General features: G+C 41.7%; 2 protein-coding genes across 3 annotated transcripts; both read left to right on the top strand.

The window, feature by feature from the left end:
- Positions 1–12972: 12972 nt before the first annotated feature.
- TIAL1 (TIA1 cytotoxic granule associated RNA binding protein like 1) lies at positions 12973–30937 on the top strand (the record flags this gene model as incomplete). Of its 2 annotated transcripts, none has more annotated exons than XM_079536552.1 (12): positions 12973–13001; positions 19010–19106; positions 22942–23040; positions 23335–23389; positions 23701–23788; positions 25659–25734; positions 28102–28210; positions 28492–28587; positions 28674–28758; positions 29063–29186; positions 29684–29823; positions 30726–30937. In XM_079536552.1, the coding sequence occupies 12 exons, from the start codon at positions 12973–12975 to the stop codon at positions 30841–30843; spliced, it is 1116 nt and encodes a 371-aa protein (XP_079392678.1). In that variant the 3' UTR covers positions 30844–30937. The 2 variants fall into 2 exon arrangements, with proteins under 2 accessions (XP_079392678.1, XP_079392677.1); XM_079536551.1 differs by having other exon boundaries at positions 22891–23040.
- A 10402-nt stretch (positions 30938–41339) lies between these two features.
- On the top strand, positions 41340–55766 carry RGS10 (regulator of G protein signaling 10; the record flags this gene model as incomplete). Its single annotated transcript, XM_079536142.1, has 5 exons — positions 41340–41388; positions 46157–46275; positions 47659–47745; positions 52405–52548; positions 55620–55766. 5 exons carry the CDS (start codon positions 41340–41342, stop codon positions 55764–55766), a joined length of 546 nt encoding a protein of 181 aa, XP_079392268.1.
- Positions 55767–61391: the final 5625 nt, after the last annotated feature.

The following is a 61391-nucleotide window of genomic DNA, read 5'->3' as shown; positions in this document are numbered from 1 at the left end:
CCATCCTCTGACAGTGAGGTCTGTTTATCACACCGCTGTCCATGATAATTGCTCAGCCTTATTCCTTCCTTAGAATCATAGAATATCTCAAATCGGAAGGAATCCAAGTGAAGAGCCGTGGGCTGTCATGAGTGCTGCCCTCAGCCTGCTCTGTTCCAGGCCCAACAGACCCATGGAGCTCAGCGTTCCTCACACACCTCTTGCCCTCCAGACACTTCATCTTTGCAACCCTTTGGACGCTCTCGAGCAGCTTTATGTCCTGTTTGTACTGTGGTACCCAAACTGCACAGAGTACTGAGATGAGGCCACAGCAGTACAGAGCAGAGCAGGACAACCCCCTCCCTCGACCAGCCAGCAGTGCTGGCCCTGATGAACCCCTTCCCACAGCTCTCCATCTTTGCCTTCACAATATTTGTGTCAAGAATCTCAATATCAGAGACCTGTTCTGCTTCTTATCTGTAAATTCTGCAGAGGAATTTCACTCCTTGTCTCAGAGCAGAAAGAGGCACACTTACATCATATGTTCTTGGTAGCTTATGGCAGAGTCCTTCCCAAGTCAACAAAAGCAGCTGATTCAGATGTGAGGGACACATGTTAAAAGGTGAATTACTTGTGTATGCTGAGAAAGTAGTACAGATGGGTACTGTATCTGATGGAGTGTATACAGAGAAGTGAATGGGTTGCTTTGTTGCTGATAGTTAGCCACATACTTAACAGAGTTAATAAAAAAAGGTCAGCCACTAGGTGGAAATAAAAGGAAAATTCAGGGGAGCAGCTAAGAGTCATAGGCTAAATGTGGCTGTGAGTCTGTGCCTTGCTAAGAAACAGGTCAGAACATTTCACCTAAATTGTAATGGGCTGATAGGTTAAAATCTGCCTGAGCTTCTTCTGCAGGAGCAAAACCCATGGTTGCAGCATCTGGTTGCAGAGATGAGCATGGACTGAGAAGGGAAAACATCTGAGTGATTGATTTGACTTGGCTGAATATTGTGCTTTTCCTCTTAATTAAATTATTGTCCATGCTAGGTAGATTTTAGCCTCTCATAGCTGTAAGGATTGCTGGGTAGGTGGGTTATTTGGCACAGCAGTCCTGGGATTCAGGTTTTGTTGCTGTGCCATGGCTGCTACCCTGAGGTGTTACAGCTCATAACTTACATGGTTCTTAGCCATGTTTCAGACCAGAGTGGTTTGTGGAAATGTTCATATAAGGAATATTGCTCAGCAAAAATCTTAATCAGCTCTACAGGGTCTTTGCTCACTTCTTTGTCTTCAAAATTGGCTGATTCAAGACCAAACAAAAGATTATTAGGTGGATCAGCAAATGTTGGTGGGGGTGGTCTGCTCTTCACATGAGGACATGGGTAACAGCTTTGTCCAAGATTACAGAATCATAGAATATCCTGAGTTGGAAGGCAGCCATCAGGATCATTGAGTCCAACACATGATGGAGCAGAATGCTCGTGTGGGCTGTCCCCAGGCTGCAGAGCTGCCTCCTCACCATGCTGCAGGGCTAGTTGGGGTTATTTGAAGCAGCACTGCTGTGGGGATGTCATTGTTACTCTCTGTATAAACAAGTAGATACCTCTGGTATATCAGGAAATAACACGTCTTGTGGTAAGCTTTAAATTGGCTTTTCAATTTATTTTCTGAGTAACCCTCACAGTTTAGCAGATCATTTGAACAGAAAAGATTTATGAGCTGAAACGTTTCTGGATGAGGTATTCCAGAAGGCTGTTTCTGATGAACCTGTGGATAGCAATCTGTATGGCACGTGTCTAGAGCTGTATTTCTAAGCAGGAGTCAGTCCAAGTTCTCTGCTGGAGTCATTTCAGATTGAGTCATAAGAAATCTCTGTCAGTAAGTGCAGCAGGCACATGGAGTCCTTCAGTATTCCAATTTGAGACAGATTATGAATTAATCCACCCCCATGACTTCCATAGTTTGATGTTTCACCCCAAAGCAGAGCGCTAGGACTGATCTAGCTCCCTGCCTGAATGTCCTGTTCCAGGTGCACAAAACACTTCAGATAAAAGCAAAAAGGTCTCAGGTGAGAATTCTCAAGTAAGGACTCTCTGCAAATTACAGCCACAGGCATGGATGGATGTTTGGTTTTATGGTTTGCTCAGAATGGTGGATTTTGTTTTATTAACAGCACACACACACACACACAAAAAGAGCTGCTGATACAATTGGGTGCCACATTTCAGAAAACCAAAAATGCAGTGCCTTTAAGAAAGCATCACAAATCAGTGCACAAACAGTCTGATCTCATATTGACTGCTATATTGGTGCAGGAATTGTACGGTGCGTGTAGCTCACCACATCATCTGTTCACTGGAGATACAAGAGTAACGTGGGAATTATTTGACATATAAGTACAGATCTTATGAACTTTAATAGAAAGTACAAAGCATTAATAAGAAAGCAGATGGCTCAGTTTGCATGCTAAATGGAGAAAAGCTTTTTAAACCTGCATGTTGAAATCACAGAGCAGTCACAAAGCACACACTCAGACTTCCAAATTTCAGATTTTTTGAATTTGAAGGAGGCCCCACAAGCTGATTTCAGTGCGGTTTTGTTTTTCCTTTATTTTTCCATATGGGATGTAACCCTGCCTTAAGTCAGGGAGTGACTTCGGCTGTGTTCAAAACCACTTTAATATCTGTGATCTATATGCAGAGAAAAGAAAATTGCAATACAGAACAAAGGCGACAGAAAAGATCTGGGATTTTTAGAACTAAATACTTTCTTAATCTATTTTGAATGTGTCAACCTAAATGCCCATGTACAAAGTAGGCTTTTTTGGTTGAACATCCCCTGTTGTTCCTGAGCCAGGTAAGCAGAGCTCTAAGTGACAGCTCTCTGATGGAATATCCAGCTCGGTCTGTCCACTGAGCAACATACCCTTGCCGTACTTCATTGGAAATCAGGAGAATGAAATGCAGTCTATCACAGCATTTATTTATTTTTTTTAATCGCTGCAGTGGTCATCACTCATTAGTATCTACAGGCCTCCACCTAGTGGATGAACTGCTGCTCTGTACTCGAGGCCGCAGTGCCCTGAATGCCTAGAAATCTGGTTTACTGTGCAAGGTTTGCTAGCAAATCTCAGTCAAGAAGTAAAAAAAAAGAAAGAAGAAAAGCAGTGCCAGAATGCAGTGCTGGAGCAGCATCTGCTGGGAGTGTGAGGCGGCTCCAACAGGGAGAGCAAGGGCAGCGTTAGAAGTGCTAGCATTTTTTAGCCATACAAAGAGCTCCCTGGGACTGTGCCAGGAATGCATTCCCCCCACTTCAAGAGTTTAGCTGGCTGCTCAAGGCCAGCTTGCTGATAAGAGCAGTTGCAAAGAGAGAACTGGAAGAAGTGAATCCGTCATTCAGGGTTTCAGTTGCAAGGCTGTAGGTTGCACTGGCAGGACGGGAGATGTGGGATGGAGAGTTTTGGACAGTGTTAATAATTTCATCTGCTATCTGATCAATGTTGGCATGCACATATTTGCACAATGCTTCAGGGAAATATCCCGTCTGTAGCAGCAGCTCTGACTCACGTTCACATGTGAATTTGGATAGGACAGCTGAAGGATTGTTGCTCATACCTCCCAGCTTTGCCTCCCCGCTCCAGAGATACAGAGTAAAACATCTCCACTACACTGCAGACCTCAGCCTGCAGGCTGATGAACTAATTTCCTTTTAAAATCAGAACAGTGGACTGCAATCTGTAACTTGATTTGATATTATCTTCTTTAGCCATCCTGCTGTAGGATCAATAATGCCTGACAAGGCAGAGACAAAACCTGGGACTTCTGCTCAAGGCTCTGAGTCAGAGCTGCATCCCCAATGTATCTGAAGAAGACTGAACTCTGGATAATGCATAAAATCTGTTGTTCACTGTGGCACCAGGGCAATAATTCATTCCCAAAGTAATCAGTTTTCTGAAACAGGAGATTACGCTTCTCTGAGCTCACAGAACTGCTGTTACTCTGACTGGTGGTAGCAGTCTAATTTCCCCCTAAATCCTGGACTCCAATAGCTAAAAAGATCCTTTCAAATCTTTAACTTACTTTAACCACAAGACTGTTTACTTTTCCCACTGTTTATGTTTAAGTAGATTTTTGTCACTAAGTGCGTATCACACATTTTCTCATCTCCTGCTGTATTCTCATATTTGATTTTATTTTAGGTTGATCATCTGTTCTCTATATGTTAGCAGTTTAAATGTCACATCTACTAAACAAATTACAGACAGTGCAAAGCAGAAATCCAATGGATCTGATTTCTGGAGGGCTATACTGGCATGGAAAGATCCTCGCTAAGCATTCAGACAGCAAAGCCTCCCCTTCTGTTCCCCAGTGCTAGAACAGATCACTGCCAGCCTTTAGCAGCTCGTGAGCTGCCAAGAGTCTGCTGTGGCGAGGGGAGCGTGCTGGAGGCACAGCACAGCTAGGACCTCTTCCTGCTCCTTCCATCCCACAAAGCCTTTTGAAATTTCTTAACTGTTGATGATCTTCACTGAGAAGGAATTTTTTACTATTTCTGTGTAAAATTGAGTATTGTCCTGGAATAATCCCACGCTTAGGGCAGGCATTGGGAATATACTTCATGTCTCTTAGCTGTTACACAGATTAGAGACAACCTTTATCTCTAGCAGAGCAGCTGAGCTCCATACCATGAGATCACTGCATGTGCATTTTCTATGTCTTCTCTCTTGGCTGAAAATTTTCCTATAGAAATAGTTTCAAGAAGAGTTTGGTTTCAAGAATCCTGCAGGTTCTGCTGGGACAGTATTTTCCTGCAACCTCCCTGGGCCTTTTCAATAGCTGCTTTGCAGCTTTAGCCCAGTCCCAGCAAGAAGTGCCTGTCTCTGCTGCCTGCCAGTCACCGCTGAGAGGCTTCGATTCTGTGGTCACTCTCACTAAAATTTGAGCAGAAGGAAATTTTCAGAAGCAATTGCACCCCTATGCACTCCTTGAAAATCAACAGCTGGGCATAAGCCTGCAGGAACATCACCCAAAGGACAAATGAGGGAGCTACAGAACAGCTAGTTGTTGGTGATCAGCATGGGCACAGCCCTGCCTTGAAATAAGGTGGTTTTGCCCACTGAAGATGTGAACAGCAGTCTGGGAGAGATTGGAAATGACCACATAATCTTCTCATGTTAAGAAGCACATGAGAAGCACAGGCATATTTGTAATGTCAGTGATGTTTATAAGGGTTAGGTTGTATAGTAAGGTAAGCCTGCTATATGTGTGTGAACCTATGACAAATTTATTTTCAGGACATCAAAACACGTTGATGAATACATGTGCAAAAGGCTTGCTCCAAATTTGCTTACTTAAGTCTCTCCTGAATTAGATACAAATTTTTGCTTTTGAAAATTATGTATTAGGCCTTTGCCCTCCAGTGCTTTAATCAGTGGGAGCAGAAAGTTCTGCGACTGAAGCTCTACGTATTTGACCACGCTTTCTAGCTCCACGTCTTCACTGGGAGTGATGCCAACTCCAAACATCCACGAAGAACTTACAAGAGAGGGAACTGATTACACAGGGTTGGCAGTTATACCCAGACGGCAGTGAGACCTGATACTGCATGGCACTGGGCAGTTCAGATCCCAGCAGAGCAACAGACAGCTCAAAAATCTGTTTTTGCATGACTGAGCCTTGCTGGGCCCAGGTTCCCTTGTGCTGAGCACATGATGTGGGATTCTGTAAGCTAGTGGTGAATAGCCAAGTGTATGTTGTGTAATTTTCTTTCTTCTCTGACATGAAAGCAGATAGATTTCCCAAGAGAAAGTACATTTAGAGAATTTCAGATGGCAGGATTCCATACACCTGCTCCTTTAAAGACTATCCAGGTGAATTTTAAACAGAATCCCTCTTATTCTTTGATAACACACAATTGCCTATGCGTGCAGTTCCTCCTTTTGCCTGTTCCAGGACTGAAGTCTCAGAAATAAAATCTGTTTAAGAGCTCTTGATGCAAAGTTGCTGAGAGCACAGCCCCCCGTTGTACCTTCAGTTTTGTTTTAACTGCATGACCAATGGGAGCACAGAGCAAACACAGGAACCTAATTCAGTATCTTGTTCATCATCATTTGCGATGATTAACCAAAATGTTGAATGGATCTGAAATATGCATAGTGGAAAAATACACTTTAAAAATGAATCAAGTCTCATGTCAGCAGTTTGAAATAGCTCGTCTTTTTGTTCTGAATGGGCAAATAAAGGCCTATCTTATACAGCTTTGAACTGTGAAAATAACTTGTCTTTTGGTTCTGAACAGGCAGGGAAAGAAAGGCCTCTCTTATATAGCTCTGCACTGTGTGATTGGTACAATACTGTCTTGAATTGCAAGAAAAGCTTAGAGTGATTTTGCGAACCAGATTCAAGAAAATCATTATGTAGCCCAGGTGGTGGGGAATCTCAGCAGACTGAAGTTGCAGCAGCTGTGTGTTTTATGGTTTGTTTCGCAAACATGTAACAGTTGTAAGTGTGTCTACAAGAATCTGTTGGAATCTGAGTCCTGTGACCTCACGTTCAGAGTCATCAGGAGCTAAAACGTGCATTGGAACTGACTCATCTGGTTAAGATTCCTATGGCTGCACAGGAGTGAAAGGGATGTTGGGATCTTGTCCGTCTTTCATTCATGCACATCAGGCAGATGACTCCTGGGGAGATGGCCCAGCAATTGTTTTGCTATCTCAGATAGTTTTTGCTCAGTGTAACATCTGTGAACATGGGGATTTGAAGCAACTCCAGTTAAGACAAAGCTACAGTCTTCAAAGTTCCTTTTTGTTAGCTTCAGGAAAGCAGAACTGCATCAGTCTATTTATGCATTTAGCTCGCTGATTTTGTCAGATCACATTTTGCTCCTGTTAGCCCTGTGGGATCACATCCAATGTTTTTTTTCAGGGTTTAGACTATGATCAAACAGGAACACTGCGGCATGACAGAAGGTTTTATTTTATTTTAGGATATGTGTGTGTTTTCTTATTGCGAACTAAGAGTTGACAAATAGATGACAAATTCTGCTTGGCATTTGAACTAAACTTCCATTTAAGCTGGCAGCATCTTTATGTTTATTTTTGGTGGAATGACCTTTAGATGTGTAAAGGCTCTCGATGCTTCCTGATTAAGTTATATGTACACATAAGAAACACTTTCAGCTCTGAGGAATGACATGGGAATGTCTGATTAAGGTATCTTCTGCCTTCTCACAGCCTCCTGCTCAGTCCAGAGATCAGTGGGGATAGAGGGCAGCATTTATATAAAACATAAGGCTGAAATGCAGTTGGCTTTCTCTTACTAGCTGCTCCTAGTTCTGGCTGTCATTGCAACCAGGTGTTTTAGAGCAGCACGCTGGGCCATTGCACCACAAGAAAAGCAAGGTTGACTCTTCTGGTTTTGGCCTGTAGGTAAGATTTCTTCCTTCAGGAGTAGCTGGTCTCAAAATAAAAGAGCATTTCAATGCAGCAAACTGAGTCTTCTTTATGTTTTGGGTTTTTTTCTTTAATTTTAACTCATTTAACTGTTCCCTTTCCATGTATTTATGCACCACAGTTAATCAGCTTGCATTATGCAGCTCCCATCCTGACTTGGCTCTGATCTCCTGCTGTGCCATGCTCCTGTGTATACTCACACGTGAGCGCCCATCAGCTGCAAAATTCACAGATCTCAAACTGTTAGCCTTGTATCCTTGTAGACACAAGCCCTCAACCTCTAAACTAAGACAGATAAAACCTAAATACATTTCATTTGCATTTCATTCATGCAGCACTGAAATTTTGGGTGAGAAAAAAAAAAAAAAAAGAGACCAGGAATGGAAAGCACGTTCTTAGAACATGATCTAAGCTCATATTTTTTCCTGGTTTTACTCCCTACCTGTGATAAGCTAGGGGGCTGCCTGAAGGCAGCAGTCAGGAGGAGACCTCGGAATTTTGTTTCTGGTGTTTCTAACACACATCTGGAGCTTCTGTATTTGTAATTGTTTTGAGTGTCACCTGCTGTTCTTTGGAAGGATAATTTGATCAGCAGAAGATGACAAAGCAAACCAACTAGATTCACAAGAGCCTGGATTCCTTCCTAAGACCAACCCTCTTGCTGTTGAAGTGAGAGAGAGAAAAGATTGAATTAAGCCTTGTTTTTTCCTTGTGATTCCCAGCAGGCTTTCAGTGGGCTGACCCATGTCTCACAGCACTGCTCCACATTGTGTCAGACATGCCAGCCCCACAAGGGGCTGCCACTGCTTGCACCAAGCCAGTTGCCCTCCCAGGGCAGCTTTTCCCACCATGCAGGTAGCAGCAATGGTCTAAGGTAATGATTAAGAGCTTGGAAACCTGCTGTGCCTTCATTTCCACCATAAATCTGTAAAATGACGTTCTGTGGAAGTAGAAAGGAAAGGTTTTGATTTTAGAGATGAGATGAGAACAAATTAGCAAACCATCTCTGCAAGATTTCTCTGCCACCATGTAACTTCCAGACTTGCTGTATGCAGTTAAGAATAAGGTTTACAAGCTAACAAGATCTATAAAGATAAGCTGTGCTTACAAAGAGATAAATGAAGAGGCAAGTCCAAAACAAATCCTTGCTCAAGTCTTTAGTCAGTAAAAACTGTTTGCAGGGAATTTTCTTGTACCATCGGGTGTCCACTGGAACAAGCAGAGATAAGAGATAATTGAGTGACCACACATTAAAAACGTTGCCTTGATTTCTCATTTAGCTCTGCTGTAATTTGATAGCTTTTTCATTTCATTCCAAACAATTTATGCCTTTTTCTCAGTCATAGGTTTGCTGAAAGAGAGGAGTGCTGACTTGGAGCATCCTCGAGATATTGTGTGTTAGCAGTTTGAGGTAAGAATTGCTACATCTTGTTTGAAAATATCATGATGGATCACATAACATTAGGTCCATCAGCCAGATACTAGCTGTAAATAAATTAGCAAAAAGGCCAGATAGGATCCAGTGCCTGAGAAGTAGCTATATGGAAAATGAGTCAATCTCTAGTCTTTATTTCATGTTTTGGTCAATGAAAATAGCTCCAGCTGTAAAAAGGGCCATTGTATTTAATTATTGTCTTCACACAACACTAAATGATATTCTGCTTAGTAAATTAAAGGCATGTAAAGGCATCAAGGTACATATCTAACAGATTAAGACATGCTCATTAACTGAACTCAAAAAGTAGTTGTTAATGGGAAAATATAATTAAATAATGAGGTTTCCACAAAAGTGCTCTTGGGCTCAGCGCTGCCCAGTGTTTCAAATCCTGTGTCACTCTTCACACCTACTGGAAGAACTTGGTTTTCATTATGTACTTTGAGAATACAACCAAGCCAGCTCCTAATTGCCCTATAAAGTGCTTCTGTTCTTGAATGTGGATGGAATTAAGTCCCACTTGTTGTCCACAAGTTACCAGGACCTTACACGTCTCTGGCAGTGACAGGACAATGTTACCAAAACACATGTATATAAAGTGGCCAAACACTGATGGAAAGGTAGAGTAAAAGCAAACTTTGAGAGTCATTTTTTTCCAGATTAAAATGTCTGACCTGGCACAAATATATCACTGAGGCAAGCTTCAGTTAAAGTCAGTTCTACAGTCTTTTTATGGGCCTCTTATAGTCTCCAAATAAATCCTACATCCCTCTCCACAGAGCAGTATTCAAATACTCCTGTTCTGATGCCTCTGCCAGCCCAGTATGAACTTGGAAGCTGAAACTCAGGAAATAATTTTTCCTAATTTTAAAAAAAGAAGAATTATTTTTATTGCTGCATTAAGCAGTAATGCTTGTGCTGTCAGGGACTTGGCAGTTGTGATGGCGATGCACATTATTGATGTTGGTTAGTAATGGGCAATCCAAGGCCATTTCTGTGTCCTGCAGCAACTCATCTGTCCTGCTGCATCGTTTCATGTAGCAATAAACACTGCAAACTCTCATAACATTCAGAGAACGCCAATGATTTATGGCTTATAGCCCAAATAACCAAATGCTGAAATAAATAATTCCACTTTTCAGTCAGGGTATATTTCTATAACTCTATGTGTTGCCTGCATACCCAGACCCGTATAACTTCTGGCATGACCTTTCTCATGTTGCTTTTTAAAAAGCTTCTGTAGCTGAAAAAATGGGCAATGTTGGGAGAAAAAAAAAAAAAACAACAACAACAACACAGTGGAAAAACAAGGTTTAAAAGGCAAGAAATGAGGACAGGTTATGTAAAATTTTATTTGTGCGGGATATTTTTAAGGGGAGAGGGGAACAACATTGGTTTTGGAGATAGCTGGTCATTTTTTGCATATGGTAGAATGTCTAAATATTTTGGTAATACAATCTTTACAAAACATCATGTCTCTGAAAGGGAAGATTCCTATTTTGCTGCAAATGAAGTGGCTGTTCTCAGATAAGAGGATGAGATCACGTTTATTGATGTCTATTCCAGTTTCATTCACCTTTTAACCCACAGACTTTACTACGAGGCACTGCTGATCTGCATACATTGTGACAAGGTTTCAGTATATTGGGGTGTATCACGCAGATGTAGTGTCTTATCCAGAGGACGCAGAGCAGTGCAAACTCCTGCAGCATGCTTCTTCATTTGCAGCTCCCATGCAGACACAACACTGGAATTTTCCTCTGCCAGTGGTGTCCAGCACTGCAGACAGCCGGTTCTGCATATGCAGGCTCTTCACATGCAGATCTCTGGCCATGGAAAACCCACAGCAGGAGTATTCCAATAGCTTCTTATGTATTCCTCCTTCTGTGTTTCCAATACATTGTAAAGAGCTGCTTAAAGCCCCTGTCCCACGTACTCTCCTAAGACATACACTGCCAGAGCAGCTTCCGCCAGAAAGACGTGCCTGGCAACAGCCTTGCGTGTTTAAGTTAAAGATGGGAAAACATCACAGTGCGAGCAGCAGGCATGAAGATATACCGTCTGATAACTATAGAGGCAGTTTTCTTCACAGTGTTACTATTCTGGAAGAGGAAGAGCATTCAGTAGTACTTAAATGTTCAATGCATACACAAACTGAATTGCTTCCAAAGTGCAATGATCATTCTGCCTGTGAAGAACCCATACTCTGCCCAAACACAGCTATTCCAATCTATTTCCTCAATAACAATGCCTAGTTTAGCAAGTCTAGCTAAATTAGCTAGACTTGTTTAAAGACTTAAACTTGTTCAAAGTTTAAAGACTTAAAATAGCTAAAGAAAAACAGAAGTTACCATGAAGATTCTTTCATTAAGCTTTTTTTTTTGTGTGTGAGAACACTTCAGTGGTGTGAGCTTGGATTTTTTGTTTAATGTCAGAGACCTTTTCCACAGAAGTTTTCTGGGAATAACAGAAAAATAATGCAGTGAGCTGAAAACTGATTTCAGCATACTAAAATATATTCCATGCATGTGACAGCAGTTTGTTAGCTGTCTGTGTGCTCACCTTGATGAGAAGTATGCATTTCAATGCACCATCGGAGAACCATGGGGTCACAGAGTCAGAGCATCACAGAACCATGGGATCACAGAGTCCTAGGCCGTTTTTGCCCAGCTTAACCTGTTTTCCCCTGTCAGTGTGAATTATGTGTTGGGTGACAGCACTGCAGGCTCTGGGAAGTTCTCCTGTGGCCTTCACCACAGGCCACAACATGGAGATTGTATCCCCAGCGTCTCCCAGGAAGGAACCACTTCCACACAGCCCCCAGGGACATCGGCTTGATGCTGGGATTGCTGAAAAGCAGTGCTAATATTCAGTTATCTGCCCTGGGAGCTCAGCTGAGGCCCCTCAGCAGCCTGTGAGTGCAGCAGCCTGCTTGTGGGACCGCAGCAAGGGCGGATGGAGGGGCTGGCAGTGCTGGGTTGGCAGCAGGCCTTACAGGTCTCTCCCAGCCTAAATGATTACTCTGTGATTTCTGTGATCACCAGGCCCAGCGAGCCCCCTGAGCATGACACACTCAATAGCAATTGTAATCTTTACAACAAACTGACACTGGGCTGGTGGATGTCTGACAATGTATGCTGACACGACCCAGCTATGCTTACATCTTTCCAGAAGAAATTAAACGAAGTGAAACCAACAACTTGATAAAAGTCAGAACCTGCTTTATATGACATTTTAATGGTATTTGCACTTTTATCTGTTTCCTCCCTTGGTTTTAAGCAAGTTTAAAAAGCCCCAATAGCTGTAATGCTGCTGTCCCCTCCAGTTACACGGAGCGGGCTGGGAGTCCTGCACAGCGCCCAGTCTGAAGTGGAATCTCCAGCCTCCAGAAATTACTCATTTAAAGCAACAATGAAATACAGCACTGATTATTTCGGGGTTCTGAGTGAATGAAAGAACTTAGAATATATATATATGTATACATATGGGCTTGATTTTGAAGGTCTTTTTCAACCTGAGCACTTGTACGATTCCATGTTTACATCCACATGGCACACGCAGCGGCTGCGCGTTCCCGCCGCGCTGGCGGGAGCCGGGACTGCGCACGACCGCCCCTTCCCGTGCCTCCCGCCGCCAACCCGCGGAGCGGAGCGTCGCTCAGCTCCCCAACCCGCAGTGCATGCTGGGAGATGTAGTTCCCTCCCCGCTCTCCTCCTTCGCTGTGGGCCGCCGAAGGACTACAACACCCAGCAAGCCTCCGCTGCTCTACCGCCGGCCCGTCGCGCTCTCTCCGTCAGCGACTACGATCCCCAGAGCGCTCCGCGGCGCGGCGGAGAGGACCGGGAAGGAGAACCCGGGCCGAGAGGGAGCGGGCCGGCGGGGCGCGGCTGCGCGGAGCGCGGCTTCCTGAGTGTCTGGTGGCGGCGGCCATTTTGTGCTGGTTCTTCGCTCTCCCGTTCGGGCTGCGGTGTCGGGACCTGGAGAGGGGGCGAGACGGAGCGGGGGCAGCCGGGGCCCTCAGCCTCACCTTCCCTTCGCCTCCCCGCGCGGCGGAGCCCCCCCCTCCGGCGCTGCCCCCGGCCGCGAGCGGAGCTCACGCACCATTATGGAAGACGACGGGCAGCCCCGGACCCTGTGAGCGGGGAGGGGGCCGGCGGGGACCGCGGGGCCGGGCAGGGCGGTGCGGGGCCGGGCCGCGGGGGCGGGGAGGTGCGGGCGGCGAGCGGCGGTGCCGGCGGGCGGCGTGTGAGGGAGGGACGGCGAGCGGGAGCCGTGCGGGGAGGGAGGGAGGGAAGCGAGGAGGGAGGGAAGGAGGGAGGGAGGCTCCGGCGGGCGGGCGGGCTCTGAGGGAGCGCGGCGGTGCTGAGGCCCCGGCCCCGCCAACTTCTTTGTTCGGCCCCGGCGGGACGGGCGGCGCTCCGTGGGCCCGGCAGGAAAAAAAAACTCCACACAGCGTCTGGTAACTGTCCGCGTCCTGTCCGAAAATATAGCGCCGAGGTTTTGTTGTTGAGTTCTTTTCAACTCTGTAGGTATGGCTTTTTTTGCGTGCGTGTTGTTCTCTTAGGCTGAGGGCTGTCTGTAACGCGAGGCGATGCGGAGCGGATCGTTCTCCATCGCTCCGTTCTCTGGTAGCTGTGCGGCTGGTGGGGTGCGAGGCAGTGCGGGCTGTTCGGCACAGCACGGCTCCATGGAAGCTTTGTCTGTGCGGGCCGGGATGGCAGCGCTCCGAAAGGCTTCCAGGTGCTTTAAGAGGAACGACTGAAACAGAGCAGAATATCTCAGAGTTGCTCTGTTTTGTTTCTAGTACCGAAATGATGACTTGGCATTTAAGGCTTTTCCAGGCAATTTGCGGTGTGTTGTTTTCTTTTTTTTTTTTTTTTTTTTCTTCCACTCTTCCCGATGTCTGCCAAAGTTCTCTTAACTTGCTTGCAGTGTCATGTGATACCTGCTCAGTCCTTGGGTTAGATGGAATAAATCTATCCGCAATGCTTTCTGTGTTGAGGTCTCGAGTGGTCCGAGTGTGCTTGGCCCTGACAGTGGGAGTAGTTTCCAGAGCGCTGCTTTAGAATGAGCAGAGGGAAAAGGGCAAAGGTGCACCGTGTTTCACTCCAGGTCTGTTTCCTTTGCTGATTGGTTCCTCCTCAATTTTTTTTTTTTCCTTTCTTTTGAAGTTAGTGCTATACCCAGCCACAGTTTTTAAAATCTTTTACTCCTATCTAACAGCACTTGAAGTGAGCTCTTACTGCACCCAGCTGTGGCTGAAGTTGGCGCATAGTCACTGGTGAAGGAAAAATTATTTTTGTGCTAAAGTGTCTGAAATGCCATCACTGCAGCTGCCAGAGATGTGGTATTGCATGAATGTGACTCTACTTAACTCGTCAAAGTAATGAACAGCACGTATGTTCATTTCCTAGTAGCTTTCTAGTGATCCTAACCCTAACATAGGGTTACTTCTCTCTTATCCTTTTAGGGCACTTTTCATAAAGTATGAACATTTTTGCTTTTTTTTTTTTTTTTTCTGAAATATCTTCAAATTTATATCTGCAAGTTCTTATTTTAAGATTGTTTTGCTGGCTGATACTTGTCATACATAGAGCAGTTGTGATCTTGCATATACGTAAAAGGCTCACTGCCTCCCAAGAACAACTAATAATGTCATTTGAGCTCTGTAGTTTGTTTTTACAGGAGGAAGTCTAATGAAGAATAAATTGTTCGTGTGGCTATTTCACCAGAAGTGCTTGGTTGATAAATTAAGGGCAGCTTAATAGATGTCTTTTGTATTTTGTTTATTCCTTCAGTAAGGAAATACCAAAACGGTTTGCTTTGTTGTTTTCAATCATGGTTGGTTGTGAACCTCAAAGAATTTAAGATATCTTCTGAGGCTTACAATAGAAGTTAGATGCCAGTTACATTTTCTTTGTCCTCACAGTTCTCCTCACTAGTAGCCTTTATGGAAAGTGTCTTCTGCCCAAAACTCTTCCTTACTGTTTGAAACAAGGTGAAGCTAACCTGAGAGCATAGGCTTTCTGTGGTATTTTTCACAGCAGCATCTAGATTTTGGTCAGCAGTCCTCAAAGCAGATGTAGTACAGAACATTCTGTGGGTGCTGTTGGATCTCTTTCCATCATGAGCTATAGCAAAGTTCAGTTTGTACCTTAAGGAGGAAACTGTGCTATCAGACATCAACATTTGTCTGTTCTTGGTGTTTTTAGCTGCCCCTTAACAACAGGAAGAAAAAGTTGCTGATTTTCATGTTCTTCTTAATGGCCGTAGAATAAAATGAAGAACAGTCATTATATACACAGGTTGTTCCATCATTAGCCTTGCCACGCGGTATGGTGAGTACTGTGGACTTCAGGTAGGATGCAGAAGTGCAGGTCTTCAGCTGTGAATACTGAGTTGGGTTTGCTTAAGTTTTGTGCCTTGTTTTGGTTCGTCCTCGTGCAGAGCAAGATTCTTTTGGTAGAGTTCTGCTGTGTAGATTTTTCACGTTATTTCCTATAGCTCACTAGTGCCATTAGAGAGATGCTGCTAAGGTTTCTAGGCAGTTTTCACTCCGTCAGTTACCTTACTTCTTATCATACTTTCTGCATTAGTATAGCACTTCTTGCATGCTGTCTGTATAAGTCATGTATATGATATATACATGATATATATATATCATGTATAAGTGTGGAAAGCATTTGTTCTGGTTTTCATTCAAACAGTGTGTAGGGGAGCTTTCCTGGACCTGAAAGTAATGGCTCTAAACATCCCTTTCTTCCTTGGCTGTCTGAAGTGAAGGAAAACCCATTTACCCCCACGAAGAGGATCTTTTTGTTCAAGTCTAAGATTTTAATTCTGAAACTAACTGCTAATGTGTCTTTCATTCTTCATGCAACTTTGCAAGATCTCAGAATTTCAAATACAGTTTCTTGTTTGTGTTGTCAGCCACTTTCAAGTGTAATATATTGAAATTTGTATCAGGCTATATAATATATGGTTTGGTTTGCTATACGTGCTTATTAATTAGTATTTAAGTGGTTCAAACTTGCAGAAGAGAGCAAACATGATTGCCTGCATGCAAAAAGCCAGAACTTCGCTGCCCTGTTACATTAACCAAGCTAACAGCATATATGAGTGTAGGAAGTGCTGCTTTGTTGAGCTTCGTGATGATTTTTGAGTTTGAACGATGTATTCCATAGGATGTAACAAAACAAAAAGATTGATACACTGTAGAAGAGCTTTTTGAAAGTCATGTTTTCTTTGGGTGTGTTCCTGCTCATTTTGGCTTCATAAAGTAGAATAGGAAGCATTGTGTTCTGTCGTGTGAGTTGAGGTGAAGAAGAGGTGCCCCAGTTGTCTGGCAGTGTGTGGTTAGCATCAGCTGAGAAGCTTTGCGTTTCCAGGAGGTAAGGTTTCTGCTCCAAGTGTGTAGAGTGTTTGTTTCCTTAGTGATACAGTATTCATAGAATTACAGTATATCCTGATCTGGAAGGGTCTCATGAGGATGGTGGAGCCCAACAAGCATTCAGACATAGCGTGCTGAAGCTGTTTGCTGGTATGGTGCTTCTTTTTCCAAGTCATCTTTTAACTGTACTGAATGTACTAACCTACAAGTGTACAAGCAACCATCAAGCCCTCATCTTTAATGTATTGTTTCAAAAACTTGTAGTGGTTTGTATTCACTTATTTTACGTGCACTTCCAGAGATTTGGGTCTGTGTGTATGCTGTGTTTGTTCCATGAACCTCTCCTTGTGAAGCAGTCTCAGGGTATGTGTTCAAGTTTGAGAGCGTTAGCAGCTTGTGAAATGTATTAATGGGTTCTGATTGCAGTAATGTTAGACATCAAAGCAGTATTTATCATAAACACAGAGAATTGATGGACCATGAGGAGCTTACAGCCCTTCTGAATCTATCCATCAGGCAGTCCCAAATTACACTGCTGATTTATTATCTTTTGTGAAGAAGCAGCCCGTTTTGTAGCTGAAACTTACGATGTCACGTTCTCACAGCTGCCTGGTAGGAGATGCAGTGGTATTGAAAACCAGCTGGTAAATCTTCTGAAAGTTGTCCTGTCTTATCTTAATTGGACAGATTTTGAAGCAACAGATTTCCTGACTTTTTTGGTCAGACCAAAAAGAATTCTTCAAACTGCTGTTCAGAGTTCGTGCATTTCTGAAATAAATATTAATATTATGCAGAAGATACTGAGACTTTGGCTTCCTGTATTGACTGCACAGTAGGACTTGAAGTTAAAAGGGCTTCACTGTATTTTCTTTCATGTCAGTGCTACAGGTGCTTACTTCCGTGTGCTGTTAGCTAACACAGCTTGAGGAGATACAAGGAGAACAAGTGCTGGTAATAAGCTCATGTCAGTACAGACGTTTTATGTAGGAACTCCTACTAGGAATCATATTTTCCATTGGATTTTAGTAGTATCTGCTGGGTTGGTATTTCCGCTTCAGACTGCAAATCACTAGCAGCTTTAACTTAGTGAATGATTAACAAATGGAGTTAAGGTTTCAAATATAAGATCTGAATGTTCAACTGCTGAATTTTTGGAATAGGGCATTGAAGAGTCAGCAAGATAGAGCCCATTATAAGGCCAATTGCTTCTTAAATTTGTCAAGTGTTTACTTACACAAGTACTTACACAGGATATGAATGCAGCTTCCATTAGTGATGTCTGCTAATTCCTACATATTTAGTTAGGAAGTAAAGAAATGGATGTTCCTGTGTTTGGGTGGTATCGCAGGAAATAGTCACTCTGGATCTTGTGTAGCATTTACCTGCAAGCAGAGAGCATGGAGCTCTTGGGTAGCTGTTGAAGGAGTATCAGCATAGAGGAAAACATATTCATTTATTCGTGTGGGGTTCAAATAAAAACAAGTAGTGTCAGTTTTAATCTTGCTCAATCCAAATGAAGGTCCAGCTGTCAAGCACAGACATAGCTTTTGCAAATTTGACTTGGATACGAGAGAAGTGCATGCTTAAACTGCTGCTCTGACAAGAGCTGTGCTTGTGCATCAACTAAGTACGAGTTCAAGTTTCTCTCACTGAGGTGTATCAACAACTTGGACGGATTTGTTTGCTGTAGTATGAAAATCTGTAGTAGATTACAGTGTAATGACTAAAATGTGCATTTTTTTGCAACAGTTAAATTGCAGATTTACATTTGTGCACCTTATATTTGGACTGAATTGTTTTTAGAAATGACGAACGCACCTCTGCTAGTGATTTTGTGATTTTGAGTAGTGTAGGTATGAGGAGCCCTCCTCTTGACTGATCACTTCGATGATAAATAGAGTGTGATTCCAGGTTGGTCATGCTTTTTGTTTTTTAGCATTCGATGTGTGTTTGACTTTTTCTCAGCCACCTCTGTGACCTGGCTTTAATTTTTCAGTGTTATGCTCTCATGGATATTTAGGAGTGGTTTCTGAGCTGCTATTGGATTTTTATCTCTGTGCGTCTCTAGTGTCTCTATTTTTTCATAAAAATGGTTCCATGTTCTGAAATTTCTATGACTTCATAGGTAAAGTCTGTAAGTATGGGTGATATTAAAGTAAAACTACCAAATCTGGGGGGAACTGGTAGCTGCTGAGATAGATAATGTGTGGAGCATTCCTATGGCGTAAGCTGTGTGCCTTGCCTTTTGGTGGCTGGGCTGCTTTTCCAATTCAGGAAAACAGCAAAATGCAGCTGGTCCTTTGAAGGCAGCATAATCTACGTTCAGTAGCTACTACTGAAATAGCAGGAGTTTGGGGTGAGCTTTGTACCCCAGTGGGAAGTTGGCTTTGTTCAGATGCTCAGTGGGAAGTGAAACTTCAACCTACTGGGCAAAGATGTTTTTTCTCTCCAGCATCCCTGAGCAGTGCTGTCCAGTTTCTGACCTTTCTCTGCCAAAGGCAGCTTTGGTGCTGGCTGTCGATGGCGGTGTTATGGCTGCTCCAGGCACTGTGTTCCCACTTGTGTTGCCAGCTTTATACTGAAAGACCATGTGAATGTTGCATTGTAGCCATAATGTGAAATCATTTGTGAATCACGTCTTTCAGATGAAGATGCCCAGGATTTTAAATAGTTATTTAAGGTTTTAAAATAATTACATTTTAAAAGATGAAAATTTCTATTTTAATGTCTTTTTTTTTATTTCCTTGTGTAGCTATGTAGGAAACCTCTCCAGAGATGTGACTGAAGTCCTTATACTTCAGTTATTCAGCCAGATTGGACCATGCAAAAGCTGTAAAATGATAACAGAGGTAAGACCTTTCACTTCCAGAGGAGTAGCAAATACAATTTTATCCAAAATTGTCAAAAATAAATGGAGTTGAGGGCATCTTTTTGTGTTACTGATAATGGTAGGGTTGATTTCTTTCTGTCTGTGTTTATTGGGCAGTTCTTTGCTGAAGAAACCTCCTGTTGAGAACAGTCCTGTGCTCTTGCTTGTAGCCCTGCCACGTCTGTTTTATCAGCTGATGATGAGATTCCACTGTAATGGGAAGGATTGCTACCCCTCTCTCTTCAGAACTGTGTTGTTCTGACGATCAAAAACTTTGTTGTTTCCAATGTTATTCATGGCTGCTTTTTCTGCTTTAGACTTAATTTACACACGAGTCTCAGTAATTCTTTTCCCTTTTTCTTCACTGTGGATGTGCAGTCAAAAATCTTTCAAAATCTGTTTTGCTATTCCTGAGCCTCTTTTTTTTTTTTTTTTTTTTTGTCAATCTGAGTCTGCACCTGCCTGTTCTTAGATTATTTGTTCTTGGAATAAAGCAACAGTTTCCATAGTATTCCCAGTAAGGTTTTTTAGTGCTATGTGTTGGTAAGTACTAATACTATCTTCTTTCACTTGTAGATTCTCTGATCCATTTAGTGTTGGTACCAATTCTGTAATCTTCCTGACATACCAGCAATTTCTTGCTGCCTTATGGACTTCCTTCTTTCCTCATTTATAACTGATGAGTTTCTGGCAGGCAGGGACTAATTAGAACTGGTTTTATTTTTGGTTCTAAAATTGTGTTTTTCTTTATGCATTTATTGCTATTTCTGGTGGCTCCTACTAACTTGTTACAGATTTCCTTAGTACAGTCACCTAAGTTTTCTTGTCAGGATCGTTAATGAAATATTAATTAAGCCTCATCATAAGACTCATCATTCTAGGAATGCTGCTTGTAATTCCTCTGTGATCTTCTTTTCCTTTCAAAATGACACATTGTTTTAGGTTTTTTTGTATTGTTTTGGCTGCACGTTAACTACCTGATGCTTGTTTAATCCTCCTCATCTCGTGGCACTTTTGTTAGAACTTTCTAGAGAAAGTAAAAGGAGTTCTGCCACGTTCTCTGCAAGGTTATTGGGGAAAGATGAGCAGAACAAAATGGAATGTGTTACAGAGCACAGCTGTTGGATTTTTTCTGAAGAAATAGTGGTTGTCACACTGTTCAGAATGCTGCCACTCCAACCATTGGCTGAGTGAGAGGTGGCAGCGTCAGTTTGATTCCCTAAGAACCAGACAAGAAATTCCTCTGCTTATTTTATTTTAATATAACCACAGAAATAACAAGCGAGACATCTTTATGAAATAAGAATGTAAACAAAGCTACTGGCAGCTATATTCAGTCATATGGAAGTGAATGTACTCGGCTGACCTTAGCACCTGTCACCAGGCAGTCTATCAGGAGGGAAATTCTGTGATATTCCACTGCCCATTTACTCGGTGTGCTGTCCACCTTGGCTGCCCTGAAGTCATCTGGCAGGCTTCACAAAGAAGGGGGGGAAGGATCTTAATGAGAAGGGAATTAATACTTGAAGAGAAAGGGCAGTAGCTTTCACCTTCGGCGCACTTGGGAGGGGTGTTGTTACATCCTTGCAGGTATACTTGTGCATCTGAGATCTACTGTAGATTCTGTATTAATATGGATCAATTTACTGAAGTTACTTTTCACTTTAGAGAGTTAATTTAGGGGGAAGGAAGAGAGGACAGCATCTTTTTTTTAAGTAAAGTTGCAAGCCTGCTACAGTAACAACTGTAAACAGTGTGTACTGCAGATGTTAGCAGTGCCTTCCCCTGTGTATTTTGCAAGTTTTTAACATTTTTTATATAATGTGGAAGTGGTTCAGTAATTAATAAAAAAAAAAATGAAAAGAAAAAATCCCAAAAGGACATATAGAAGTAATATGCTTATACCTTGAAATTAAGTACCCAGTTAACTTCAAGTGGTTGGATTCTAGGCTGGAATTAGCAGCTACTGTGCTTTTAATGGCCAAAGTATTTGTGGTTATTGACCATCCTTCTGAATGCTGTACTGTAAGCTTTTCATAGCCACTGCTGTGTGCTATGTTTTAGTTCTTATCTGCCCATTGTTGCTATCTCAGTCAGTCAAGTTTATGCCTGAATATTTTCCATTTGCTTTTTTTAATTTTTTTTTTCCTTCTAATTTTTAGCCAGTTTGTGGAAGGTGTGGCATGACCAGAGTAAGAGGTTTCAGGTGTTTATTTTGGGAGCATGTCATACTGCGAGGAGTGCTGTAGCTAACGTTCACAGGTATCTTGAGCACCTAAAGAGCTGGACATCTACAAAAGCGGCTGCTCTTCCTGTTCAGACAGATTCTTAGTGCAAAAGAAGACCTCACAGTATGAAAGTTACGTATCATATGCTTCAGCTGAGGTGTAAACTGCACTAAATCTGTTAAGGCCTTAAGTGGGTTTCACAGATCTTGTTTTCAGTGCAGCAGGAATGTCATATGGAAAAAGGGCTGAGTTAAGGCTTGCTGTTTCAGTGCATCCAAGGCAAGCATGCTTTCAGAGCACTTCGTGGCTCTTGTGACTTAAACTCCTTGCTGTAATCTCAGATATGTCGTCTCACTGTCTGTTATTTTGCGTGGTAGGAACACCTAGTAATACTACTCATAATACTGAAGTATTTAGGTGGAAGGTTCAGACTGCTTTATCCTTTTAGCTGTGTAAAAGCTTTGTGATCGGTTTGGCGATCAGATCTTCATAGATTCCCTTGTTTAGATTTAGACAGAACTATGTTTGAAAATGTACAGTTGAGTTTTATAGGGCAGAATTAGGATTTCTTTATTTATATATCCTTAAATGAATGTTCAGAAGTTAAGTAGTAAAACGAATAAAGGCTTATTCTTAATTTCAGTTAGTGCTGTGCTTTTCCTGGCAATGGCAAAAGTTAATGTGGAAAAGTATTGATGTCAAAGCAGTTTTTAGATCCTTCCTTGCCCATGTAAGAAATACTTTGTTTCTTTTTGTACCCGTTGTCTTTTGGTCCATGGACGGGTGGCGTAGGTAATGAAGATATTTGAGTGTGAGGCTGTAGCTTTTGTACTTCTGACATTTTTTAGGGAGATTAAAAGTATTTAAGTTAGGATTCTCATTATGACTTCTCCTTGATCAGCTTTCCTGAAGACTTTTGTATTTGTTGCACTTCCTACTCTGGTACATGTAATACCTTAGGGAGCTTTGTTTTTGAGTCAGCCTACAGAAAGAGGTATTACCCAAGATAAAAGAGTAGAGATCAATTGATTAGTATCTTCTCCCTTGATCTTCAACTGTTTTCAGACCTTTTAAGGGGCATTTCGCAGTCACTAGGTGTAACATTTTCCACTGGAGACCAAGGGGATGCCATCTCTGTGTTGCTGTCTGTGGATGGTTTTCAGACAAATAAAACAAGAGACAACTAGCAGGAGTGAGAAAATTGCTAAAAAAGAGTGGAAAACAAACCTTTCAAGCTTTGAGTATCTGCTAGAGGCAGCAAATTGTCTTGGTTCCTTCTGCTCCTGTTTTTCCCTCCTCTCCATCCAGTCTTCAGATCACTTTTCTGATAGTTGAATTATTTTTAGTTCCATAGAAGTACTGAGGCCTCATAAAAAGTAAACTATACTTCAGAAATTGCTAGACCTTTAATGAAAAGTCCATCTTAAAAGTTTCTTACATTTAAGTGTAATTTCAAAGGCTATTTCATAAATCTAATGAAGTAATTCTTAAAGTTTCTAGCTATAAGTAATATATTTTCCTGGATTTTCTTCTCAGCAACCCGATAGCAGAAGGGTCAACTCTTCTGTTGGATTTTCTGTTTTGCAGCATACAAGCAATGACCCTTATTGCTTTGTGGAATTTTATGAACACAGAGATGCAGCTGCTGCATTAGCTGCTATGAATGGGAGAAAAATTTTGGGAAAGGTAAGTTGTTTATGTTGTAATCTTAATCTTAAGGATACTGTCTTTGTAAAAAGTACATATATGTATTAGTAAAACTATGGGATATTTGTTTGTTAGAAATGTTTACCGAAGTTAAATATTGTTAAAGTTCAGTAGAAAATAAAAATGGTATTTAGAAAACATTCTTTGTGATTTTTTTTTTTTTAAGTCCTTTATAGTGAAGGATGATTTGGTAACACTGACAATTGTGACCAGCCCTTGAATGACCTTATGACATGTAGAAGAATTTATACTAAATCTTGTACTTATTTTCAGGAGGTCAAAGTAAACTGGGCAACAACACCAAGTAGCCAGAAAAAAGATACATCCAGTAAGTAAAGTAATGGCACAGTATTACTTCTACACCAATACCTCATAGCACGTGGTAGTAATTGCCATAAATACATTCAAATGTAACTTTTCTCCTTCCCATCTTGTGTTTAATAGAATTTTGCAGACTAATTCTTCTGTTTCTGTTTTACAACTGGGGAAACCGGAGCGAACAGACTTAATTGCTGCTGCTCATCAAGTGGAATCCTGACTGTTCGTGGTTCCCAGTGCTGTGCACAGAGCGTCACTTTTTCAGGAGCTAGAGCTTTAGATAGCAGTTAAATATTTGATTAGCAAATTATTTATTTTCAGATCACTTCCATGTGTTCGTTGGGGATTTAAGTCCAGAAATAACAACAGAAGATATCAAGTCAGCGTTTGCTCCTTTTGGTAAAATATCGTAAGTATCATAACAAACATTGCCAGTATCGGTTAGAAAACGTGACAGAACATTTTGTGCTGATTTGAAATGTTATTTCTTATCTTTTAAATGATTTTTCTGATGTCAATTTCTTTGTTGGGTGGGCAGTGAAGAGGGATCATTATTATTTCGTGTCTGTATCTATATCTGTTATCACATGTTTGTAAATCCAGTAATGTAATTGTGCTTCAGTTTTGCTGAAAGCAGTATGCTTTTGAGTTACACCCTAATATGTTTCAACTTCTTAGTAAAATTTGATGACTGTTTCTAAGTGTGACTTTTTATTGTTCAGAATGTGTACAGAATAGTGAGTTTACGATTACAAACATTGCATCTTCAGTGTATTTTGTTCATACTGCGTTTTATAGGCAGTATAGAAAGCCACTCAATTATAATACAAATTTATGAAGCAACTAGTTGTACCGCTTATGACAATTTTCCAAAAGCTAATGTTTCTTAGAATAAATAACTTTTTCGGATAACAGCTGAGATTGTAGTGATCAGCCATTGATTTCAAAATTATATGTGCACACTTCTGTTAGTTGAGAGAGAGTTTAAACTTCTCTCAGAAAATCCAGGTGGCAACAAATGATCTTATCTTTGAATTGACCACGTTTGACATTACAAGAATGCTTGTAAGTCCTAAAGTATGTGTGCAAAAGCACTGCTACAAAAAAGTCTGTTATCTGCTATTGGCTTATCTTTATGGAAATCCTTTGAAGTTGCACGTGAACGTTGTTGTGCTGCCTCATGAGAATGTATTTCTAAGAACAGAATCCTTGGTTTTCTCTTGTTCTGTACGCATGTTTTTAATTGAACCATAAATCTTATTTCTTGCCTCTGCTGTTTTGTGTACTTTTTGTCTCTTAATGTGGTAAGTAGTGCTGTTTGAAAATCTATATAAGAGAATAATTCAGGTTTCTGTTTCTCGATCTATATTTATACCTGAGACCTGCAGTTTTTCTAAAGTCCAAGTCACAATTAAAAGTAATAGCATTCTGGTTATTTTGCAGAATTGCTCATAAGAATGGACAGGATCTTGAAGGCTAACTGCAAGGAACTGTGCACACTGGAACTCAGTTGTAGATTTTTTCTCATTTCTATTTATTCTTATTATACATTATTTATTATATACATATTTTAGTATTTACATTTTAACATTCTATATTCAGTGCAGTTCTATATTTCCAATCATTTTAACTTACTCACTAAAATTTCTGTGTAAATTTGTTGTTTTCGTACTGGTGTGCTTAGCATTGTTGTTAGTTTTATTCTCCTTTCTTAAATTTCTGAAAATGTCAATTTTTCAAAATTTACAGCTGCCCAAACTCCAAAATGATGGTAGAGAATTGACCAAGAAAAATAAAGAAATCTGTTAACAGGCCATGTATGCCTTTTAATTCCTATTTTTTCCTCTTTTTCGATTTTTTAATATTTCATATATTTTGTATCACTAGGCAGAAGACATTTAACTATTTAGAAAATGCATGGTAAATTAGATAGAATTGTTACAGTAATTTATAGAACAGTAAACTTTAGAGGACCCTAGCCAATAGAATTTTAGAAAAGGCAATTTTGTTTCTCTTATAGTTCAAATCTGACCATTCTAGTTATAGCCAGTACAGGTTATGTGGATAGGTTGCATGTCTATTACATGTTATTTTTTTTGTCCTACTGCTTTTTTCTAACAGGTAAAGAAACGATAGGGAGAGTTCAGGAATGATTAGTTTTAGGGCTAACTGAATTTATAAGAAAAATTATGCTCACAATACAGTGTGTGTGGTTCCTTTTAGTTTTTATTTTGCAAGTTATTAATTCTACCCTCATATAGCTGTGCTTCTTTCCACAGGGATGCACGGGTAGTTAAAGATATGGCAACTGGAAAATCAAAAGGCTATGGTTTTGTATCTTTTTATAACAAACTGGTAAGTAATGACAACATTGATTTAAAATAATTGCAGATTTTCATTTGTTGTTTTTCCTCTGTTCTGTATTCACTGCATATCAGGCTTTCCCAAGTGAAGTATGTGTGAATTTAGAAGACAAAGTTAACGCTGTAAAAAATGTCTGATATGTTTAGAAAGGGTTGAAACGATGCAGACGATTGCAGTGCTGCAGGAACGTGGTGTTGTTTATCTTTGTCCATTGAGCCACTTCTGCAGTGCGTGGAGTAGAGATCAGAGCTTTGGAATGCTGTGCTTTGGGTCTGTTAGCTGAGGAGTTGCAGCAGTCCGGTGTGGGTTTGTATGTGAAGATAGAAACTCCCACAGAATGCATCCTGGAGCCCTTCCCTAAGGAGTGGGGCTGTGGCAGTGCACAGCTGGGCTGGGTGTCAGACAGGTTTAGGTTCATGCCAAACCTCAGCCTTGCTGAGTACCCAGCGCTGCTTGCTGTGTGTATTGTATGTTAAAGTGGAGTTGATTTCATTTGTCTGCTTCTCATTAAAGGAGCTCTGGGTTGGTTCTTTGCTTTTGAGTTTTTACAGCATTTTGAAATCTCTTTGCACGGAGCAATTAATTTACAGCTAAGATTTGATTCTGTGCCTCAAGTGTTTTGCTTGGTTTTGTGCTGAGTGTTATTACAGAAAGGATAACTTTATGTATGCTTATGAAATAATGTTTCAGACAAGTGACTGGCATCCCTTTCTGATAGGGGTATTGTAGGTGTTATCTGTAGAACTTAGTCAGTGTATCACTGATGAACAAGTAGTGTTTTGTCCTACTGTTCATAGCAATGCATCTGCCTCAAGTAATTCTCTGTAATTGTTGAAGTTAATTTTTAAGGGAAACTGAGCTGTGTTTCAAGATGCATTCAGGACAGCATGGGAAGTTGTGTGAAGTTTTCCTTAAGCATTTTTGGGTGTAAATGCACACTACAGTAATAAGAAAACTGAACTGTTGCATTGAACTGAAACGGTTATGGCAGCATGGGCTCAGTTCCTTTTTTGCCACAGTTAGGATCATCAAGACTAGCAGCAAGAATCACTTGAGCTAGTTTGCTTTCCTAGTCAGTTTTCAATTTATGTTAAGGAGCACAGGTGGAAGATTTGTTTTTTTTTTTCCCTTATTCGTCCTCTCTCATAAAGTTCTCATTATGTATATGTGATGTCTTCATAATGACCAGTGTGTATAATTACATGGGCTCGAGGTCCTGGGTCATTGGTGTCTGAGATGAGTGTTGTTCTAACTGGAAGTCTCCGATGTGCAGCAGGAGGATGCTGGTCACTCACCTTTGAGTTGTCCATGTGCTCCCTTTGTCTCTTGTGCTTTACATTTTCTTTCTTAAACTTGGTCCTCCTGGAGGAACGTTTCAAACATTCGTACTGTTTGCTCTGCCTCTCTTATTTCAAAAGAGCTGGCAGGGGGGACAAATTGCTTCTTGCAGAATTGGCAAACCTTTCCTTTGCTTACACTGTGAACCTAGAGGTTGTCTTTTAGTTTATGTTCAAGATAAGATGTTAAGCCTCGTGAGCCATGACTGTTTGGCTTTGTGTACATATGCATACATACAACGCCTTTAACATTTACAAAACTTAAAATACAGTCTATGCTCAGACATAAATTGCATTCCTCCAAAAGGTAGAAGAGAGGATGAGGTGGGGGTGGAGGAATGGATGGCAGGAAGCTGCATGCTCAATGTGTTGTTGTCTTGGCATTAGAGATTTTTTTATTAGCTAGCATTCAGCCCTCCAGAACTTGAAAATTTTCTACCTAAATGGGGTCTGTTATGTTGGGTACAAATGAAGATTACAGAAGGCTGCATTTGAATCTTTTAAGTAACGTCTTGTAACACATTCTGCATGGTATGAAGTTGAGTTGGATTACAGCTGAGAAATTTGCCAGTCAGATTTTGATGATTAAAAGGTCTTTCCTCACCTTGCATATGTTGCTATCAATTATGTTCTAGTATATTATGTTTTTTATACAGTCAGCTGGCAAAATCTTTTGATTTTCTGCAGTTATAATTGTTTCATTTCAATAATCACTTCTGGCATCTCTGATTTCTGTACTGTTTTGGGCAGCCATCAAATACTCTGATGCAGATACACTGCCTTGACAAAATGACTGCATGTGCAGGGAGAGGGAGGGCTTTACCAGATCACTTGTGAGAACCTTCTGTGTGACAGACTGTCTTAATGGTAATTGATTTTGACTGTTTGGCTTTGCTGAGTTTCATGGGCTTTTAAAGCAGTTATCAGTTTCATCACTGGAATTACCGGACAACTAAATCTTGTAGACCTGTACGTGCTTCTTGTTCGCATGAGTTAGTGGTCTTTATTTTGATCTCTTTAGGATGCAGAAAATGCTATTGTACACATGGGAGGCCAGTGGCTAGGAGGCCGTCAGATCAGAACCAACTGGGCAACGCGGAAACCACCAGCCCCCAAAAGTACACAAGAAAGTAAGGCCCTGTGAAGGTGTTTGATCTCTTGCATGGCACTGCTAAGTGGAGAAGAGTGACAGTGTTGCCAAAGTCTTGTCCTTCTCAATTGAATATCTAGCTTAACTTCTAGATGTTAATTTATTTTTTTTTTCCCTGTTGTGTTGTGTTAACATAGTTGTGGCACTACTGGATATTGGATGTTTTTAAATCTATAATTTCTGTATCTGTATGAGGTAAGTATCTGGGACGCTGGGATTGCTGTTAGGCTAATGCTTAAAACCAGTCTCTTCTCTTTCCAGATAATACAAAACAATTAAGATTTGAAGATGTAGTAAATCAGTCAAGTCCAAAAAATTGTACTGTGTACTGTGGAGGAATTGCTTCTGGGCTAACGGGTACGATTTGTTTTATTGATCCTTTTATTACCAAAACTTTCTGGGCATCAAGATGGTTACTAATTCCAACATGCTGTGTGTTGTAGATCAGCTTATGAGACAGACTTTTTCACCATTTGGACAGATAATGGAAATAAGAGTGTTTCCAGAAAAAGGTTACTCATTTGTCAGGTATGGATGAAGAAAAAGAAAATCTGTGATTTTGTTAATATACTGATGTTTGATCTTTCGTGGATTGTGTTTGAATGAACTTTTACTGGTGTCTTAAAATCTGCTACAGTCTGTTCTGAGAACGTGTGTTCTTAGAAAAATCTGCAGCTTTTAAAAGTGGCCACCAATCTTTTTACTTGTGAAGATGGTGTATGAAAGCAGATCTCTTTCACTGGATTTTCCTGCATGTGTAGAGTTGCTGTTTTTGAGCAATCGATTGAAAGTGCTATAAAGAGTAACATTAGTTTGTTTTTACATTCTTTAGATTTTCAACTCATGAAAGTGCAGCACATGCTATTGTTTCAGTTAACGGAACCACAATTGAAGGACATGTTGTTAAATGTTATTGGGGTAAAGAATCTCCTGATATGACTAAAAACTTCCAGCAGGTAACTGCGTTTTATCCTTTTCACTGCGTGTTCTTGTATTTGTGTCACAAAAGCAACCAATTATCCACCTGCAATGCCTCCCATTGTAACAGCTCAATGTAGTAGCGTTCTTATGAAATCCCATGTTCTGTCTCAGTTATGTTCCAGTTGTTCATCAAATTGGGCTAGTGATTTTGGTGGAATATCTGTCTTCTGGATATGATTCAAGATAGGGAGAAACTTGGAGGTAATTCTGATTCTTGCTAGCATTCTTACTGCAGACTAGCTGACTGTCCTTCCAAATATCCCTTGGTATTTAAAGTGGGTGTGCTCACACACTTTCAGTACAAGGATCTAATTAGGTTGCGGTGCTGTCTCACTTATCATTCTGATTTCACTATGGCTCAGTAGTTGTAGACAGTGCAACTGAAAAGAGTCAAAAATTTTACCTGTAGCACTTTGGAAGGAACGTAATTCACCTCTAGACCCTGAAGTATTAAGAATTGTTCTCTCCTTAGGTGGATTACAGTCAGTGGGGTCAATGGAGCCAAGTATATGGAAATCCACAACAGTATGGGCAATATATGGCGAATGGGTGGCAAGTACCATCGTATGGAATGTATGGCCAAGCATGGAATCAACAGGGTTTTGGAGTAGAGTGAGTAATTGTACTTAATCTTAAATGTTTCAGGAATGTTGTGTCTGGGCTTCAGGCTTCTTTGATTGAAGGATTGCACAAGGTTTCACGCCTTGTAATGTGCTAAAGCTTATATTTAATGATTACTGTGGACCAAATAGTGGAGTGAGTCACTCTGGCATGTTCATAAGATGTTTTGTGCATATGGGTGTCTTGAGACTCAAGGTAAACAAAGATTGCTTTTATGTTGGTTTGAGACAGTGGTTATGTCCAATAGCTAAAAAGTCATGATCTCTACTTGTGAATACTGGAGAGGTCTGAACCTGGGAGCTGAAGGGCTTTTTAATTGTTGGGGCAATAACCTACATAATGGCCCTTCTAAAATTTTTGCAATTTCAGAGTTTAGTGGACTTTTAATATTTGGTATCTTCCTGAAGTGTTGGCCACATTTGTTTGCTTTAAAGCAAAAATAGCTTCTTTGCTTTCTTAATTACTCATTACCCCTTGCCAGTTAAGCATATTAAGCTCTGGTAAAAAGCTATCAGTGGTATTCATGCCAATTAAAGACTGGGGACTTTCTGTGTTTCTGCATCACTGGTGTTGAATTACAGGCACATGCCTGTAGGACAGCTGCCTCCAAAGGCGGGTATGTGTAATGAGAATCCAAGGTTTGTGGAACTTTTTTTTTTTTTGTCCAAAAAAAAGCTTATGGTATTTTGAGAAACCACACATTGTAACATTTAACCTGGTATAAAAAGCTTCTGAATTACTCACAGAAGAATAAGTTGTTCTATTTTGGTGTAAATGGTAGTGTAGGAAGTGTTTCATGTTCCTTTAGCCTGCTATCTTGTAAATATCTGACTAGCTTGCATGATTTTCTCTGTTTATTTTTTTTCTTTTTTCCTTTCCTGTTCCTTTTTAAGCCAATCTCCATCTGCTGCCTGGATGGGTGGATTTGGTGCTCAGCCTGCCCAGGGACAAGGTGCTCCAGTAATACCTAACCAAGCTGGATATGGTATGGCAAGCTACCAAACGCAGTGAGCTGGGACTCTGTTTAAAAGTGTGTATTTCATGATAGGCTGCAGTTTCCAGTGACACTCTGAAGACTGGAATGTAGACAATGAAAAAAAAGAAAATATTTATTTTAAAAATGGAAATGTTTGGAACCTTTAGCACAGCTTTGCTTTGGTGAAGGACACAAATGTCTTCTAGTTCTGCCTTTTTAAGTTTTTGTTCATGATGGATATGAACATGTTTTTCTTTGTGTACAAAAATTAAAAATAAAGTCAATAAAGACAATTCTGACTACAAATTTTGATATAGTAGGAGAAATGGCTAATGAATTTGATCCTTAGGTTACCATTCCATTTTTTTTTTGGTTCTGTCTTCAGTGTTTTATATCACCGTGCTTTTTAAGAGAAATGACACTGAGAAACAGCAAGTTGCTTTTAGTTGAACACACATCCTGAAATAAACTGTGGACCAATCATTACAACCTGCTAGACAGTATTGAGTTTTCAAGGAACCTATGGACATCGCCCCGAAAGCATACGTAGGTCTTGGAATCATTTTTTAAGAAAACGTTTAATTTTTCTACAGGCTTACAGAAAACAGTGTGATACAAAGAATAGTTCAGTGTGAAATGAAAAACAGTACTGTCTGAGTTACTTCACTTCTGTTGTCCACATTCAGGCACATATTATAACTTCAGAGCTGGTTTGCTTATTAAGACTGTAGGGATTTGCATTTAGTTTTGAGAAGTAAAAATGTTTTTGCAAGTATGTTGTTTGTATTCAAATCGAACAGTCATACTTGTGCTTTTACATGAGGTTTGAAGGCTACACATTGTAAATATTTCATAATTACAGTGTTTCAAAAGCATGCTCAAACATAGAAGTAGCAATGTAATTATTCAAAGTAATACTTAATATACTCTGCTGCTTTGAATGCAGTAGATTGACAAGAATGTGCAAGACTGACATTTCCAAAGTTGGCTATTATGTAAAGTTACATAAAGAACTATAACAAAGAGCCTTAATTTTAATTTCATAAATCTTTAATGCATCACCTTTTGGTCATTAGAAATACGGATTTTTTGCTTTACATTATTTGGTATGTAAATACCTTGGTTAACAACCTTGTAAACCTATTTCAAGGTTATTATAAGTTGTATAGTATCTTGAGTGTTTTGAAAAATCTTGATGTTTTTTAAGTCTAGAAATATTTTGCCCAAGAATTTTTTAACAAGATTGTTAAAAACATCTTATTTTAGAGAATATTCAATGTGCCATTTGGTAAATGGAGATGCAGTTGAAACAGTACACTGAGTTGTGACTTATTTTTAATTAAAGTTTTTGTCTTTATGGGTGGTTTGCATGTGATGAACCTGTACAGAGGCTGGGTTGTTTGTGTACTGAGTGTGTAAATGGATAAATCACGAAGATGTTTAAATGGTATACTTGGGTTATTTCTGAACAATTTTATGGATACATTGATATAAACTGCCTCAATAAATTTGAAGTTTAAAATGAATGTAAGGTAGATATAAGTACTGTGTCTTACCTATGACAGCTAGGGGGTGCAAATGTTTCAGCTGTGTGCAGAAATACACTGAAGCAGCACAGTTAAATGTAGGATTTGCAGTGATAGTCCAGTGAAACAAGGACTTGCATTTTAAAAGAAACACGAGGGTATTTTAGCTCTAAAGGAGTGTGTGAGAAGCTGTGTGCTTTCTGTGTTCCTTCCTGCGCAGGCGTTGCAAGTTAGAGTAGATTTTGAAAGGGAGACTTGCAGTTTTGCTAAACCCAGCCAGGCTGTGCGATTAACGACAACGCTGTAGCAAATCACATGAGTTTTTCCTTCCTCTTCTATGTGACATACTTGGTAGTACTCTGAGTTTGAGATAAGGCTGAAAGTGAGATATTCTGGAAGAGCAATTGAGGCTCAGAGGCACTTGCAGCTCCAGGCTTCTAATGCATGCAATAATGACCGAAGTTAGTGTGGAACCGTAAGTGCTTGTGATGACAGAACTGGCTGTTGATCTCTGTTTCTCCTTTATTGTACGTGCAGTGTTCTTTTGCTCAAGTTAGGAATCTTGTCTACAGGTCTCATTTTTCTATAAATTCTGTATATATGTGTATATCTACGCGAGGATCGGCCTATACGTTGTAGTTTGGAGGAAAATCTCACAAGTAAGTCTGCATTTTTATTACACTCACGTGGTTTCAAAAGAATCGTGAGTAGATCTCTGAATTTGCAAGTCATCCTGGGATTTCTTAGACTTCACTTGAAATCCGGGGTTTCTACGCAGCTCAAGGTATTTGACTGACGACTGTGTCGTGGGCACATGCTGGTCTGTGAGCAGTGTGTTCTTAGGCACTAACGAGGATGTAGATGTTGGAAGTACATTGCCACATAAGCGCCCAAGTAAGTGGGTGTAACTTTCAAGGTAACGATCCGTCAGCTCTCACTGTGTAGATCACTTCAAATCCGATTAAAAAACATGCCTACTGCAGAGTGGGGCATGGCCTGACCTGTGCTTCAGAAGGAGAGATGAGACGTACTTTCTCATTTGAGCCTTTTCTCATTGGTTTTTATGCAGCTTTTCTTTAATGGTGATGTTTCTTCACAGACTGCTCGAGATATAGGAGTCTCCAGTGCCCTTTAATGTTTCTATAGCGCTGCGAGGAGGAGTTGTAATTTGGATTGCTTTCTACTCAGTAGCATTCATAAATGCATAACTGACAGTTTTTTGGCACCAAAGAGCCTCTTGCACCGTACTGCTTTTATGAATGACTGTTACACTGTTGTAATTTCTCTAACTACAGAAATCGACCACTACCTAACAGGATTTGGATTTCAACAAGTATTGATTTATCATGGCTTAACTTGATGCGTGCAATCTGGAACAAGGTTTTAAGCTGCATTTGCAGAAAATGTTCAATAAAAGTGAAACGTGATGAAGGGCTTATCCTCTGTTGTCATCTGTCAAAACATTTTCCCTCTTTGCTGTAAAACTGGCTGCAGGTATACAAGGCTGAACATGTAAACTATGCACTTGAAATTGTGTAAAAGATGTTTTATGGACAGTTTTTCACACAAAGCCAATTTGTGTTTTGTGGAGCTGCAGTAGGAAGGCTGTGAATCTGAGGTGACGTGAAGGTTTCCACCAGTCCTGCCTCCTTGTGTATATTAGTTGAAGTTTTGGGTGTATTCTTCCTACATGTAAACCTCATAAGACAGCTGTTCACTGTTTCAGAATTTCTGTCCTTCTGCTCACCAAAAACTCACAGTGAATGAGGCTGAATTTTAAAGAAAATTAGTGATTTGTTTTTCTTGTGTCTGTACACAAGGAAGCGGACTTAAACTGTATGGACATGATTAGTGTCTGATATCTGACTGTTTTTGAACAAGGCACAAGTCTGTGTTTTAATCACGTGGAACTTTTTCCTGGTCAGCAATAAAAGATTTTGTTGCCCTGTTCATCTATTGAAAAACGTAGGCAATCTTTTATTCAGTGTGATTTAAAAAAAATAAAGGGGGGGGAGTTGAAAGAACTGCCTTGTTTCAACTTGAATCTTCATATCTATGGATAGCGTGGGGTACTTGAAGTTATTCTGGATTGCTATTTTAACAGCAGGAAGGTGTTCTTTTGAAGCTGAGTGAACATTTTATTCTGATCTTACATGATGCCTGTTAAATACTGGCAGACTTAGGGGGTTCACTGCGTAATTGTATTTCTGTTCTTAAATGGCAACTGTGAGGCAGTAGCTGCTGGGAAGGTCTTTGTCATCTCTGATTGCAGGTAACCTGAGATTCCAGTTGCTGTTTTAAAGGAAAAAACAATTAAAAATGTTTATGTTTTTGGGTATTTGTCACATAGAAATCTTTTTTTCCCCCACTGTACCACTGTTTCAAGTCAGAGAAAATGCAGAAATGTTTACTGGATGTTCTTTAAAAAGTAGCACTTTGTGATGATGAGTGAATGCTGTTTGTCATCTTTCTGGGGTTATGTACAGATCTAGATTGTGTGTATGCTCTGCTCTCCAATATCTGAAGAGTAATGTTTCAGGAAGTTGACGTTACTAATGATTATTTGAATGAGTTCTTGCTTAAATACACAGCCGCTCATGCTTTAATTAAACCTGATCTGAACAGTCTTGGTTATTAAAGTGTTCCTGATATGCTGTAAGAAGAAACAGTGCTCTACCTTGTTTCTTTACACACAGGCTGTCAGTAAACTGCCAAGTTGCAGTCTTGTTTTATTTAGAGGAAAAACAATGGATTTGTGTCAAGGAATTCAGTGTACTCTGCCTATTTCATGTTGATGAGCAATAACGTTTGAATTATTGCAGCTCTTTGGAAGCAAGAGGTCAGTGGTTTTGGAGGTCCAAAGGCTCTTTACGCTCTAGTACCTCATCTTAAAGTACTTCATCTTAATTTCCCTGTGTTTCTCCTAGAGAAACTCTGCAGGAGACATCAGGCATACAGAAAGCTTCTGCTCACAGTTCTTCCCTGACATGGGGCATTGCTTCTGCTCACAGTGCCAGTCATTTTCCTTTGCATAAACCCAGATTCTCGCTGATCCCAGCAGCTTGGCAGCCATCTTTTCCAGCTGCTGAAAGGGAACAAAGGAAAGTGGAAACTTGTTCAGGTCTTCTGGGGGGGAGAAGTGGTGAAATGAGATGATGCATGTGCCAGATGAGCGTTGCCGCTGGTGCTGCAGCATCACGTACAAGTCCTGTTGTCAAACACACTTAAGATCATGACAGCAAATAGCACAGATAGCACAGCAGTATGGGAAGGGTTGTAAGCACTCAGACACAAATTTGCTTTATGGCCTTGCTTAAAACGACGTGCTTTAAAATTGCAAAAATAGAAAGTAAGTAATTTAGCCACTTTCTTTGTTTTCATTTCTTGAGGTACATGTTAAAGAGCCAAACCAGAACACCTAAGTGGACTCAGCAGACAGGACCCCAAAGAGCAGAGTGGGATAAGCTGCTGTTTTCATTGACATTTGCTTAATCTTGGTCTCTTAGCTTGGTGTTCTGTTGTTTGCCTCTGTTGACCCTTTAGTTTGTACAGCTAAAGTAGTTTGAAATCGACACTGCTGTGCACGTTCAGTGTCTTATTCTTTAAAAGACTCTCATTTCTGGATTAGGGATGGGTAGGAATTAAGAATCACAAGCTCTACCACATGAAACACTGAATAATGCTTACATTTCTGAGATGTAAGTTGACTTACGAGAGCCAACTTGCAGTTTAAATATTGTGGCTTATAATGAGAAGCTGCCATCCTGTGTTTCAGTGGCTAGATCTTTGACCCTAATAAACAGGCAGCTGTTGAGGTGCTGTGCCACGATAAATGCTCTTTGCAGTTTCTTTGGCCCATTCGGTGAAGGAGATCTTTTATTCCACAAGTGAGTTCCTTCCTTTAATGATGAGTCATTGAGCATGATGGGAAAGAGCAGTTGGCACCATTTATTGCTTCGTTCAAGTTTTCCAGTTTGAGTGTGGGTCCTGACAGGGTGGGGAGAACGTTATTTAGTTATTAAAATGACCTGTCAGGGTTGAAGTATGCCTCTCTAGAACCTTTTCTGTGTATGGCTTGAACCTGGAAGCACAAGGATGCTACGTGTTTTAGGTCTCAAAGAAAGAATTGGCCTCTTGGAACTACTGCATGCCACAGCTACCATAAAGGATTGATTGCTACTGGAAACATCAGAGCATTACTACTGGCTTTAAGTGCAAAGCTCGTGTTCTGTAGTGTATGAACCTGACCTGTTCATATGTGAATATTCAGAGAAGTCTGAGCATCCTCCATTGTCCTGGTAGCTCATTTCAAATACACACTTTTTTCATTCATGAGAGCATGGCATGATTTTGTAAGAGAAATGTCTAATGTTTATGACTAATTACCAAGTTTCAGACTGCCTTTTTTTAAAGTGATTTCTAGCTTATTGTTCCTAGATTAAGATTGCCTGCTGCAATTCTATGTATTCCGTGGAATAAGAATAGGAAGTTCCAGGAAACCACTCAAATTCCTTCATTTTCAGCAGCCAGCAAATTACTATAAATTTGTAGCATGCACAAAACAAGGCCTTGTTCCAGAAATGTAGGAAGAGTTCATACATCTTGCTAATGTATTTTGATACAGTCAGTACCTGCGCTCAGATGAGCTTGTGTGTTACTGGTTACTGGGTTGTTAAGATTTAAGACTGCTCTGCTGTACTTTCATCAACTACGTTAGAATATCGTGTTCAGCATCTTCTTGTTTTATGGCCTTTTGAGAAGCAGACACAAGATGTGTGTGTGGAAATTTGGCGAGGTGTGCAGTGCTGTTCTCTGAAGTCTGCTTTACAAGATCACAGCAGCGTCAGGCAGAAACTGTGTAGAAAATGGATGTTTCAATTCCTTTGCTGTAAGATCTTGCAAGTTAAGTTGCTGTAGTTAATTCTGTAAGGAAGGCAAATGCTGTCTTACTAAAGTGCAGAAGAATGAATGAATCTTAGTCATGGAAGCTGTAGGAACACATTGTTTCATAATTTCTGATTTTAGAAAATACGAGTGGATGCTTGAGTTGTGAGTTGTGATTCAGTTGCTGTTAAAGCTGCGTGTTTCCTTTTCGTACCCAGTCTGCTTTGCTGTGTTATTAATTATGTGTGCTTCTAGTCAACAGAGTTGTGTTCACCTTACGTGCGCGAGGCATCGGTGCTGTGCCAGACCTGGTCCTTAGAGAAGCACTGACTGCAGGTATCGTTCTTAACATTCCTTATGCTGGCTATGAAAGATGACTGTGGTTTCCCTGCATTGCAAGTCTTGATTTCTCATTCCTATACTTGTTCTGCTATTTACAGAGTGATTTTAAAAATGTTAATTCTCTTTTTTTTTTTTCTTTAATCTTCAGGTTTGAACTAGACCGGATAAAATGCACAAAATCTCCAATATCTTTGTTCCTCCCCACTGTCAGCCCTAATTATGTATAATATGGAGGGACTCAGAATGTTTTTAAGTTGTGATGCTAATTTCTCCATTCATTTCTCGTTGAATATACAAATGTAGTTTTGCCATGTCAGATACTTTATTACTGTAGGATTGATCACAAAGAACTGTTTTCCTTCATTTCGCATTTTAATGCATGATGCTACTTTCTTTCCTGAGAGCTGTTTTGAAGCCATGGATGTACGCTGGAGATCAAAAATATTTTACAGCTTTTTCAGTTTAAAGGCAAATAAAATTTGGTCACCTTAATTCTTTCTCCTGTACTTTAATAGAAAAAAAGTGAAGAAATTCAAGAAGTAAAATTGGTTTATCAGTAAGGTTCTTGTCAAGCAAATCCACAGCACACTGATGACGTGCTTGGCTTTTTCACTGTCAGATGCAAAGAACATAAAACTTTTTAAAAATCACCTACTTAAATGGCAAGCTTTGAAATGTTTGCTGCTGTTTGTGTGACCTACGAAGAGGTCCAGGTGTAACTCACACAAGGGATAAGCACTGCTGGCATTACGTAGCCACAAGTCGCTTCCTCCATCCTACGCATTGCTGCTGGTCTTGGCAGTGTGTTTTGATGTGCGTAGTGCTGTGAGAGCTGGAGGTACTGAGGGGTGTTCCACAGGATGGGGAATAAAAGCCAATGCTGTAATCCTTACTCTATGAAGCATAGCAAACAGAGTGGTGAATCAGGCTTTTTTCCAAGGTCAAGATAAAGGATTCTGGTCAAATTCCCCTTTTTGCTCCTGATTCTTGTGGGCATGACTGAGACGCTTTCCGTCAGAATGCTCTTCAGACCTGTTCTATGCTGTGTTCCTCACAAGAAGGGTGCTTGTTTTCACTGCATGTGTCTTACCAAGGCATTAAAAACATGCTTCGCTGTCTGCTCCTTTACTCTGAAATTTGTTGAGCTCCTGATGGCAAATGCGTTTAATGAAGATGTACAAAACCTGGTGTGAAACTAAAGAAGACTTGCTGGGTTGATGTTATTCTTACTAGAAAGTGATTCTTGGTTTTGAAATGTAAGAATATATGATCCTAACATATGAATCACGGTGCTTTCCCTAGGAGTGGGCTTAGCCACGCTCTGGTGTATTCTAGCATTTAGCCGGACGCTGATTTCTTTGTGTTTAAACTATGAAAACAAGAAGCTAAAATATTTACATTTAAAACAAACCGTCTCCGTTCAGATGCTCTCTGTGCATTTCACCATTGGCTTATTTGGAAGAAAAAACTTGAAAGCAGTGTTTGCCAATCCATCATGAGCACTGAGATAAGTGCTTGCGAAGTCTGAAACCTGGTTCTGTGTCTTGAACCTCTGATGTATCTAAACAGTCTGACATGATACATGTATTCTTGATTACAGTGTCCAGTGTGTTCTGGCCAGAATGTAATGTTCAGTGTGGCATTTACTCTTAACTTTCTGCTGTTATGTGTGAAGTCGCATCATATCAGGCTGGATTTACTAATCTCTAGAACTTATGCTGGCATCACTTTCTGTTTAATTTCATGGGAAAACATTTGGGCAAAATGTGTGTATTCGACAACTGAAGATTTCCTTTGAAAATCTAAAATCAGGTTATAATTTGTGTGTAGCGCGGGCATTTTCCACCTGGAAGTCCTCTCATTTCAATGTTTCAAGTTAAGTTTGGGGGCCTGGTTCTTCAGTAGTGTAAATCAGAAGTACAGCTCTACTGCAGCCTAATTGCATTGGTGTAAATGAAATCGGGGCTTTAAGTAGATGAACTGGATTTCTCATAGTCTGTTCTAATTGTAGTTGATTAATTTTGAGTCTGTCGACTGGAATTTGGCATTGAAATAAGCTGAACGTTTTGCACATTTTCTGTGATGTTATTCATAGTTGGTAACATTCATTATGTTCCAGAATAGACTTTTGTAATGGGAGCAGTTAAGCACAACCGCTTCCATTGATTTTCAAAAGCAGCTTTTACAATTGAAGGCTGTAGGTTGCTCTTCAGGATACAAGAAAAATTTTAAAATAGAATCTGCAGTCTCCTTGCCTGGAATAATTCTTCAAATGTGTTTCTGCCTTTTTAGGTCTCTTGCACATTCTCCTTTTCTTTTCTTTTCTTTTTTCCCTACTCTGCTCCTACCATTGTCAGCGGGGAATTTGCTGAACTTTATCCAAATTTTTAAACCTGTCCTCATTTAGGATAACGAGCAATCCCAGGTTTGTTGTTTCTCAGTATGCTGACAGGTAATGTACGTAGAGAGTGAAGCAGGGGAGGAAGAAACAAAAGCTTTTCACGAAAGCTTTTATGTTCAGTTTGAAGAGAACTTTTCTGTTTGAACACTGAGTAGTGTTGGAAGCAGAACTAAAAGCTGAACATAAAATAGAATCAGATGGTTAAACGTATTTTCAGTCTCTGTCAGTTTTCGTGGTTCACACTTCCTCAGGCATGTGTGTGATGACTTGTTGAAGGATATAAGGATATAGATGGTACGGCCCAGCCTGTAGGTGGAGGGCACTGCCGTGCGTTGGTGGCCTGCGGCTGTCAGACCTGTGGGTTGTATTGGCTTCACCCTGTGAAGGTAAGAAGGAGCTGTTAGCAGTGTTGTGGTACGCAGACTGAACTTCAGAATGTACCAGTTTGACCTGTAGGCACTGAATGCTGTGAATTGAGTCAGAGTCAAAGCTGCAAGTGACTGTGCGAAGGAACTGCAGAACGCCCCGGCCAGTGAGCCATGCCTGAATCTTCCGAAGTCACATGGAAGGAAAATTCCCTCATCACTTAAGCCAGCGAGGCACTGCTTGCTTAAAACAAAGCCTGGTGGCTCGGGCCTGGAGATACTGCGTGCGTTAACGTCCTACTTGCTGTAAGGGCTGTGTCCGAGCGGCCTTTGCGGCGGTGTCCGCAGTCTTTAGGCACACGCCGCGTGCTGGAAGGTGCTCCGCCTGCAGTTCTGTCAGCTGCCCAGAAACCCCAGCTGTGGAACAGCCCGAGTTGTGTGGCTGAGGCTTCACGCATCTGCTGGAAAATACTGCGTGCAGCTGTTCTGCACTTCCTCCTCCCAAAGAAATGAACGTGTTGGGTTGCTTTTTCTTTCCTTTAACTCCACGCCAGAAGGCGGGCAATGCTTACCGGCACTGTAGCCCTGCACGGTCTGCCCGGCCCGCAGGTGCTGCGCTGGCTTTTCTGCTGCGGCCGCTTCCAGGGCGCGGGGCGGCGGACGGCACCGTGCGCGTCGTGAGGGGAGCGCGTCCGTGTCCCCGTGCGTACGGCAGGGGCAGGGCCGCGGGGAAGCGAAGCGCTTTCGGTGAGAAACCGCTCGCTCGTACAGGTGACCCGCTCAGCGCGGGGCGTCGCGTTTCTCACACCCGCTCGGCAGAGGCTCCGCGGCGGCAGGCGGCCGAACGGGCGGCGCCGCGGCTCGTCGCCGGGCCCCTCGCGGCCGCCCCCGGGCTCCTCCGGCGCGGGCGGGAGGCGGCGCGCGGCGCCCGTCAGGAGGCGGCGGTCGGGGCGGGGCAGGCGCGGCCGCCCTCCAGCTCCGGGCAGCGCGGGGCCGCGCGGCCGCCCCGAGAGATGTTCAACCGCGCCGTGAGCCGCCTGAGCAGGAAGCGCCCGCCGTCAGGTAAGCGGGGAGAGCGATCCGGAGCCTCGCGGGTCGTCGCGCCCGGGCCCGGAAAGCGCGAGCGGGCGGGGCCGGAGCGCTTCCCGCCGGTGGGCGCCGTGAGGGAGCGGGCGGCCCCGCCGAGCGCGGGCCGAGCGGGGCTTCGCGAGCACGGAGCGGGACCTCGTCTGAGGCGGCGCGGGCGGGACGGCTCGGGCGCTCCGCCTGTGGAGAGCTGCGAGCCCGCGAGGGGAGGGCGGGCTGCGAGCCGCCGGACGGCGGGGCTGGAGGGCACGAAGCGGGGATCTGCCGGGGAACGGCGGGCGTGCGGGCGGCAGCCGCGGTCTTTCCAAGAAAAGCCGAACGCGGCGTTTGTCAGCGTGGCGGTGATCCGAGGGACGCGCCTGGCGAGCGCTCCCAGAGATGCTCCAAAAGCAGAGCGTCCCCTTCGCTTCCTTCCTTATAGTTAAAAGTGGAATCCGGCTGTCGAAAGAGGACGTTGGGCCGCGCCGCGCCTCGCCGTGCAGGACCCGCCCGCAGCCGGCTCGTGGAGCAGCTCGCTCTCGGCGGGCGCCTGGCCGGGCTGCCCTGTGTTTCATAAGCTGGGATCATTAATTCCAGACTGACGGCCGCAGCTGGTAGGACTGCGGTGAGCACAGGAGAAGACGTGGTGCCGAGGGGTTTTAACGAGTAACGAAGGTCTCAGCTTCTTGAAGCATCCCGGTGCAAAGGGAGAGAAGCACGCGTGGTGCGTACGGGAGTTCTTCTGGAAGGCTGTGAGACGCTGAGAAGCGTTCTCCCCATGTTGTACAGCTAACGCGTGGTGCTCGTGGCGCTTCTGTCGTGCGGTGTGCCCGCAGCCCTGCCGCGGGGCCCGTTGCAGCAGGCAGGTGTGCGCCGCACGCTGCGGTGCTGCTGCTCGGAAGCTGGCACGGCGCGCGGTGCTCGTGCAGGGCAGCGCCCCGGCTCAGCTGTGTCTCCGTATCTCCAGCGGTTTGGGTTTCCACGTGTTTTGTTGTTGAAAGCCAGGGCGAAAGCTGTGAGTTCATGTCGTGAGTTGCGTATTTTCGTGCCTGCGTTTGATGAATGCAGCTGCTGGCCGTTTTTGATGCTCTGTTTCAACTGGCAGTTGCAGTGTTGTTAGCGTTACATCTGCCCCTTACAATGAGCCTTTATCCACAGCTTAATGTGGCAATATTGTTGTGTGATAGGGAAAAACTGCTTCTGTCAGATTCTTGCCTGACGTAGCTGCCCGGCTGACTGCCTGCTTGCTAGCTTAGCGTGGGCTTCTTCTCTAAGCTAACAGTGCGGTTAAGATAAGCACTTTATCATTTGCTGTGTTGGTGCAGCAGCTGGCTGTTGTGCACAGCAGAATGGCTGGATGCTCGGTGCAAAGTTTGCTTTGGCGGAGGCTGAGCTGTGTTCTTCATGTGGTTGGCTGGCTCTCTGCTTCTTAGTTTCTCATCTGTTTAACAGACAGTGAGCTTTTTCCTATGGCATTAAGAAACAAGGAATGCAGTCAGTGCATTTGTTTATCACGTGCATTCCAGTTCTCAGTAACAGCAGTGCCAGCCTCCCTCACCTGAGTGGCCGTGCTAACATGTGCTGTTGGGATATTAAATATTGGCATTGAGCTCATTATTCTGTGTGTGCATCGTGTCATGTTATCATCAGATGATGTTAGCAGAAGAAAGTTATCTGCATAAAAGCTGTCCTTCAGAGGAGGTATCATTGTTAAGGTAATTTAGTAAAACCTTATGAACGTGGCAATTACTGTGGGGAAAACCTTTCTTTCGTCTTAAAAAAAGTCTTAAAAAATTTTGGACATAATGCATTAAATTTGCTAGATGAAACTCGTACGTGGAGCGGGGAAACGATCCTAACTGGGCTATGCTTCTGTATTCTAAACTTCATTTGATGGGGTGTAATAAAATCTCCAGCACTTCTAATATGTTTATAAACATCTCAAGGTGTTTCTTCCTGTCACGAGCCATGTGCAGCCTGCTTCGGACTGTGCTGAAGGGAAAGGGATGTTGCTGTTTTCAGTGGTGCTCAGCCTGAGGGGAGCGCTTGGGCTGCTTGTGCTGTGGCCTGGTGGCTGCCCGCGGTGTGTTGGGCTGGGCTGATGGGGATGGGCTGATGGCACGTGTCCCTGGGGCTGCACACAGCGCTGTGCTGAGGAGCTGCCTGCATTGATGCCCCAGACAGGGAACGAGCAAAGGGATCGCAGCCCATGAGCAGCACAGCAGGGCTCTGGGGTTGCACGGAGCTCGTTAGGTGAGGGGGCAGACTGAGAAACAGCATCTCGTAGAAGAGAGCTCGGTGGAAAGGGTGTTGTGGAGGCCCTTCCTTTCAGAGCCTAAATTTTGTCTGCTAAAGCTGGAGGAGGTGGTAGGAGAAGTGGAGAAGATCACAGGTTTTGGGTAAAGATGATGGGGGAACGTAAGTGGGTGGGGTTGGGTTGTGCTGTATGAGCTGGGAGTGAGAGTGGTTGAGGGAAATAGAGAGCTGCCTTGGTCAGATGAGAAAAGAGGGAGAGCAGCCAGAGGAAAGCAGGCCAGCGGTGTCCTGGGTGCATGAGAGCACTTGCTCCAGCCTCCTGACCAGAAAATGTTTTGAGGTTCTCATGGCATGCTTCCCTGCGTTGCATTGGCTCATTGGAATAAATGTTTTTCCAATGGGTTAGTCATCATTAAAAGCTGCCTAAATATTGGCTGGAAAGGGAACACTAGAAGCAAAACCCCACTCCTGCACATCCCATGCTAAATTACATATTTAATAAAGGAATGGCCTGGTTCTTCAGGCCGTCAGCACCTGTGCACGGTGCTGCCATGCTGGTTGCAGGTGAGAGTGACTGTAACAAGAGCCAGCTGTGCGCTGCTCAGTGTCCTCGCTGTTCTCACCGAGATGTCACAGGTTTTACAACTGATGCACAGATACTTCGAGTCACATTCCTAAAATGAATTCTGCAAGTGATAATCGAGAACCACATGCTTTTGCTTGAGGCAGGGTGAAACTGAGGAGCAGGTAATTCACTGTGCTGTTGTGTCGTGTTCTAAGCCTGCTGTGGTGGGTTAGGGATAACCCTCAGGGTCTGACCTCCAAGCTTTAGCCAGTGGGCTCCGGGTGGGTGAGCAGTTGCTTTTCCTATGCGGGGCTGTAGGTACTTGCTACTTCAGAGGCAGACCTGTCTCAGCTCTTACCTGCAGGATAAGCCTCTTTGGCTTGTATCCTGAACCTTTGTATGCAGGCGTGGAGACTTGCAGTCACGTAGGAAATTCCTGATTGGAGTCGTAAACGTATCATAGAGGGAGACTGTGACTGACAAAGAGGAGACAGGATCTGCACGTGAGACGTTTATCTTGCAGTGCCCATGTGCTCAGTTGTTGTATGTGCATGTATATGTATTGACTTGGGGTTTGAGTGTAGATTTCAGTGTTAGGGGCAGGGACGTAGGCTCTGTGCCTCCAGGAAGATTCCCTCTTTTGCAGCTTTGTAATTTCTCTCGTATGGAATCCTATCGAGTGGAAATGGGAGATTTTAGTTCATTGAAAACAGTGGTCCTTCTTGCAGTTAGGAAGAGGTTCTCCAGGTCTCAGTATGGCTTTGCTGAACTGCCAGTATTCTGTAGGGTTTTAAGCATAGCTACTAGCTGAAAAGGACATCTGATAGTATAGCTCTGCATAGATAGCTCTTGGAGATACTTGATGAGGTTTCGTTTCAGGGGGGAGGGAGGGTTTTTAAGAGAACATAAGCAGAAGTTACTAAGATCTTTATTTCCAGTAAGCTGATAGGAAGAAATAAAGGGGTAATGAAAACAAATGGCAGCTGTACTGATTACCGTCGGAGCTTTATGCATCTGTTTGGTGTGTGGGGATCCCAAATAGTGACTGATTCCTCATGGCCTGCACTTCTGCTGCCTTCCACAGACACTGCGAGTGTAAGAGGAAAGAAGGCCAAGCTCTTTGTGTGTATTTTAGAGTTTTTCAGATCAGCAGTAAAATTCCTGGAGTCTTCCCAAGTAATAGGTCTTCTGATGCGTAGCCAGCAAACAACTTTTTGGCATCGCCAGCCTTGAATGTGATGTACTTTCTATCCCTGGGATAGAAATATGCAGAAGTGCGTGCCGTCTGCCCTGGCTGGGTGCTGCCTGGCTGACGGAGAAGTTGTGGGTTCAGCCCAGCTCACCTTAAAAAAACAGAATTTCAGGGGACTTGAAAAGAAAGAAGCAAACAGAGCAGCCACCCAGCTACTGCGTGCCCACGTGCAGGTTGACTCAGCTGGAATGAAGCTCTTCTGTCAGCTGTCTTTCCTCCCATTAGAGTAAGTTAACGTGTTAGACTTGTTCTGCTCAACAAAGCGTTGTGTTTCTTTCTCATTTTGTTTCTTGCCATTCCCTTGCAGTGATTCTTTTCTTAAAAATAAATTTAATGCGTGTGGCTGACCAGGATTTGATTATACGGCCGATGTCACTGCCTGCAGAACAAAGGCACACGATGCTTTTGCTGGCCAGACTGCGGTCATTGTGTTCCACGTGCAAAAGGTGCTTGAACCCTCCAAAGCAGTGAGGGTGCCCACTGATGTGCTCATGAATTATCTGGCTGCGAGAAGTTTTTCCCTCTTCAGATGCAAAGAAGCATTCCAATACGTGCGTGTGTTTATTTTCAGTTTTATGGTGTTTTCTTTAAAGAGAGCAGCTGTAATCCGAAGGCGCACAGGGGAGCGGGGAAGAAATGCCTGGGGTATTAATCACCTCTAACAAAGATGGTGCTTTTCTCCATTTTTCCAGAGATAAATGACAGCGAGGGTCACCCAAGCAGCAGCCGCCAGAGCTTGAAAGGAACCTCAGAATGGGCTACATCACTGGAGAACCTCCTTGAAGATCCAGAAGGAGTTAAACGATTTAGGGTTGCTATATTACCTATGAATATTTATATACACTAACATTAGGATTTAAAGAGGAATGAGCCTTAACGCAAACGGTGCAGGTGTGCAGTGCTGTAGGTACAGCTTGCAGCCTTGTCATTACGTCCCCTGAGCAGGGGCGGCACAGGTACAGCTGTGGCATTTGCTGAGCTGCTGCTGTGGTGAATTGCTTGCTCTTGTGAGGCGTACAGAAGATGTTTGGTCACATCTTTCTAATTGGATCAGTCAGCTATTGCACAGATTAACAAGTTACTGTTAGATAAACCACAACCCTGGAGCAATTGATCTCTCTTGCCAAGCGCTGTTAGTTACTGAGGACCGATCCCACACTCTGTTCCCGTGTGTTGCCCTTACTTAAGCAGCTACAAACTGTCGCTGAGCCTGACTGCTCTGTGGAGCTCTGACTGTGTGCAGCAGCAGCTGTACTGAATAAAAAAGATCCCTTTAATTTGGCTACAGACCGGGGCTCGTGCAGCTTGGAATGCAGCCTTAATGTGGCCTTTTTGCCAAAGTCAGGGGGATTAGCTGTGTGAATAAGGACCAGCGGTCAAGTATGGCTTTGCTGGACCGAGCACTGATAAAAAGCCCGGGATAAAACTATTTCATCTCACACTGGTTTGAAAAGCAATGTAAACCAGAATTACAAAGCACTGCAATTACTGTGATTTAGAATTCTTATAAAAATTTCTCAGCGCCATTTAGTTTTTCGCATTGCTTAATCTCTGTTTTCTAACTCTGAAAACTGAAAGTCTTGGAGCCATAAATATTTCAGTGGCTGCTTTTTATATATTAATTTAATGCACTTTTCCCCTCTGATTTTAAAATATGCTGCGCTTTCGGGGGATGTGCTTTGTCTAAACACTGTTTAGAGACTGCAAATACATCTTCTGCTTTAGTTGCTTAAGTAAATTTATTGCCTCTGGTTTTCATATTTGGAAACTGCTGTTTCTAGAGATTTTACTCATTAGTAAATCAGACACAGACAGAACAGGAATCTCAAGTGAGCTGTTGCTCTCGTTAAAATAGATCATTGTACTCACCTGCTAATGAATTTATACATTTTCAGATTTCCTTTTACTAAAAAATTACTCATGTTACTTAAGGAAGACGGAGGAAGCCTTCCTGTGAGTTACTGATAAGCTCTGAGGCAGAGCTTCTCCTGGAATGTGCTTTTAAAGAGCTGAAAATGCTGTTTGTTGGTGGTTTGATGCACTGTGCAGTGGTTTTGTTACCCAGTGTCACGGAAACTCGTGCCATGATAAAACCAGCCACAAGCAGCATCTTGTTTGAATAGCTGTAACAGGAAGAGAGAAAAACAATGGAGAAATTGGGTTCTAACATCTGTTGACTTTTCTTTTTCCCTAGGAGTTCTTAAAGAAAGAATTCAGCGAAGAAAATGTTTTGTTCTGGTTAGCGTGTGAAGAATTTAAGAAAACACAGGGAAAAAAACAGGTATGCTTCCTAAATAAATTCTACTCATCTGCAAGGGCTCTGTAGCAGAGATGGAGGTTGCTGAACGTGCTTCTTACGAGTGCAGATGCACGTGTTTGAAGGAATGGCACTGAAATTATCCTGCTGGAATTGTTTGGAAACAAAGTTGGTTTTATTTCAAATCGAAACAAAATGCTGAAGTTGTCAAGTTTCCGTTTAGGAAAACTGAACATTTCGTTGTTGCTTTGGAATAGCAAGAGGTTGAATTCAGTAACACTGCATCATGCTTACAGATGTTTAATTTACAACGTTGTAAAGCTTGATGGCTGTTACATGAAAATATACAACACTACTCTTAATACAGAAATGTAAAAACAAGAAAGAGCACAAACTGTTTTACAATACCAAAATGGAATGCTTTCTCAAATTACCAAAGCAAAAGGAAGTGAAGAACCATTTAGATTTTGTTTAAATATTTATTCACAGGGACATATGACCACAGAACATTTACATTTTAGTGAAAGCTGTAGTTTTCTAGTAACAAATGTTACATTGGAGATGTTTTAACTGTCCACTGCAGTCACTTTTTTCCACTGCGAGGATCTCTGCGTACATTAGTTCCAGCAGGAGCACAGATTCTGCTTTCAGTTCTGCTTTGAAGCCTGGAGGGTCAGGCCTAAGATACGTCCCATGTTTTGTTTCTAAAAAGGTTTTGGAGATTTTTTTTATTATCTTTTTTTTTTTAATCAGGGCAGATTTTTATTGGCTTTTATTTTTTGTACATCACACAATGTCCTTGCCAAGGGGTATGAAGCTGTCAGAGTGGATTTTAAAATGAAAATGGAAGATCCTCTTGTAAGGTTCCACATTTTGCAAGTGGATTGTAATTGTATTTTCCCTTGCTAAATCGTTTCCATCTTTTCAGCTATTACAGGATCGTAGATGCCAGTATAGGAAATGGTAAACTGCCATATGCAGATAGTAGCTTAGCAAGTACTTGAGTGGATTGTCAAATGAATGGGCAGAGACTTGATTCCTTTCCGTTCAGCTTAATTATTCAGTACTAATCATTGCAGTGTACAGCAAATAATGATTGGAGTCTGGTATGGCAGAACTATTACAAGCAGGCGTAATAAATGTGCTTTGGAATGACACAGACTTGCAAGAAGTTTTTGTAGCTGTTGTTTACAGGTGGCAATGATTAGATAACTTACAAGGCTAGAAAAAGCACTGTAAGTACAAATCCTAGCACTGTTTATGAGAGCAGTAAGCTTGAATGCATTTCTGAAAGTGACTTGCAGAAATTGCTTTGTATCTATCTTATGAGGGCTAAGTATTCTGAAAACAACTCACTTATTTTATAACCTGCTTCTCATTAGAAGTGGCTTACCGCAGAAGCTAGCTCACATAAGCTCAGATTTTTCAGGTCAGATGAAGCAGATTTCAGTTTAACCTGGGTTAAATCAGTTCTATTTTTGAAGCATAAAATAAACTCTGCGTTACTTGACAAGAACATGTTTTTTTTTCTTGGTCAGCCGGAACTTGCACAAAGATCAGTGCATTAATAATCTGTTGTGCCTCGTGCTCTCGCTGTCCCTGCTATGCACTTTGGATTTGCACAGGCTGTGTCCCAGTGAGGTGCTGGGCTCAGTGAGTGAGAGTGAATGTGAGCCATTGTGCAGCCAGGATTGCTTGACAGGGAACCAGAGGGAGTGCTGGCAAGGAGTAGCTTGGCTCTTGACTGTTGTATTGGCTCTAGACTAGTGATAGGAACACAGAAGAAGGTGGGGGTGGGGGTCAGACCATACCATTCCATGTTGGTTTTCCCGTTCTGGCGAGCTAATACAAAATGCATGCCTATTTCAGAATTCAGGGGAGATTTTCAGTATCTGCAGCCAGGCAGCAGTACTTGCCTAGGCAAGTCTTAGGGTGAACTGCATTCAGCCTGCTGTAGTGTGGAAGCACAAACTGTTACTCTCAGCTCAGGAAATATCGCTGTAATTCACAGGGAAAAGAAAAAAAACTTTTTGTTTTCTTCAGTTAAAATGGAAATGTAAATTTTGGTGAAGACTGGGGAGGAATTATGCCACGTTTACTTGGAAATAGCAAGCTCTGCTGCCACCAATATGATCCTCATTTTAGGACATGTTTAATTATTGAAACAGGAGTGGTGGCAATAAATGAATGATGTTTAAATATTTTATTTGGGTTAGTCACGTGCTTGTTGCATTTGTGATTGTTAACAAAACAAAAAACATGTCCATTGCACTACTTTTCTTCTCTTGCAACTGGGCTTAAAAAATTACATTTCCTATAACGAATCTTTTCAAATATTGCAGAAATTCACCTAAATACATCAAGAAGTTTTATGGAGGCCATCAGAACAAATACGAATGTTGGACTTTATGATGCTGAAGGTCTTTTCCAACCTAAATGTTTCTACGATTCTATTCATATCCAGCAGTTCCTTCTGCTGCTACTTGTGTGGAATGTGGCAGCAGTTATACAGGACTGGGTCACACTACACAGCTGCTAATGGCTGGAGTCTGTTCTGATGAGTTCTGGGACTTCCACCCACCTCATTTGGGAACCGCATGTGCTTGAGAGCTGAATTTGACCTTGAGAAAGGAAGTGGGAAATAACGTCGCATCCATTTGGATATTGAAGGGGGTTTCTGTAGACAGTACTTTGTTTTCCAAATGGGTCCTGGCTTGGATGCTGGGGCAAGCACACGGTTTTAAGTGGGAACTGCCAGAATTCCTTAATAGCCACCTGTGAGGAAGGTCCCAGCCTAAGTGTTTATAATTCAGAGTAAAGTCCTCTGTGTGGAGGCATTAATTTCAGGCTAATGCAGAACAAAGAATTCCACCCATTGAACTGGTAACATCGCTTTCTCCTCTGCTTGAACCTGGCTTTCCCTGAGTGTCATTTGGGGAATGTAGAAACCTACTGGCAGCTTTAACTGTAAATTCATTTATTTTTCTAGTCTTTGTTAAACTGATGCTTGACTACTGGAACATAGATGTAGCTTAACAGTTGTTCCACGGGAAGCAGAACCTGTAGAGCTCAGTTGTGCACTACCATGTTTCTGCAGTACTGTAATGTCAGCTCTCCCGTGCCTCTCCAGTGACATCAGTCCCCTCCACCACAGTGCTTTCGCTTCCTTCCTTTGTCATTCTTCCTCACAAAATCCAGAAATCCACCCCATTTCACCAACCTCCCACGCAGTCTCCTTGTTCCCCCCATGTTCTCTAACTTCCTCACAGTACTTCTCTTTTCTCTCACGTTTCTCTTCAGGCCTTTCTTTGCTCTTTCTCTGTGGTGCCCACCTAGCTGAAGTTAAAGAGGCCACACTTCTGATCTATTAATTGCTCATTTAGAACAGACCTGGTTTACCCAGTGTCCCCTGATCTGTGAAACCGACAAGATCAAGGACTTTTATAAAGCAATTAATTGTGACCTAGTGCACCTGAGATAAAATAATGCACTCACCAGGTGAACAATCCGTTCTAAGAAGGAGTCCTGGAAAATGTGTCCGTTTTCAGCAGAAAGAGAGTTAATTCTTAAGCATTACAGATTGTCAAACACGTGTTGCTTTTCTTCTAATTATCACCAAATGTTGATTCTCAGCTGTAAAACATTAAAGAAATTCCACAACTTGTTCATGGGCAAGGGCTTAAGCGCTTCCTTCTTCAAGCTCACTTCCTGCCAAAGATAGTCCTTCACTTCCTGCTGCCTAGAGACAGTCGCGTGTTAAATGTAATGGGGATTACTGATAGGTACCTACTGCTAATTATCTTACTGCACCTGCTGTTCAGCAGGCTTTGCTTTCAGCATGCAGAACTCAGAATGCTGCAGCAAGGCTTATTTGGCAGTATTCTTCCTGGCTTTCTCTTATCTGATGGGCTTGCATTTAATTTCAAAGGATTTTGGCAACTTGTAGATTGCTTTGAACCTTAGGGATAATGGTAGTTATGGTCAAAATGTTATCAGTTACTGATTTAGCAAGAGAAGACCGCTGAAATCAGGGCAGACTGCTTTATGCAAGTAGCACCTACCCGTATTTATCAGCTTTCAGGGCCTCTTAGGAGTCTTCTCTTTATTGTTGGCCAAAAAATAGTTGTGTTTCTTTTGATCTTGTACACTGTGTTGCATGTGAACTGCCCTGAGGTAAAAACACAGTTATGGCAATGCATGTAAGCTGTATTACAAGGTTATCTAGAAGCAGCATGCATTATGTACTAATTTGCTTAGTTTTGCCTAGCAGTGAGAGTAAGTTTCCACAGTATTGTTTTTCCCTCCAGGTTTTTGCACATCCCAATTATCTGCTAATAAAAATATTTTTTTAAGTAATGAAGACAGGGCCTCATTGGTAATTATGTGCAATTTTACACTGATTAACACGATTTTAGCCAGATTTCAACATCACAGCTGCTGTTTAACTTAAGTGCTGAATGCCTCCACCTTCCACTAGTGTCAGGGCAGGAGTTGGCATGCAGAGAGGTTTTTCTCCAGTACAAGTAGGTATGTACTTTTGTTTTGTTTCCTTCTAAACTCAGGCTGTTTTGTTTTTAAGATGTGAATCTCAATAAGTAAGGTACAGTACGCGATAAAAGTTTAACAAATATGGTGAGTATTTCCATAGTTAATAATTCTTTAAATAAATGTGTCCTTTTGCAGATGCGAGAGAAAGCAAAAGAAATATACATGACTTTCCTGTCAAGTAAAGCTTCCTCCCAGGTCAATGTTGAAGGGCAGTCGCGTTTGAATGAGACAATTTTGGAGACACCTCATCCTCTAATGTTTCAGAAGCTGCAGGATCAGGTAAAGATTTCTTCTACTTGCATATGCCTTAGCTATTGTCTGCTTTTAATGGACACTGGTTTAATCACAATTTGATATAGGAAGTTAGGATTCTGCCTACTGCTGCCACCAGTGACGTGGATTGAATTAGCAGTTTGGCTCCTAGGTTGAAACAAAAATCAGTAGGCATGGAAATGATTCCCTTCCTTTGTAGAGTTGCTAACACAGACAGCGTGCCTCAGGTCTTGGTAGGGTCTGTTGGCAAGGAGACTCAGTGCAGCCATGTGAATTGCATTCAGGACTTTCCTGGAAAAGTGGATGAAGTTCGTTCCTGGGTTCTTCTGCCGGTAGCTTGAGAATCACCCAGTGACTTTGTGCCTGCGTTTTCCTGTGTATTCTCTTGTGCTGAGTCACGGCTGATGTTTGTTTCTGTAGTTGCCACTGGTTTCCTTGAGAGCTCAAGATTCTTCTCTTTGCTTTGGTTTGGTATTTATATTGATGTGAATATAATGAAATTTTTTGAAAGGCCTCCTCTTCTGAAACACACAAAGCTTAGAAGAGGAGTTGGCATCTGCTTTGTATTTTCCTACAGAACTTGGGAGGTCTGGTAGAAATTGTGTTGTATTGCAGGTGGTAAATTTTCTTAGTTGTTAGTTTACTTTAAATCACAGGTTGTGAAGTGAGTTGTTCTCATCTGCAGCTTTCCAGCACTTGCACTGTTTTTAATTACTGTACCATCAGGACTACCTGATGTTCCATTTGGCTCTTTGTTACTTTTTGGGGCTTTTTTTGTGGAGAAACGGTACCCTGATTTCAACATTGGGCACTGATGGTGTTAGCAGGGCGCTGGCTCCGTCACTAAAGTGATCGACTGACCGAGGAGGAGGACCAAAGTAGAAGTGAGGGAGGATCAAAGGCTGCTGTTTTCCAGGCAGATTCCTAGTCATTAGCAGTGGAAATGTCTGCAGCTCAATTTCTACGTAAAAAAGCAACATCTTTCATGGAAGAACTTCTGACTTGGGAAAAGGGAGAGATAGTACTCTGGCAAGTCTAAGCACTGCAGACCAGGCTAAGTGATTACATGATTATGAGTGTGGCTGGACAGGCTACCAGAGTCAGAATGTTTTCTAGCTTTACAAATGAGTGTGCGTGTCAGCAGCCAGGGGTTAGTCAGCTCAGAACTGAAAATATGCTAGCCCAGTGATAGAAGAGCCCCACTAGTGTGGGAAATGTTAAAACCAGAATGCAGAACACTTGGGCTGTTGCAGGTTTCCAGTGCATGAAGCTTCTGGTTTTTGCTGTTAGATGACAGTTCAGGAAGAGTTACGTTATTCTCTTGTTTTTGATTCCTGTAAAGTTATGTGTGTGTATAAATATGTATATATGTATGTACACACATAAAATGTGATCTCTAAAGAACTGTGTCAACTACTACAGGCAGTGTATGAAGTATAAAAAGCCAGAGTGTAGAAGCTCTGACTTTTCATCTGGAGCTCGTTTGGTTTCTGACATGGATGGTAACTAGCACTTCGGTTCTCCTGCAGACCTAGTGATTTAAATGGGTGTTGCTTCTGTTTGCAGCAGGGTAGCCTTGAATGTACAGCTTGGAGGCAGTTGTTGCTTCTGAATGGTGTTGAAGTGGTTCGTAGAAATGCGTAGATGTCAAAATACTTGCAGGGTAAATGTGCCTGCTCTACAGAGGTGATGACAGCAAGGGAGGAAACAGAGAATTCAGCTTTTGCTGAATGTGTGTGGTTATAAAATCTTATCTGTTCTGTGTATTTGCCTTACCAGTTCTAGGGGTATTCAGAGAAGATCTTGATCCTGCAGTGCTCTTGCTGACTTAGGACATTTTAACAGACTGTGTCTTCCTCACAACTTTTTTTCCTGTAAGCTGATTTGATAAACATAAATATTTAGCCATCCCTAGGCTAAATATCTATGGAATTGAGCCAGCTCTAGGAATTGTAATGCGACCTCGTTTATCTTTATTAATTTAGGTCAATATCAAGGTGTTTTGGGATCATTTTTCAGCCTTCAAGACTCCCACAGTTTGAAATGTAAACTTAAATATTTGAATAGATAAACAAGTGATGGTTAGTGAAGTATTTTTTTTGTCCTTTATTTTATATGGAGCATGTTCCAGGACTGACAGGAAAAGTAAAGTTCTGTTTGCTTGTCTCTGTGTCTGTTCAAGTTCCTCAAGGATGTGGGGGGAAAAATAAAAAATGTAGTTTGAGATTTATTTTTCCTTTCAAACAATTGTATTACCCAGTTGTACTTTCAGCTAGAAACGAGGCCTGTAAAGGTAAATCTCCAGTTATCCATGCGTAATTTATCCAAACATGCAGGCCAGAATCCAGAAATTCCTCCTGGAAATTTGGTTACTTTGGGACAATAAAATGTAATGAGTCATGAATGATGGCTCAGGGAGGCAAAGTGTAGACTTCATGTTGCCTTGGTTATAGTTTTGAGGTTTTCTTTTTTTCTTCCCTGTTGTTTTAAGACCAAGCAAAATATAGCGCCAATTTTAACACTGACCAGATTCCATCCTCGTCTCCAAAGCCTTTTTTTTTTTTCCTAGAAAACTCCAAATGAGTTCTATCTTTTTTTGTCTGAAATAGGTACAAATAGAAGAGAAAGCAGATGCATGGGCCTGAACTTGGGTCCTGAAAGAAAAAAGCTGTTCTCAGGCTGTGCTTCCAGGCTGGATGTATGCTGGCTGTAGAAAGATGGGCAGGTTTTCAATTCTCTCAGTGCTCTGCATGTGTAACGGACTAATGCAGTTAGAACAGTACATAAAAGATACCTGTCTTTCTTCAGCTCTGCTTCATTCCTCTGGATAGGTTTTCAGTTGGCTGTCATGAAAACTGTAATCTGATTCTTAAACTAATCCAGACATTATTGCAAAGCAGTGACTGTGGAACCTACAGTCTTGTTTGTTCCGTGCAGTCAGTGTCATGGCTCTAGTAACTGCAGTACTAGCTTTACTAACAGAACAACAACAAAGTGAATTCATATACTGTCCTTTTAACTTAAAATGTAGTTTTAATGAGGTCATTGTTTTTTGTATTTTTATCTCCTCTCACCAGATATTCAATCTCATGAAATACGACAGCTACAGCCGCTTCTTAAAGTCAGACATATTCCTAAACCATAAGAAGTCTGAGGAGCAAGAGGAGAATTCATCAGAAGCTCAGACTGCAGCTAAAAGAGCATCGAGAATTTACAACACATGATACAATGGATCTCATTAGGAGAGGCAATATAATTGAATTACACTCAGGAACAGTCTAGGTTTATAAGCAGTTGCATTTAGGGCTTGAAAAGTTCAAAACCTTTTTAGGAGATACTTACCTTCTTAATTGCTTGAATGACTAATTGTTTTTGCAAGACAGCAAGTAACCAAGCACCTATCGAAAGACTGTTTCCTAGCTAAAAGGCTGAGCTATTCCTCCACAGTATGAATTGCATTTAATATTTCATAAGTTGAGCTTACAATTTCTTTTTTTTTTTTTTTTTTTTTTTTTTTTTTTTTTTTTTGTGGAGCATCATGATGCAAAGAAATGGGAGATAGGGTCTTTTGTCATCCATGTGAGGTTGTTGTTGTTTTTAAATGTTTGCCTTCCGTTTTTTATCTGTGCCTGGCTTTTACTTTCCACGTTGTTGGGAGCAACTGTTGAGGAGTATGTTTTAAGTTATTTTGTGGATGAATCGTTCATAGGAAACCAAAATTGAGGGACAGCATCTTTTAGGGTTAGGATCAATAGAATCCCATCTGACTCCTCTCTTAAAATGTCACTTTTTCTTTCAAAGAGATAGATGCTTTGCTTTGCCTTTAGTTACGAATCATAACAATTTCCTGGTCATGATTTTCATTTCTGTTTTTCTTAAACTCCTACACTGTTTTTGCTGTAGACAATCACCTTCTTCACGGAATGGAACTTATGCTACCTTTGGAACCAAAGTTCTTAAATAGATGGAATCTCTGAGAAACTCCTAACAGCTATTGGGAAATTTGACAGTTGAGATCCCACTTCAGATACGCCCAGTTCAGCACGTCCTGCATGTCAGCTCAGTTGTCTGTCACATCAGCATCAGGTGCCAGTACTAGAAAGCAGCTGTGTTTTCCTAGGCCACCTCAGTCCTGCAGTGTGACCAGAGTCATTCTCCAGCAGGCCAGCCAACGAAGTCTGACTTGGTTTTATTAAAATCTTTCTACTAAAGTCAACTCGCCAGTGTTACTGAATTGCAATTACAATTGGAAAAGCAGAAATAGCTACAAGCTGTATTTATGAGTGTAAATGTATAGACTATCTCTGTTTCACTTTCATTATTTACTCTTTCATTTTTTGCACTGCTTGTCTTGATCTTCTGTTTATGTGCTGGCTAGTCAGATTGCACAGTTAGGTTTTCATATAGTTTTGTTATTTTTGTTGGGAAGATCGTAAATGTCACACATTGCTTTCACTATCAGTGTTTTTAAAACTAGGTTTGGGCTGTAGATTTTGAGGATACAGATTCTTTTCATGGACTTGCTTATGACTTCGCTTAACTCTGTTCCATTCTTGAAGGTTATGTGTAAAGAAAATGGTTTCTGGGGGTTTGTCTCATATTTAAGAGCAGGAATGGAACATCTGATTCTTCTCTCAGAGCTAAACAGCCTGTTCATTCTTAGGAAATTAAATTTTAAAAAGGAAATGATAGAACTCCCCCTATATGCACGTTTTAAGATGAAAATTGCATAAAAATTACCTTTTATGCTCCCAGAGGATTTAAAAGGGAAGTCATACTCTTGCTTCGGGCACTTTCAGTGTTGTCTGTTCTCATACTTCTGTTGTATTTCAATGTTTTGCTGAATAGGAATGAAGTGAGTATGTGCATGGATCCTTTGTTTTAATGCAGCCTAGGAACTGCATCTGTCCAGTTCTGGATTTGCCAACTATTTGTAATCTCAGGATCACCTCTTTTGAAAATTGACTATCACGATGAACTCTTCACCCCTTCCACTGCAAGGGATGGAACTTCTGATGCAATTAAGTCCCTGGGAGTGGGCTGCTCAAACACATTTAGGAGCTAAGATTTGTCTCTTCCCAGTAATTATGGCAGAAGTCTGTGTGATGTAGGAAAATATAGGGTGGGGACCTTCGTGGGGAAAGTGCAGAATGAATTCTCACCACATTCATCACGGGGATGTGCAGGAGATTCATTTTAAATCATATTGATTTTTAAAATGCACAATTAACAGAGAAAAGTCTTTGACGACCAAGTTTTAAAATAATAACAATAAATTAAACCAGAGGTTGTATGAACAATGGTAGGGCATTAAGAGAACATGCTTGTATGTAACTGCTCATAAACAACTCTTTCCTTTGCAATACGTTCACTTTCATGTACTGTATTATTTGCTTGGTAACAGCAAATGCTTTGTGGGAGCAGACACAAAGGTGCTCTATTCTGCTACCAGCCAAAAGCTACGCTAATATGAGTTTTTTTAGCAGCACTTCAATGCCTGTGATGTTTATTTCAGTGTCTGTGATGTTTTAAAGATAATATACCTAAATCCACAAAATTCTTAATCTTTGTATTTCTCTTTTGCCTCAGCAGTGAAAAGTTTGTTGCCCATTGTCTGTCTTTCCAAGAGTTGTGGTATCCCACTGTGGGTTTTTTTTTTTTTTTGTTAAAGAAGCAGCAACTAGAGTTGCAGAAATCAAATTTGTACTGAGTAGATGGACTATTTTTCTCATTAAGAGAACAAATGGAGAAAAACAGTGCAAACGCATGTCTGTAATTGCAGCACGTACATACGTGGAGAATGTTATTGGTTCCTGATGATGTAATCACTGATCCAACTTTGTGAAATATATATATTTCTCAAAGAGACATATAACAAAGTGCACAGACAAAAGAAAACACTTCACTATGAGTAAATCCTGTGTTCCAGTAATAACTGTAAACTTTGTGTTGAACCTCATGCTGTGAGTATTGATTACTGCTTTATTTAGAGGTTAAAGACAGGAAAGGTCTTTTTTTTTTTTCATAGAATTTATGCTGAAGATGTAAGCACAAAAAGCTGCCTAATCACATGCCTAAAACTCTTCCCTAATGTGTGTTTCTCTGCTAAACATTAAAATATTCTACAAGTATACTAAACCTGTGCACTGATTGCTGTTTTATTTTGAAAGCAGTTTGAGCCAAGATCAGTTCAAGCTCTGTAGTTATCCCATTTTCTGCTTTCATTCTCTGTTAAACACTTGCTGATGTTCCCTCGTCCCTAGCAGGATGCTTTTTTCTCAAAAGATACAAGAGGACGACACTGGATTCCATTTTGGGGTCAAGTGTTTCAGCATGTAGCAGAAAATCACTCAAACAGCAGAATATGTTTGTACCTTCACCTCCTATTTCTTTGTTTTTATGACATGTCTTTCTTTATGTTTGCTTCAAGTTGGATGTTGAGAGTTTTAGATAAAGGCTCAGAACCCACTTATATTTTACTGAAGGTTCAGATGGACTTAAATGAGGAGCATTTGCATCTGGGTTCAGACCCAGTTAGGTCTCTGGTACAGAGAGAGGAGAACAATCTTGTTTTTTTTTTTTTCCCCACCCTAAAAACAGAGCAGCAAGCCTTACAAATTCAACATATTTTATGAGATATCATCCTGCTAGTATGCCAGAACAGTGGTTTGTGTCATAGTGTTCTTTATCCTGTCCCACAGGCAGGTCTCTTGTTTCCAATCTAGCACAGCTCACATCCAAGGGCCTAGAGTGTTCCTTTGCTTTTAATTGTGGCTGCTAGGCCGCAAGGCTGCAACTCGAGGTATCTTTACAGTATCACCCTACAAGCACACACAGCGCTTTGCGACTTCTGGTCGTGGTGCAGTAGAAGCTTTGTTATAAACAAGTGGAAGATGTTTTTCATCAGTACAGCTTCACCTCATATCCTGGCTGCTTGGAGTGGCAAATCAGTTTCAGTTAGGAGCTAAAAAGTACCCAACACTAAAGTGTTTTGGATGGTGAGGAAAGAAAGAATGTTTTATAGACCTTCATTCTCTGGATAAGTGAAATAATAGCCACATTTAACAGCACCCTCTCCTGGTTCCTGGTGGAATAACGTGTAGGGATGTCAATAGCTACTGCTGCAAATAAAGGAGGCTAACAGTTCATTAGATTTAAGGGGAAAAAAACCCACTTGTTGATCTTCCTGTAGGCAGTAAACGCAGTTAGGTTAAAATATCAAACTAAAATGGCTCTGTTTATTATTAAAGGCATTCGGCATTGCTTTGATCTTAGCATACCTAGAACTTGAGAGCATCACTATATGTAAGAAAACTCATTAAAATTGCTTTGAAAGCTGACATTATAAAGCACATAGTGCTCGGCTTCCTAAGCAGACTGCATGTGAGAACTGCTACAAAACGGCCAGCAGTTGTCCCTTCCCCCACTATTGTTCGTTGTCTTGAGCTGTGCATTTGAATCTGTGAATGACAGGGCATTTCCTCAAGGAAACAGTGACCAGCATGCCGAATCTGTAGGCCAAGCATGAGGAACAGGTACCATTATGCCTATGCTTCTACACTACTTTTCTTTAGCTTTTACAAAGATAAAGTACTTGTAAGCAAAAAACATTGCTTCCTTGCATTTCTGAGTTACTCTTTTTCACTTTTTACACAGCTGTACAAACTGGAAAAAGGTTAGCTGAGAAAAGCAGCAGTGCATTGGGTCAGGACAGGGAAGGGGAAGTGTTACCCACCCTCTCATGTCTCAGGCAGGACTCATTTCACTGCTAACTGGGTAACATGGTCACAGAGAGGCTGCTCCAGGGATACTTTGGCAATACTGGCTGTGGAGCTCAGTGTGCTGAAAGTGCTGTCAGTAGGACGTGCTGAGGCTGGATGAGAAATGCATAGGGGCTCTTCTTTCCCTTTGCAATACAGATTCCAGCAGTGTCAGTTGATCATTTCCTTACTGGAGCGTGGCTGCAACAAGTGTGGCTCTGCATGTATTTTTCTGAAGGAAGCCCAGGTCCATCTGCAAGTTGGTTGTCCTGTCCGGCTGCCACCCCGAGCCCCACGGAAATCTTGGCACATAGGGCTTCCACAAAATGACATGTCAGCACACACTTTGGCTGGCAGGAGTGCAGCTGAAGCTATATCAGCATTAACAAATGCTGTTTCTGTTCTTTGCAGTCCTGTCTCAGCTGCCTGTGGAATATCACTGCTTGAGACTACTTGATTAGATAGACCTGGAATGTTTTTCCATGTCATTAATAGAAAGAGATGGGACTTGAAATACTTGACAAGGTGATGCTAACAATTGCAGCAGTACAGCTCAGTGGTGCAATAACAACAACAAAAAAAAGGGACCAAATTGGAAGTAAATAGAATGTTCTATTTTTTTAAATTATGGTCTGCAGAAACAGTCTAGTGTAATAGTTTCTCAGTTCTATTTCTGTGCATATTAACATCACAGGTTTTCCATGGTTTGTATGAAAACAGGCTCATCGCATCTGCAGCACACACAACTTATAGATGTCACTTTCATGCTTGAAATGGAACCAGACAGCAGAGTATAAAGAAAAAGCACAAGGCCTTTCTCTTAGTCTGCAAAAACACTGAGGGATTAGGAAACACAAAGATTGGAAGACCAAAAACAGCACTGCACACAGCTCCCTGAGACCAAATAGCTCAGCACACAACCAAGTCAGAGTGGCAAATTTTTGATGTTTCCTGCAGGAGCATATCGCTCCCCAGCAAATAGGAAATCCATTCCTGCTGCTTTTCTAGTTCTGTACTCCACCATTAAAAAATAGGATTCTGAACATCCCAACCAGAATGCTTTTCCTTTCAAAACTAAAGTTTAAAAGA

The sequence above is a fragment of the Tetrao urogallus genome (assembly GCF_951394365.1).
Source record: "Tetrao urogallus genome assembly, chromosome: 5".
Taxonomy (NCBI): domain Eukaryota; kingdom Metazoa; phylum Chordata; class Aves; order Galliformes; family Phasianidae; genus Tetrao; species Tetrao urogallus.
Note: the sequence above shows the minus strand (reverse complement) of the source record. Positions and strands in the feature narration are given on the sequence as shown.